At 49.6% G+C, this 71646-nt stretch overlaps 1 protein-coding gene across 1 annotated transcript; it reads left to right on the top strand.

Moving 5' to 3' along the window:
* Positions 1–21223: 21223 nt before the first annotated feature.
* On the top strand, positions 21224–21743 carry LOC128138611 (olfactory receptor 14C36-like; the record flags this gene model as incomplete). Its single annotated transcript, XM_052779808.1, is given in 2 exon segments — positions 21224–21628; positions 21630–21743. Coding segments are annotated over 2 exon segments (519 nt in total), but the record flags the coding sequence as incomplete, so codon positions are not given.
* Between the last annotated feature and the right edge of the window lie 49903 nt (positions 21744–71646).

Raw genomic sequence — 71646 nt, forward strand, 5'->3', positions numbered from 1 at the left:
GAGCATGGGGAGGAGGGCTTTGGGGGTGAGGTGTTCAGGGTAGGGTTTGGGGACTAGAGCTCGCCTTCAGTGGTTAGGGGTTAGGCAAAGTTTTATTGGGTAGGTTTGGTGTTCTGCTGAGGGTCTGTGGTTAGTGTTAGGGAATGGGTTAGCTGTGTGGCTTAGGGGTTTGTTTAGGGCTGGAGTGTGGGCTAGGGTTAGAGGCAACTTTTTAATGCTAGAGGTATGGGCAAGGGATTAGGGTGATGACTAAGGTAAGAGAAAGGGTAAGACGTTATGTGTTTGGTCTTAGCTTGAGAGGTAGATTTTGATATTAGGGATTAGAGCAGTGGATTCTCTTCAGGGTGAGGGGTAGCATCTAGGGGTAAGGTTAGGGCTTAAGGTGAGTGGTTAGTGTCCTGGTTTCAGCTGGGAGAGAGTTAATTTTCTCTCTAGTAACTGGTATAGTGTTATGTCTTGGATTCAGTATGAGAAGAATGCTGATAACCCACTGATGTTGTCAGTTGTTGCTAAGTAGTGTTTAGACTAAGTCAAGGATTTTTCAGCTTCTCATGCCCAGCCAGCAAGAAGGCTGGAGGGGCACAAGAAGTTGGGAGGGGACACAGAAAGGACAGCTGACCCAAAGTGGCCAAAGAGGTATTCCATACCATGTGACATCATGCCCAGTATATAAACTGGGGGGAGTTGGCCTGGGGTAGATCGCTGCTCAGGAACTAACTGGGCATCGGTTGGCAAGTGGTGAGCAATTGCATTGTGCATCACTTGTTTTGTATATTCCAATCCTTTTGTTATAATTATTGTCCTTTTATTATTGTTATGATTATCATAGTTAGTTTCTTCCTTTCTGTTTTATTAAACTGTTCCTATCTCAACCCACGAGTTTTTACCTTTTTCCTTCAGATTCTCTCCCCCATCCCACTGGGTGGGGGGGAGTGATTGAGCAGCTGCATGGTGCTTAGTTGCTGGCTGGGGTTAAACCATGACCGTTAAAAAGAGAGTAAAGGCCTAACATGAATGTTTTCACAGTCAGAGTCGCAGTGTCATCAATATTACCTGAACAGATCTTACCTCCCCCAAACCCTTCATTTCTTTTGGCCAAGCCCCTCTTCCCTCCCACATATCTCCCTTGTCCCAGCTTGCCCTGACCTCCTCATATCTTTCATCTTGTTGGAGGCTCTATTGTAATGGCTGTCTCCCCACTGCTGGCCAGTCAGAAGTGACCTCACAGCCAGCACCCAAGGGGACCCAATGTGCTGCTGTGCTGGAGAGGTCCCTGCTCAGCCACCCCAGCAGTGCTGGAGGCAGGTGATGCCCTCCACCACCCCTGAGGTACTCTGCCTGCATGCTAGCTCATGCTCCAGAAGGGCTACCACATCTCCTGGGACACATGGGTGCTTCAGCTACCCCAGGGCAGTTACAACCTCTGTGTCAATAACTAAATCCTACTGTGAATGTAGATTTTAGGAAAAACTTGAAACCTCTGCAGAAAAGAACTCCGTGTAATAGCTGAGAGGCTTCCCCTCCAGCATTGCTAGGATTTTTATGACTTTTCATTAACTTTTTTCATAGTTTTCAAATTAACAGCACCAAGGTTATATACCAGCAAGCTAATTACACTCTCCCTCGCTACATGAATAATTTTATGCAGCCACTTCTCACAGTAAATTTTCTTACCAATGGTTGAAATGGAGAAGCATTGCTCAGAAGAACTATTGTGTTTCTATTGTCACATTTTCTCTCTCTGCTTCTGCCTCTCTGTCTTTTCTCCTTCCTCTGCCTATTCTGTCTTCAAAGAGCTCTCCAAGGGGAAGATTCGTTGAATCATAGAATAACTCAGGTTAGAAGAGACCTGAATGTTGTCCAAATTTCCTGCTCAAGGCAGGGCGAACTGGATGAGGTAGCTGAAGTGCTCCCCTCACCTTGCCATCATCCTCAAAGGAGCTGAAGGTGAGCTCCACGCCATCGTACAGGGAGAAGATAAAGACTTGCAACACTCTTGGACCTAGTGCTGGTCCCTGAGGGACGCCGATAGTGACTGGCTGCAAGGAGGACTCTGAACCACTGATGACACCTGAGCCTGGTTGTCCAACCAACCACCTGCCCACCTCATCCTCTTCTTCTTTAGTCCAGATAGCACCAATCTGGGTATGAGGAGACTATGGGAGACCATGTTAAGGCCTTGCTAAAGTCCAGGTATGCAATCTCTCTGATGACTCTGGCCTTTCCAAGGTGTTTGAGAGAGGACTCACAATCAAACCTGCCAGCACCTCACTGCCCATTCCAACACCTAAACCCTCCATATCTCACCATTCCAGGGGAGTGCCCAGGACACAGCACACACCTGTCCAGGCTTTCTGGGCCTGTTCAGAAGAGACCCACAAGTTATTTCTTCCAGCAGGCGAACAACTCTGATGGGCTGTCTGTGCAGCTCACAGCTTCCCTGAGAATTTTTCTCAGTGTCTCCCTCCCCTCAACCTTTCTGGTCCTCAAGCTGTAGGTGGGGGATTTGAGCAGGGGCCTGAGGATGGTGTAGCAAAAGGGCTTTGCTAAACTATGTCAGGAGAGCTGTTCTGGGCATCACACAGCCAAGGATGAGGATGCTGTAGAAAACAGCGGCGTGAGAAGAGCAGGTGGAAAAGGCCTTCTCCCTGCCCACTATGGGCAGGAGAGCTGCCCCAGGGTGGCAGCTCTGATGATGCACACACAGGATGCCAACATGAACAGGAAGGGGAGGACTGGATCTAAAAAGAAGGTGATGAAAGCAAAGAACAGGATTTTCATGGTGTCACTGCAGGAGAGCTCCCATGAAATCACAGAAGACATAGTCCAGTCCATTGGGACCACAGATCTGTATTTGGGGCAAGAGCAAAGTGATTACTGTCAGTGACAGAAACGCCCCTAGCCAAGGTGTAGCCGCCTCCTCAAAACTGACCTTCCAGTCCATGAGTCTTGCAGAGAGAAGCAGGTGGCACACAGCCCAGTATTGATCATAGGATGTGGCCACCAGCAGGAAACACTCCCTACATGCAAAAGGTACAGAAAGTAGTACTAGCACTGCTGTGAGCAGCGATGGTGCTGTCCCCAGTCAGGCCAGCAGTTGGGACAGGGTGGTGGAGCTGAAGCAAGTCTTCAAGTTGTTGTCCCGATCCAATGCCGGGGAAGGTTTCGATATGATCCCAAGAGTGAGATTAAGACAAAAACGAGGTCAAATGCCGTATACCCCAAAGAGTTTTTATTATCATCAAAAGTATCAAAAGTAGAAAATAGTAGCAATAGGATAGAATGGAAGAAAAAGCAGAAATCAAGCAAGCAGTTGGGATAGAGTTGCACGGATAGTCACCACCATGGATCCAGTGGCATCCCGTTGGTCCTCAGTCTTCAATTGTTTGGTGGTGGGTGCACACCTTGGCTTGCCTCCATCATTTTTTATAGGGCATATTTTGATGATGTATGCACATACGTATTGTTCATGCACTGTTCACGTGCTGCAGGTTTCGTCTATCACATAACCTTCACGTGATCAACACCAGAAACCAGTATCTTATCTCAAAGACCACAGTTTCCATGAGAAACTGAGGTAGCCTCAGTAGAAATGGTAGCCTCCACATTCTTGCATGCTTGTCGGCCTCAGCCCGTTTCCTCCCCTGGATGCCTCAGTGGCCTAGTAATCATCCTTATGGATGGAGGAAGGTCCTGCTTAGACAGGCTATCCCAGAGACAAAAGGCTCGAGATAAGCAGTAACAATTCTTGAGATTAATGGCTTGAGATGACAGTCCAGTCTCTCATACCTAACAGTCTTTGAGACAAACAGCTGGAGATAACAATTCAGTCTCTCACAGTTGTATACCACTGGCACAAAGAAGAAGGTGTTGCCAAGCCCAGTCACAGGGCAGGTCATGAGAGAGAGGAGGATTTCTCTAAGGGTTGGGGACATTCCCAATTTGCAGTAGGGGAAACTCCATCGATGCTGTTTGATTGTCCCAATCCCCTTTCTCCATTGAAGGTTTGAGGTCCTTCTTGTCTGCTCTCTCCTGGTAGGACACCTAGGAGGAAGAACATTTGTTTCTCTGCTAGTGGCTTAAAGAAATTGTGAAGGAAGTTCAGAGAGGTGAAACATGGAGATGTGTGTGCCTCTGAGGGTATTCACACTCCATAGATGTGCTCTGTGCTTTGTGAAAGCTGCGAAATGCCCCCGTCTAGAGAGCAATGCTGCTCATGCTTGCCAAACTCCTTCTAACTGCGCAGGTGAGAGACTCCACAGGCAAGCTTCTTTCATGCTGTGCATTTGAAGGCACAGGCAAAAAAGTCAAGAGAGGGCGATGTAGCAGACAGGAGTATTTGCAAGGAATCTGTCCAAGGCAGGTGAGATGAACCTCACTGGGACAGTGGGGGTTGTTCCTGGAGTAACAGGGAAATTTCAGGGCTCTGTCAGGCGTCCACATCTGAGCTGGCCTTGTGCACTCCTCATACACAGAGGAGTGTTCAGAAACAGGTGTCCTTCCTTCGCAGATGTAGAGGCAGTGCATTGCAGCAGCCGTAGTGTCTCTCTGGCCTCCTGTTGCCACTCCCAGAGGGTGGGAAGCACCTAAGCCCTGTGGTGTATTGTCCTGCTTTGCACTCCTTTGAGATGCCCCAAGGCACGAGGGATGGGCACAGGAACCTCAGTTCAAGGAAGCACATCTCAGTGCGGCATTCAGGTGGTTGCCCTGGGGACATTACTCTCAGTGTGAAGTGACCTCAAGACACCTTCTGTCCCACAGGCCTTCACGACACCCCCAAGAAGAGCCGATGGCATTTGTGCTCACTTAGGTTCATCTCATCATGTGCACACGCTGTCTTCCACCTCATAAAATCATAGAACAGTTTGGGTGAGAAGGCACCTTTGAAGATCATCCAGTCCAACTCCCCTGTGACGGGCAAAGACATCTTTCACTAGATGAGAGAGCTCAAAGCCTCACCCAACCTGACTTTAAACGCTTCCAGTGATGGAGCATCCACAACTTCTCTGCGCAACCTGTTGCAGTGTCTCACCACCCTCATTATAAAAAAAAAAAATTTTCTTCCTTATGTCCAATCGAAACCTAAACTTTTTTTGGTTTAGTACTGTTGCTCCTTGTCCTGTCACTACAGGCCTTGGTAAAAAGTCTCTCTCTGTCTTTCTTATAAGCCCCCTTTACATGTTGAAAGGCTGCAAGGAAGTCTCCCTGGAGCCTTCACTTCTCCAGGCTGAACAACCCCAACTCTCCCAACCTTTCTTCATAGGAGAGGTGTTGCAGCCCTGGGATCATTTTTGTGGCCCTCCTTTGACCTGCTCTAACAGGTCTGTGTCTTTCTTCTCCTAGGGGAACCCAGAGCTGGACAGAGTGCTCCAGGTGGGCTCTAACCAGAGCGGAGTAGAGGGGGAGAATCACCTCCCTCGACCTGCTGGACGTGCTTTTTTTTTTAGGCAGCCCAGGATATGGCTGGCTTTCTGGGCTGCCAGCACACATTGCCGGCCCACGTCCAAGTTTTCACTCACCAATATCCCCAAGGCTTTCTCTGCAGGGCTGCTCTCAAACCACTCATCTCCCAGTCTTCATTGACATTGCGGATTTCCCCAACCCACGTGCAGGACTTTGCACTTGGCCTTGTTGATCTTCATGAGGTTTGCGTGGACCTACTACTCAAGCCTGTCAAGATCCCTGTGGAAGTCATCCCTCCCCTCAAGCGAATCAACTGTCCCACTCAGCTTGGTGTCACCTGCAAACTTGCTGAGGGTGCACTCAATCCCACTGACTGTGTCATTGATGAAGTTATTAAATAGGACTGGTCCCAGAATGGACCCTTGAGGGATACCCCTTGTTACCGGTTTCCACTCAGACATTGAGCCACTGACTATAACTCTTTGGAGGCACCCATCCAGCCAGTTCCTTATCCATCTAAGAGTTCATTTGTCAAGTCTGTCTCTTTCCAATTTAGCAGCAAGAATGTTGTGAGGGACCATATCAAAGGACTTAGAGAAGTCTAGGTAGATGACATCCGTAGCTCTTCCCTTGTCCACTGATGCAGTTACTCCATGGTAGAAGGCCACTAGATCAGTCAGGCACAAGTTGCCCTTTGGGAAGCCATGTTGGCTATCTCTAATCACCTCCCTCTCTTCCATACATTTTGACAGCTCTTCCATGAATATCTCCTCTGTGATCGTACATCTGTACAGCACAATCATGGACTTCTGGCCTAGTCATTTGGTGTCCCACTGTGGAGGGATAAACCACCTGTATGAGCTGGGGGGACAGTCCAGTGCTGGAAATGGTGATTGTTCTTGGCTGGTCTGTGACGGTTGCCTTGGGGCAGCTTCCCTGTGGTGTACAGCAAACCTGGGCTCAGACCAGAGCCTGCTCTGCTGGTCCTTCCTGTCTCCCTCAGGAGGCCTGGCTGTGCAAAGACACTTGCCACATGCTCCCACCCTGAATACCCAAACAGTTTAGCTGTTCAGTCATGTTTTCCTCTGGAGGGCACTTTCTTGGGCTTGTTCTTAGGAGAAACGTTGGAAGAAAAAAGGGGGCTTTCTTATAAGAAAGATGGGGACAAACTTTTTAGCAGGGCCTGTTGCAATAGGACAAGGGGTAATGGTTTTAAACGAAAGGAGGGTAGATTTAGGCTAGTTCTAAGGAAGAACGTTTTTACAATGAGGGTGGTGAAACACTGGGACAGGTTGCCCAGAGAGGTGGTAGATGCCCCATGCCAGGAAACATTCAAGCTGAGGTTGGACGAGGCTCTGAGCAACTTGATCTAGTTGAGGATGTCCCTGCCTATTGCAGGGGAGGTTGGACTAGATGACCTTTAAAGGTCCCTTCCAACACAAACTATTCTATGATCCTATGATAAGAAGACCTAAGCTTTCAGGTGCTGCCCTCAGGAGATCCCATTGTGTGATGGAAATTCTGTTTTGGAGGTCTCCTGGTTTCAGCTGCAATACAGTTAATCTTCTTCCTAATAGCTGGTACAGTGTGCTTTGGATTTAGTGTGAGAATAATGCTTTTAACACACTGATGTTTCAGTTGCTGCTAAGTAGCGCTTACCCTAAGTTAAGGATTTTTCCGTTTTCCCATGCTCTGCCAGCAAGAAGGTGTACAGGAAGCTGGGAGGGAGCATGGCCAGGACAGCTGATCCGAGCTAGCCAAAGGGATATTCCATACCATAGTACGTCATGCTCACTACATAACCTGGGGGGAGTTGGCTGGGATGGGTGGATCGCTGCTCGAGCATCAGTCAGCAGATGGTAAGCAATTGCATTGTGCATCACTTGTCTTTTCTTGTTTTTTCCCTTTTCTTTTAATTTTATTTTATTATATTCAGTTTAATAACTATTATTATTATTATATTTTATTGTTATTCCTGTTAGTATTCTGTTTATTTGACTCTAGTTATTAAATTATTCTTAGCTCAACCCACAAGTTCTACCTTTTTTCTGATTCTCCTCCCCATCCAACTGGGAGAGGGGAGTGAACCAATCGCTGTGTGGTGCCTAGTTTCTGGCTGGGGTTAAACCACGACGGTCTGTTTTAGTACCCAAAGTGGGGTGCAAAGGGTTGAGATAATGACAAACCTAACCAGAGCGTGTTAAAACAAATTTGTTATAAGCTTTCATGACATTAGTTTAATAGTCACTGCTCACAATGTCGATATATTGGCTCTTTGAGTTGTGGCGCTTCTTCTTAGAGTGGTGTTATGTATGACCTTACTTGCCGTCCATAGTCCCTGTGCTGCTGCTTATCACCCATAAGCTGAGGTAGATGAAGGTTTTTGCTTTGCTGTACTATAGAACACTGGTTTATGGCATGATAAAATTATCTTCCATGGGACGACTCTGGTATTTGTACTCAGCATTCTCATCACCTCTGTACTTCGGGAGCCCTCTAGCGCAAACTGTTAATAATGACACTTTTTAACCTTTCCTCCTTGGAGAGCCAATCTATGAACGAGGCACCTTTCTTCCCCTTTCCCTTCTCCTCCAGTCTAGTTACGATGGCATTGGAGAATTTGGAAAAATTTGAATCCCTTGGGATGTTGAGACCAGCATGGTCCTATTGCTAGGAACGAGCATGTTCCTGAACGTGGTTCAGGTCTTATTTAGGGTTAAACAACTATTAAGAAGATCACTCAGAGATCAACCCCCACGACAGGTACTGCAGCTGCTCAGACCCTGGTGGCAGACATGGTGGCCACTCACGAAGGCAACAAGCCCTGTAGCCACTCAAACCCTGGCAACAAGCACTGCAGCTATTCCCACCCTGGCGACAAACACTGTGGCTACTCAAACCCCAGTGATGGGTGAGGCAGCTGAACCGGAGCATCAACCTGTGCCAGTATCAGTCGCCCCTATACAGAAGAAGAAATAAAAAAAATCATAGACATAATGAAAGGTGAAGATGAACCAGGGTCATCACAAGAAGAGTCAGAACCAGAGGTAATCAACCGATCCCTATCCCTGAGTGAGCTGTGGGATATGCAAAAAGATTTCAGCTGTCATCCAGGTGAGCACCTTATCACCTGGCTGCTCCGATGCTGGGATAACAGAGCCGGTAGCTTGGAACTGGAGGGTAGGGAAGCCAAGCAGCTGAGATCCCTTTCTAGGGAAGGGGGCATTGACAAAACGATTGGAGAAGAGACACGAGCCCTCAGCCTCTGGAGACGACTTCTGTCAGGCGTGAAGGAAAGGTTTCCCTTCAAGGAAGATGTTGTATGTCATCCAAGCAAGTGGATTACCATGGAGAAAGGCATCCAGTACCTGAGGGAATTAGCCATGCGGGAGATGGTTTATTATGAGCCAGACAATGCGCAGTTGCCCACAGATCCAGATGAAGTCCACTGCACATGACCCATGTGGCAGAAGTTTACACGGAGAGCACCAACGTCATAGGCCAACTCATTGGCAGTAATGGACTGGAAAGATGAAGAGGGACCAACAGTGGATGAATTGGCTGCCCAACTCTGGCAATACAAAGAAAGTCTCTCTTCCTCCCTCATCTCGGCTGTGGAGAAAGAGCCAGACACACAAACCGAGAAACTGTCCCAAGAGTTCTGGCGATTTGAGGATAACTTCTGCCTCCCACCTGTACGGACCAATCTCTCAGCTCTTAGGAATAAGCATCCCTCTGCTCAAGAGAGAGGAGAAAGGAGGTACACACCATGGGGTACCCTGTGGTCTTACCTGCGTGACCACGAAGAGGATATGATGAAGTGGGATGGAAAACCTACCTCGGTCCTAGATGCACGGGTACATGAATTGCAAGGAAAAGCAATCACAAATGGGGTTTCTTCCAGGCAAATTGCTGCTCCAGTTTCCAGTGGGCAGTGTGAGCAGCGTGCCAGACCGAGTGAAATGGCTGATCTTACTCCTGATTCTATGCAAAAATCTAATGGAGAGTGGAGACTAACAGTTGACTATTGTGGCCTGAATGAAGTCACACTGCCGCTGAGTGCTGCCGTGCCAGACGGGCTAGAACTTCAATACGAACCGGAGTCCAAGGCAGCCAAGTGGTACGCCACAACTGATATCACTAATTCTTTTTTCTCAATCCCTTTGGCAGCAGAGTGCCGGCCACAGTTTGCTTTCCCTTGGAGGGGCGTCCAGTACACCTGGAATTGACTGCCCCAGGGGTGGAAACACAGCCCCACCATTTGTCATGGACTAATCCAAACTGCACAGGAGAAGGGGGAATCTCCAGAACACCTGCAACACATTGATGACATCATTGTATGGGGCAACACAGCAGAAGAAGTTTTTGAGAAAGGGAAGAAAGTAATCGAAATTCTTCTGGAAGCCATAACACAAAATAAGGCCAAGGGACCTGCACAGGAGATCCAGAGGTTAGGAATAAAATGGCAAGATGGACGTCATCAGATCCCAATGGACTCGATCAACGAAACAGCACCTATGTCTCCACCAACTAATAAAAAGGAAACACAGGCTTTCTTAGGTGTTGTGGGTTTTTGGAAAATGCATATTGCAAATTACACTCTGATTGTAAGCCTGCTCTATCAGGTGACCCAGAAGAACAATTTTAATTGGGGCCCTGAGCAACAACAAGCGTTTGAACAAATTAAATGAGAGGTAGTTCATGCAGTAGTCCTTGGGGCAGATCGTGCAGGGCAAGATGTTAAAAATGGACCCTAGACTGCAGCCAGGGAGAATGGCCCCACCTGGAGCCTCTAGCAGAAAGCATCAAGGGAGACCCGAGGTCAACACCTGCGGTTTGGGAGTCGGGGATACAGAGGATCGCTACACTCCAACTGAGAAAGAGACATTGACAGCATATGAAGGAGTTAGAGCTGCCTTGGAAGTGGTTGGTACTGAAACACAGCTCCTCTTAGCACCCTGACTGCTGGTGCTGGGCTGGATGTTCAAAGGGAGGGTCTCCTCTACACATCATGCATCTGATGCCATGTGGAGTAAGTGGGTTGCACTGACCACACAACGGGCTTGCACAGGAAACCCCAGTAGCCCAGGAATCTTGCAAGCAATCATGGACTGGCCAGAAGGCAAAGATCCTGCTCAGCACAGGGTCGCTCTCCCGTGTCAGCTGCCCCTCGGCCCAGTGCTGCTCGACAAGGCTCTGATGTACACAGGCCGGGCAGTTTGCATGTTGAGCGCTGGAGATAACTGCCCCAGGGGAATGGGGAAATGGCTCTGCTGCATCCTGCAAACACGGAGTTCACACCTGCACCAAGGGAGTAACGGGTCTCCAGCCGTTCATTCAGGCAAGGCGAGCACGCTTTCTTTTTGCCCTGCATTAGTGGGGTCCAAATTGCTCAGCCCACCCCTTTGTAAAAGGAACTAGGCCTTAAGCCTCATTGTTTTTAAGATTATTTGCTTTGTTAAGGGTATAAAAGATTTGAAAACTTTGGGAGGGTTGCCATTCACTGCGGTGGTGGCCCAACTCTGAGTTGTTAATAAAGCAAACCTAGAGAAACCCACGTTCGTAAATTCTTTAACAGAATTGGCGACCCAGATGGGACTCTAGGACACAAGAGAGAAAAGAGAGCAACGAGATATTTCTCTGGACAAACCCGTTACCAACACTCAACTGCCGGCAGAAATAATTAGGTGAGTTCACCTATGAGACTTGGGCACGGGTAGTTCCAGACAGAAATTATCCTGGGAAACTCTTGTGTTTAAATTTGCAAAACAAAAATTAGTTAAGAAAAATGGGGTTAGCACCCAGCGTTGAAAGGGGGACGCCCCTTGCTGAGGTGTTGGAAAGTTGGAAAAAGATATCCTTGGCACAGACATTGCAAAAAAAGAAATTGATAATGCTGTGCCAAGAGGAATGGCCATTCCTGACAAGAAATAGAAGAGGAGGCCCAATGGATGAGTGGTCTCCTAAGGGAACATTCAAACCCCATAAGCAAAAATTTTTGAGAATGATTTTGGAAGACTCTGGAAGTCAAGATATTGATTATTGGTATATTTGGTATTATTGGGCACAACAAAGGAGGAAAACTCCCTTGTTGAAAATGAGGAAAAGTTTACTTCCCTTGGCCCCTGAGGCTGAGGAAACTGAGCTTTTCTCAAAAAGTGCTGGCATGTATCCAATGCGTTTGGATTACATCCCAAACCCGAGAGCAGGACCGGGTGCACCTGCTGAAGTTTCTCCAGTAACTGCAATAATGAGGCATGAACCTTAGAAGCAAGGTGATTTAGTAGCCTGGCAGTCAAAGATGCCTTGGCTGTGTGATGATGCTGAAAAATGTGCTCAATTGTTATCGGGAATTGTCACTGATTATACCCCCAGTTGGAATGATATGAGGACTCTGCTGTGAGAATTATTTCAGGCAGAGGAAAGAGAAAAGACTTTTCAAAAAGATAGAGAAATTGCTCAGAGAGACCAGGGGTTAAATCCTTGGCCTGAACAAGATCCACAATGGAATCTTACAACCACAGAAGGAGCTAGGGCTCATCAAACTGCCATTCAACAATTAATAGAGGCAGTTCACCAAGCTGGTGAGAGAGTAACTAATTGGAAAAAGGTTTTAGAATGTAGGCAGAAACCTGATGAACATCCAAGTGATTACTGGGGACGACTGAAAGCAACTTTGATGAAATATGGAGGCATGACCCGTGACAATTTCCAGGAGCCTTTAGCTATTAGTGTTTTTGCAGACCAGTCTGCTCCAGACATGAGTAAATATTTCAGGAAACTTATCCCAGGCTGGCAAAGTGAGACATTGGCTAAAATTCTAAGTATTGCTGCCTTTGTTTTTGATGGGAGAGTTGAAGAGAAACACAAACAGGAAGAGGAGAAATTAAAATGAGAACGGAAAGAGAAGGAGAGAGAAATTGGATTGTTAGCAGCAGCAATTACTCAGAATTTTAATCCACGAAGGAGAGGTTGGGGATTTATTCGAGGATTCACTCGGGGGAGATTTAGGGGAAGAGGGGTGCAAGGTAGAGCCCCTCCTGTTTCTCAATATGCTAACTCTCCAGAGTGTTTTTATTGTGGGAATTTAGGACATATGCAAAGAGAATGCCCGCTGAGACCTGTTGTAACCCAAGAAGGACCCCCGCCTTACAGACCACCACGACCTCATTCGCAGTAAAGAATGGTATTCCTCTTCTCTGGGAACTAAAAAAAAAAAGAAGGAACAATGGAACCCATCGGAATCAAGGTAGATGAGCGCGGTCAGATTTCTGCAAAGGTAAACGGTATTCTTGTTACTTTCCTAGTAGATATGGCAGCGACATTGTCTTTGTTAAATTTTGAAGTCTCCCAGGTGTCAAACGAAACTGTAATGATAAAGGGGGTGGTAGGGGAAGAGCTAAAATATTTGTCTACTCCTCTGCCAGTTGTTTTGAATGGAAAATTAGTTTGGGGAAGATTTGTAATTTCTCCAAACTCTCCCGTTTCTCTGCTGGGATGAGACCTTTTGCAGGAATTTGGTACGTTTATCTCCTTGGCACCTACAGGAATCCAGTTAATTATAATGGGTTCTGAAGTAATTGAATTTAAAGAACAAAAACATAGTGATTCAAAAATACCACCTGAATTAGCTGGAGTTCCCAGAGAACTTTGGAATACATCAGGAGATGAAGTAGGATTATTAAAATCTGCTGAACCAGTTGTGATAAAAACAAAAGGAGGGACTCTTCCTTCAATTCGGCAATATCCAATTATAAATGAAGCCATTCCCAGCATTGAAAAACAAATTGTGCATTTTTTGGAAAAGGGGATTTTGAGAGAATGTCGTAGCCCCTATAATACCCCAATTTTGCCAGTAAGCAAACATAGAATGGATAAGGATGGAGATCCTGAATATAGATTTGTTCAAGATTTAAGAGCAGTGAATGAGCATGTAATTGCCCCACACCCTGTGGTGCCGGATCTTAGTTTCATCTTAACCCAGATTCCAGTATGGGCGCAGTATTTTACAGTGCTTGATCTTACTAGAGCTTTCTTTAGTATTCTGATTGCTGAAGAAAGCCAATCAATTTTTGCTTTTACTTGGCAAGGGAAACAACTTACTTGGACGAGGTTACCACAAGGTTTTACTAGTTCACCAACGATTTTTTCCCAGATTTTGAAAAATGTTTTACAAGATTTAGTTTTTCCAAGAAAATCTGTCCTGGTGCAATATGTTGATGATTTGTTATTGGCAAGTAAAACTGAGAATGATTGTATTCGAGATACTGAATATCTGTGTATTCAATTTGTTAAAAAAGGACACCGTGCATCTCCATCTAAGTTGCAGTTTTGCAAACGGCAAGTAAAATATTTAGGATTTATATTAAAGCCCGGAGTACGAGAAGTGGATCCTAAAAGAGTCCGAGCAATTCAAGAAATACCAAGGCCAGTGACGAAGAAACAGTTGAGAGGATTCTTGGGACAGGTAGGATTTTGCCGTCCTCGGATACCAGGATTTACTGAAATAGCTAAACCTTTTCATGAAGCAACCCGAAATGAGGAAATAGAACCAATTGCTTGGGGTACTGAGAGAGAGAAAGCCTTTTGTACTTTAAAGGCTGCACTCTTATCTGCCCCGGCGTTGGGGCTTCCTGATTATTCAAAACCTTTTAGATTATATTGTGATGAAGCAAAAGGGGTTGCAAAGGGAGTGTTAGTACAAGCTTTAGGACCGCATGAAAGACCTGTTGGTTATTTTTCTTCTACATTAGACCCAGTGACTAAAGGAACTCCTTTTTGTATTAGAGCAATAGCAGCTGCAGCTGAAATGCTTGAGAAAACTAGAACAATTGTTTTAGGTCGTAGAAATTTTAGGAAGTAGAAATTTTATTAAAGCAATATGCGGAGAAAGCTTTGTCTCCGCAACGAGCACATAGATATGAAATAATTCTTTTATTGGCTGATACTTTGAAATTGGAAAGGTGCAACACTCTAAACCCTGCAACTTTAATGCCTTTACCTTCTGATGGAGAAAAAGATAACCATAACTGTGCTAATCTTGTAAAAGAAATCAGCAAGCCACGAGATGACCTGAGAGATCAACTTTTAGATAACCCCGACTTGAACCTCTTCACGGACGGCTCATCTTACTACGAAGAAGGCCGAAGATGTACTGGTTTCACCGTTACCACGGAAACCCAGGTACTGCTGGCAGGATCTTTGCCTGCACTTTTGGGCACACAAGGGGCAGAAATAGTTGCTCTTACTGAAGCTGCAAAGTATGCAATTGGAGTTAGAGTTAACAATTATACAGACTCTAAATATGCCTTTGGTGTATGCCATGCTACGGGGACTTTGTGGAAGGAAAGGGGTTTTCTGACTTCGGCAGGAAAGACTGTTGCTTACGGACAACAGATCAAAGACCTTTTAGGGCGATCCAACTGCCCTCTGAGATATCTGTGATCTATATAAAGGCACACACACAGAGACAAGACATGATCGCTAAAGGAAGTTCTCTAGCTGACCAAGCCGCTAGAGCAGCAGCACGACAGGTCGTGTCCATTATTTCTCTGTCACAACTTGGAACAACATTGGAGCTCCCTGATATGAGTAAGCTGTACAAAGACCTCCCAGAGGAAGAAGAATAGCAATGGACTCGGTTGGGAGCCCAGCGGCGAGAAGGGCAGTGGATTCTGAACAACAAACCTCTCCTGCCAAAAAGGTATTTATTACCGATAATGCGGTGGCACCACGAGAGGACCCATGGGGGACCGGAGAGCCTCGCGCTCCGCATCCAGAGACTTTGGGCAGCCCCGGGAATTTATGCAGCAGCGAAAAAAATTTGTGAAGGATGTAAGCTTTGCAGACAATATGCTTCAGTGCGAATTAAACCTCCCGCTGGGAAAAGACCACCAGCCACCTTTTCTTTTCAAAAACTCCAAATTGATTATACAGATATGCCAAAACCAATGGGGTATTCTTACGTGTTAGTGATTGTTGATCAGTTATCAGGATGGGTGGAGGCTTTCCCGACTAGGAAAAATGATTCAAAGGCAGTGGTAAAAGTCTTGTTGAAAGAGATCATTCCAAGGTCTGGGGTGCCTGAAGTGATTGATACAGATCGAGGGAGTCATTTTACAGCTGCTATTCTGATACGGATTTATAATTCTTTAGGAATTTTCAATAGATTTCATACTCCACATCACCTGGAATCATCTGGACAGGTAGAACGAATGAATAGAACATTAAAAGAAAAGTTAGTGAAAGTATGTAAACAAACTGGTTTGAAATGGCCTGAGGCTCTAAATTTGGTTCTGTGGGATATTAGGAATACTCCGAGGCAACCAATTGGAGTTTCTCCAGCTGAAATTCTTTTTGGGAGAATACTTGCTGTTCCAGGTATGTATGTGCCAGCAAAGACTAGCCTCTTGGATGGAGAAGAACAGGTAACACAATATCTTTTGTATTTACAAAATTCTTTTTCCCAAATGCGTAACCATGCCTATTGGTATCAGGGAATAAGCCCTGAAATTCAAGTTCATAATATACAACCAGGGGATAAAGTTTATATAAAGTACTTCAAAAGAAAGAACAGATTTGAACCAAAACGGGAAGGACCTTATACTGTTTTACTAACTTCTTTTTATGCCATTAAGGTGTTGGGGCAAGAAAATTGAATTCATCATTCACATGCCCGCAAAGAATCTGAAGCGTAATAGACAATTGTAAAGTATTACTTCTGTTTGTATTTGTTTGCATTTTACCCTGCAGTGATACCTTGTGGACAAAATTTGCATTGCGCTATCGAGATGCCCATACCAATAGAACTGTTATTACATATAGTGATTGTTCTTCTCAACTTTCGGGCCAAATTACAGGCTTACAGAGAAAGCCTGGACAGGTCATTTTTTCGAGTAGTCATCTGAAGACCACAACGAGAGGCCCTATTTATCCGCTGTTCAATTCTCTCGAATTCTGTGCCGATGTTAGAAGTAGATGTGACTATTTATGGGATACTTGGTCCGACAGCTATGGCTTTCTTCAACGGCGGTGGGGACGTGGCATTCCAAGAACTTATCCTGTGTATCATATTCACCTTCAGGAACCAACATGGAGAATTGGGACATGGTGCTTTGACCATCAAATGCAGAAAATTCATGATAATGGAGACTGGTGCTGTCATCGATTCTATTTATCGAGCAATCATTTTTCTTTTAAATTCAGGGTTGTAATAATCAATTGGGAACCTGATTTGGGGAGGAATTTTTGGCACCGTCACATAGATTATTCCCATTCATATCATAACATGCCATCTTTGAATGTGTCAAGACAGTTGGTGCGGAAACCTAGGGATGTTCACCAAGTAGAGAATGCCTGGACCAATAATATGCACGTGTCACTGATGAAATCTTTTACTGAAAATCTAAATTTAAGTGAGTGTTGGATTTGTGTTGCTCTGCCAAAAACAGTGAATCAAGGATTTCAATTAGTAGGAATTCCAATCCCTAGAAGTGCAAATTGGAAAAAGTATTGGTATAATACTACTTTTTCTGAATTTTATGAAGAACAAATTTGGGAAATTAAAGTATCAAATTCAGGAGACTATTCACAGGTCCACTGTGCACAGAGATGTTATCCCCCAAGTGTTGATAACCAACGCTTATGCAAAAATCATTCATTTGTGGGAAATTGGACCCAATGTCAAAACATGACTTCTCTTACCTCAGGATTGCATTTAAGTTGGCGAGCACCTGAGGACTTGGGTATTTTTTAGTTATGCGGAAACAAAGCTTACAAAGCTCTGCCTCCAATCTGGGGAGGAATCCGTACCCTAGGAGTTATGTCTACAGATTTAGAAATTCACCCAAAAACTGTCTCAAGTGCAACATGGCATAGAACTTTTTTGACTTGAATTCGGAGAACACTAAATCCCTTGATTGAAAGGCCAACAGGATTTCATTCATTTGTTAGATGGCTGATTCCGTCTCTGGGAGTGAGCGAATTAGAGAAAGCAGTCTTAAATGTCTCTGGGGAAATTGAAAAATTAGCAAATTCAACTGCACATGGACTTTCTACTCTCCAGAAAGAGGTAACCGAACTTTCAGAAATGACTATTCAAAATCGAATGGCCTTAGATATGATTCTGGCTTCACAAGGTGGAGTTTGCACTGTCTTAAATACCAGCTGTTGTATGTGTACTGATTGATCAGGAGAATTAATGACAGATGTCCAAAAAATTTGGGAAGTTAGTGCCACGATGCAACAAATTCAAAGGGATGATACTTCCTGGGGATTTTCTGATACCTTTTATTGGTTAACATCTTGGTTTCCAAATTTGGCTACTTGGGTGAAAAAGTTAATTATAATAGTACTTGTTGTTATAATTGCAGTAGTATGTGTGATCGTGTTGCTTCAATGTTGTTTGAGTTGTATTTCTAGGATAATACAGAAGATAGAAAAGGAAATGTGGAGTTATCGATAGATCGCAAGAGTGCGATGAAAAAAAAAAGGAGGGAATGTAAAAGGAACTAGGCCTTAAGCCTCATTGTTTTTAAGATTATTTGCTTTGTTGCATAAGACTATTCATATTAGACATATAACTAATGATTAGAAATTGGTTTAGAAAAGATTAATAGAATACAGGTGCATTCTGAAAAATGAGCTGAGCTCTCCCTATGGCACATGACTCCATTCCGTCAGAGAAATACCTCTATAGTCCACCCTGAACATCATGAGGAGGGACAGGTTCCATTGCCCTTAATTTGGGCATCAGCTGTCATTTCAGTTGGCCAAAGGAAATTCCCAGGAGCTGCCAAGAAGAGGCGCTCAGATGTTGTCCTGTCTCTATATCAGCCTGCACATAACTTTGATCTGTCTCTATTACCTGCACATCTCTTTGACCACGTCTGGCACCTCCAATGTCACCAGACATTTGCATCTGAACACCTCACTCCTGGCCTCCATCACCATTCATTAGCATGGGAGCTGAGACAAGGAGCTGACATGCAGGTGCCTATTTAATGCAGACCTGCACTGAGGCAAGAGGAATCCCACCTCCTGTGGGTTTGTGGTGGCATGGGAGGGAGCTGAGTCCCCCTCCAGCCCCAGGACTACAATCCCAGCATGAGATGCCTCCATGGACTCAGCTGGCTCCCTTCCCTCAGCAGGGCTAAAGGAGATCCCTGCCTGTCACTGTGTGCGTGTCCTGCCCAATGATGGCACAAGAAAGAGGCTGCCCAGGGAAGTGGCTGAGTCACCATCCTTGGAGCTATTTAAAAGACACGGTGTTTAGGGACACGGTGTACTGGTGGACTTGCTAGTGTTAGGATCAAGGCTGGACTTGATGATCTTAAGGTTCTTTTCCAACTGAAAAGATTCTATTGTTCTTAGAGAAGTTGATTCTTGGACCTAAGTCTGTCTCTCAGCAGAGCAATGACCCTGCTGGAAAGCAGTGTCTCTCCCCAGGTGAGGGAGGGAACATCAGTGATTGCTTCAGCCTGTTTCCCAGGAGGTTCCCCTGGAGCCCCAGGGACACCTGGAGGGAGCCCAGAGAGGGAAGAAAAAGTGTCACCATTGGCTGGTCCTCTGCTGCTGAGCTGGGCTGGGCTCCTGGAATGGAGGGAGCTCCTGGCAAGCGGGCAGCGCTGCAGAGAGACAGCTCTGCCCAGGAGCAGGGCTGGGGGCACTGCCTGCAGGCATCGAGAGGAGACCTGCAAGGCAGAGAGACCTTAAAGGCAGTGTGGAGTGGGAGGATGCTGAGAGCTCACTGGGGGAGAAATCTTCACAGACCTCTGCATGGTAAGTCTGTGGGTGCAGGGCAATAGAGCTTCAGTTCCTGCAGGGATCTCCGAACACTGGCACATCTGACAGTGTATGGGATCCGGCAGGAGGACTGTCTTTGTTTCTCTGGTGTAGAGGAGAAGGATGTGCTCCAGACCAGGGTTCCCTGCTGCACAGTCAGAGGGACAGGGCATGAGGACTGCCTTCTCCTGGCACCAGCTGCAGGGCTGTGAAGCCAGGTGTGCATCCAGGGGAGCCCAGGGCTGTCCTTCAGAGCAGGGTCCTGGTGTTTCAGGGGCTGAGTGGTGGAGCAGGGACTTTGCTGCCTGCCAGGGTCAGCACTCAGCCTGCGCAGGGAACTCCCCATGACAGTGTGGGGAGAAGGTGTGGGTGAAAGAAACGATCCCTGGAAGGGCAGAGCAGGGTGCTTCTGCTGTCGAGAGGGTGCTGCGTGGGTCAGGTTTTCTCAATGTTCCAGCTTAGCCCTGGGCATTTCCAAGGGGACGTTCAAGGAGAACATCAAGGCAGCATTCTCCTGAAGGTAAGAAGTCTTTGCTTTGAATTTTTATCATCCTGGTCTGTGGGTGGGCAGTGTGACATTAAAATTTATTTCTCCCCTCTGGAGAAGGTACCAAGATTCCAGTTGTCCTTAGGACATGCCTGAGGTGCTCCTTAGCCCCTGCACTCACAGAGATGCCCCTGGGCAGTGCCTGGCTGCCTGGAGGGGTCTGCAGGATGGAGCAGAGTACACAGTGGGTGGGATGGAGTCTGTGAGCAGGGACAGGGAGGAGACAAGGGGATGGAGAAGCAGCTGCTGACAGGGACAGCTCCAGGCAGCAGAGACAGGGGCAGGGAGTGAGAGGGAGCTGCTCCCAGCAATGCCATGAGAGGGGGGATTCAGGCACATCCCTGCCATCACTGGAGAAAACCCGTGGTCTTTCCTCCCACCCAGCAGAGCCTCTGCCCTTACGGCCATGGGGACTCAGTCACCTTCTCAGTGGCTTAGCCCTGAACAGAAGAAATTATCAAATGCCCTACCATCTGTCCCTCTCCTGCCTCCAGCAGCAGCAGCACTGTAGCATTTGTGCATTTTGTTCCTCCTGCCGCTGATCCTCTTTTTATTATCAATGGACTGGAGTGGGGGCGTGGGATTTAGGTGCACTTCACAGAGCAAGCCTGTTGTCTTGCCATGCAGATTTGTCCATGGGAGTGAAGTGTCCCAATCCCCTCCTAATCTCCAGGCTCCCAGTGATACAAATGACAAAACTCTCCTGTCAGGACACCCCATCTTTAGGACATGTGCTTCTTTCCCTGCCTCCTTAAGTGAGGGTGGGAAACTGGAACAAAATACACAAAACAAAATCCCCTCGGCTCTTCTCTGCTGTTGCCTGAATTGGGAGCGAAAATGCTGAAAAGCTCTTTGATATAACAAGTGGATTTTATCTGTATATCAGCCAATGTCCCCATTTACCTCCTGCTCTAGGGCAGGACTGACTCCTCAGGAGCTCAGAGCAGAGCCCGCTGCTCCCAGTGGCGCCCTCAGTCAGCACCAACATCAACCCATGAAATGGACTGCCAAAGGTCTTCCGGAAGTACAAGATGCAGCTTCAGTGGGGTTTCTTTGTGAAATGCATTAGCTTTTGCTCAGAGAAGTCTCTTCTAACTTGTCACCATCTTTCCGTCTTGAACAGTGCCCCATGCCCGGAAGAAGCTGATGTCCAACAGCAGCTCCATCACTGAGTTCCTCCTCCTGGCATTTGCAGACACACGGCAGCTGCAGCTCTTGCACTTCTGGCTCTTCCTGGGCATCTACCTGGCTGCCCTCTTGGGCAATGGCCTCATCATCACCACCGTAGCCTGCGACCACCGCCTCCACACCCCCATGTACTTCTTCCTCCTCAACCTCTCCCTTCTTGACCTGGGCTCCATCTCCACCACCGTCCCCAAATCCATGGCCAATTCCCTGTGGGACAGCAGGGTCATGTCCTACTGGGGATGTGCTGCACAGGTCTTTTTCTTTGTCTTCTTCATCGCAGCAGAGTATTGTGTCCTCACCATCATGGCCTATGATCGCTATATTGCCATCTGCAAACCCCTGCACTATGGGACCCTCCTGGGCAGCAGAGCTTGTGTCCGCATGGCAGCAGCTGCCTGGGCCAGTGGGTTTCTCTATGCTGTGCTGCACACTGCCAATACATTTTCACTACCACTCTGTCAAGGCAATGTTGTGGGCCAGTTCTTCTGTGAAATCCCCCAGATCCTCAAGCTCTCCTGCTCAGATGCCTATCTCACGGAAGTTGGGTTTCTTGTGCTTAGTGCCTGTTTAGCATTTGGTTGTTTTGTTTTCATTGTTTTCTCCTACGTGCAGATCTTCCTGGCCGTGCTGAGGATCCCCTCTGAGCAGGGACGCCACAAAGCCTTTTCCACGTGCCTCCCTCACCTGGCCGTGGTCTCCCTGTTTGTTCAGCACTGCAGCGTTTGCCTACCTGAAGCCCCCCTCCATCTCCTCCCCATCCCTCGATCTGGTGGTGGCAGTTCTGTACTTGGTGGTGCCTCCAGCAGTGAACCCCCTCCTCTACAGCATGAGGAACCAGGAGCTCAAGGATGCCCTGCAGAAAATGACGAGCGCATGCTTTTCAGAAGTAATTAACTGCCTGGTTTTTACTACAGAGCATACATAATGTAACTCATTAAATACCCAGCCTGCCTTCTCAGGTTCTTGGGCGGGGGGGGGTGGGGGTTCTTTGTTTTTCTTGTGATCATTTTGTGCTCAATGAAATTTTATTATACATCCGACATGTAATTCACTGTCTACCTGTAGAATTTGACCTAGAGGCTGTGTAAATGAGGCACAGTTCTCGCTCTGTATTTCAACACAATAAATTACACTGCAGCAACTTGTTTGGCTAAGATCCTTCCTCTGAGAACCTGGTGAAGTAGCAGGGCAGTGCCTGTGTGCAAGGGGAAGGGGAAAAGAGTCTCAGCACAGCAGCACGGCCAGGGAGCACCAGTGCTTGGTCTTGCCAGAGCTGCTCTCTCTCCACTCCCACACTCTCCTTCTGAGCCCCTGGCTTGGTGTAAGGCCTGAGTGCTCTGGCAGCTCGGTCACAGTCCTGCTGTGTGGCAGGACTCTCAAGGAGAATCTTGGTTCTGAGGAATTGCTCTATTTACACTGGCTTTGTCACTCTATGCCCTGCCCCGCTGACAGTTGGGACCAGGGGTTCCCTCAGCTGCCTTCCTTGTGCTGACAACACATTTAGAGAAGCCCTTCTGGGTGCCCTCCCCATGCATGGCCATTTCCAGCCACCGCTGAGCTCTGGCTTTGCTGGCTCCATCCCTGCGCCCACAGGCCAGGTGTCTGTCTGCCTCCTGGGCAGGCTGTTCCCCCTCCAGCCTCCCTGCCACTTCCTTCTCCTGTTGGACCTCCTAAGTCAGGGGGGGTCCCTGTTCATCCATGCTGAACTCATGCCAGGCCCTGCTCAACTCCCTGTGCAGCATCAGGCTGTCTTCTTCCTGGGCATTGAGGATGTTGTCCCTGAAGATCCAGGAGGGATGCACAGCCCCTTTGTCCTCCAGGACAGTCCAAGCAGAGCCTTAGCTAACGGAAATCAGCTCTCCTGCAGTCCCGCACTATCATTCTGCTAGTTGTCATACTTCTCCACCATCTCATGGTGGTTGCAGCCATGGCTGCTCTCCTCCTTCCCATCCCCAGCCAGATCCACCCTGTCTGTCAGGAAGAGACCAGCCCTAGACAGCTCATTGAGTGTCTCTCTCAAACTGCTGTCTTGCAGACCCTGCAGGAATCTCCTGGCTTGCTTGTGCCCAGCCCTGCTGCTCTCCCAGAAGACGGTGGGGTCATTCAACTCACCATGTCATCGAGGACCTGTGACCATGAGGCTTCCTCCAAGGCAAGGCTCTGTGCATGCCAGCCTCCCCTTTGCACAGAGCTCCCCTCCACCTCCTCACCCTCCGCCTGCCTTCCTGAGGAGCCCTTGGCACCCATGGCTGCCCTCCCACCACTCCAGCTGTCCCACCAGGGCTCTGCAGTCCCCGTGGGCTGGGGGAGCGCGTTGCTGCCTGCCCAGCAGAAACGAGAGTGCTGGGGAGGGGAGAGGAGAGGCAGGTAAAGGGGAAGGGTTGTGGGAGGTTGTCTGGGAGGTGACTCCTGTTGCCAGAAGAGGATGATGCAAGGGGAGGCATCATAGCTGGGGTGTGGATTTTGAAGTCACTTCTTAGGAAACAACCTAATTGGCCAGGTGCTGAGTCAGGCCCAGTGATGTCACCTGGAGTGTCGGAAAACCCACCCCACAGCGCTGAGATCTTGGGAGAAGGGAGATGCAGAGGAAGGTGAAGATGGCATGGCTGTGAGATGGGGTGTGAGGCCATTTCTTTTGCAGTAACCTGAGTGACTTGTGGCAGGCAGGCAGATACTGTGATATTATCAAGCGCATCAGAAACCACAGCGAGACACAGATGACACCTCATGCAGTGGAGAGGTGTAGATGTAGGCAAAGGCAACATGGCTGCGCTGTTGCATGTGAAGTCACCTAGTGACAGCAATGTAATTGGCCAGGAGCAGGCAGGCATCATGAGGTCATCAAGGACACCAGATGGGAAGGCAGCAGAGAGTTGACTGGGCCCCTGGTGAGGCCCTGCCCTGGGGTGAAGCCCCCTGTGTGTGACATGGGAACCTATGGGACGTGGCAGGAGAAATTGATGGATGTGACAGATAACACTTTATCACAACACAACATCTTACTGGCATCATGGAGACATGGTGGGTTGGCACCTATGACCTCAGTGTTGGAATGGATGGATAGAGGCTCCTTAGGAAGGAGAGGCGGGGGACACATGGAGAGCGTGTCCCCCTCTATGTCAATGACCAGCTGGAGTGCAAGGAGCTCCAACCTGGGGATGGATGAGGAATCGACCGAGAGCTTATGGGTCAGGAATAAAGGGAGGGGAGGGACAGGTGACATTCTTGTGGGGTTCTGCTACAGGCCACCCAACCAGGAAGACCGAGCAGATGAGGCCTTCTATAGACAGTTAGGAGCAGCCTCACGTTTACAAGCCCTGGTCCTCATGAGGGACTTCAACCACCCTGCTATCTGTTGGAGGGACAACACAGCAGGGCATAAGCAATCCAGGAGGTTCCTGGAATGCGTTGATGATAACTGCCTTCTCCAAGTGATAGAGGAGCCAATGAGGAGAGGTGCTATGCTGGACCTTGTTCTCAGCAACAAGGAGGGGCTGGTGGGGAATGTGAAGCTCAAGGGCAGCCTTGGCTGCAGTGACCATGAAATGGTGGAGTTCAAGATCCTTAGGGCAGCGAGGAGGGTGCACAGCAAGCTGGCTACCCTGGACTTCAGGAGAGCAGGCTTTGGCCTCTTCAGGGATCTGCTTGGTAGAGTAGCATGGGATAAAGCCCTGGAGGGAAGAGGGGCCCACGAAAGCTGCTTAATAGTTGAGGATCAGCTCCTCCAAGCTCAGGAGCCATGCATCCCAACAAAGAGGAAGTCAGGCAAAACCACCAGGAGGCCGGCATGGATGAACAAGGAGCTCCTGGACAAACTCAAACACAGAAAGGAAGCCTACAGAAGGTGGAAGCAAGGACAGGTAGCCTGGGAGGAATACAGAGAAATTGTCTGAGCAGCCAGGCATCAGGTTAGGAAAGCTAAAGCCCTGCCAGAATGAAATCCAGAAAGGGACGTCAAGGGCAATAAGGAAAGCTTCTGCAGGTATGCAGGGGATAAAAGGAAGACCAGGGAAAATGTGGGACCTCTCTGGAAGGGAATGGGAGAGCATGTTACCCAGGACATGGAGAAGGCTGAGGTAATCAACAATGTTTTTGCCTCAGTCTTCACCAGCAAGTGCTCCAGCCACACCACCCAAGTCACAGAAGGCAAAGCCAGGGCCTGGGAGAATGAAGAACCACCCACAGTAGGAGAAGATCAGGATCAAGGCCATCTAAGGAACCTGAGGTTGCACAAGTCCACAGGAATTGATGAGATGCATCCACAGGTCCTGAGGGAACTGGCAGATGAAGTGGCTAAGCCACTATCCATCATATTTGAGAAGTTGTGGCAGTCCAGGGAAGTTCCCACTGACTGGAGAAGGGGAAACATAACCCCCATTTTTAAAAAGGGAAAAAAGGAAGACCTGGGGAACTACAGGCCAGTCAGTCTCACCTCTGTGCCCAGCAAGATCATGGAGCCGATCCTCCTGGAAACTATGCTAGGGCACATGGAAAATAAGGAGGTGATTGGTGACAGCCAACAAGGGCAAGTTGTGCCTGACAGATTTGGTAGCTTCTACGACTGCCTTAAGGCGTTGGTGGATAAGGGAAGAACATTGGACGTCATCTACCTGGCCTTGTGCAAAGCATTTGACACTGTCCGGCACAACACGCTTGTCTCTCAATTGGAGGGACATGGATTTGACGGATGGAGCACTCGGTGGATAAGGAATTGGCTGGATGGTTGCACTCAATGAGTTGTGGTCCAAGGCTCTATGTCCAAGTAGAAAGCAGTGATGGGTGGCGTTCCTCAGGAGTCAGTATTGGGACCGGTGCTATTTATAATCTCTGTTGGCGACATGGACAGTGGGACTGAGCGCACCCTCAGCAAGTTTGCCGATGACACCAAGCTGTGTGGTGCGGTTGACACGCTGGAGGGAATGGTTGCCATCCAGAGGGACCCTGACAGGCGGGCCTGTGCAAACCTCATGAAGTTCAACAAGGCCAAGTGCAAGGTCCAGCACGTGGGTTGCATCAATCCCAAGCACAAATACAAGCTGGGCCTTGAGTGGATTGAGAGCAGCCCTGAAGAGAAGGACTTGGGAGTGCTGATTGAGAAGCAGCTCAACATGACATGGCAATGTGAGCTCGCAGCTAGAAATCCAACCATATCCTTCACTGCATCAAAAGAAGCATGACCAGCAAGTCAAGGGAGGTGACTCTCCCCCTCTACTCTGCTCTCATGAGACCCCACCTGGAGTACTGCATTCAGCTCTGGGGCCCCCAACATAAGCAGGACCTGTTGGAGAGAGTCCAGAGAAGGGCCAAAGAGGATGATCAGAGGGCTGCAGCATGTCTCCTATGAAGACAGGCTGGGAGAGTGGAGGTTGTTCAGCCTGGAGGACAGAAAGCTCTGGGGAGAACTTAGAGCAGCCTCCCAGTACCTAAAGGAGGCCTACAAGAAAGGTGGAGAGGGATTTTTTTCCAAGGGCATGTAGTGATAGGACAAGGCGGTGGTGGTGGTGATTTTTTACATGTGATAATGTTGTCGTCCCCTTTCTAATACACTGTCTGCTTTGCTTTTCTGACCAAGTGGCTCTGTAAATGAGGACCTGTGCTCCATGTGTGTTTAAACAAAATAAAGGGCCCTGCAGAGAGGTGGGTTTTTTTTTCCCTGGGATCCTTCCTTCAAGGCCTTTTTGGAGCTGCAGGGACCATTCCTGTGTGCATAGGTGGAGGGGAAAAGAGTCCCGGCATGGCAGCACTGCCAGGGAGAACCAGCATTTCTCTTTCCACTTCCACACCCTCTTTGAGATCCCTTGCAGTGGTATAAGGCCTGAGTACTCTGGCAGATTAGTCACCCTCCTGCTGTGTGATAGTCCTGTGACTGCAGGCAGGGACAGGCAACGGGCACTTGTGTGACAGAGCTGGCTTCCATAACAGCGTTTCCATAAAGAAAGGTGATCTCCTCAGGGCAGTGCCTGAAGGCTTAGGTCTTTTTCCAAAGGGTCTGCCCTGTGCCCGTTTTCGCTGGACATCCTGGGGAAGCTGCCCCAGGGCAATCATCCTCAACTAGCCCCTCACAACCACCGTTTCCAGCACTGGCCTGTCACCCCAGCTTGGAGAGGTTCTTTGTCCCTCCATGGAAGGACACTGAATGAGTAGGTCAAAAGTCCATGTTTGCATTGCACAGAGGAGATGTAAGCATGCACAACATGGACGTGAAGCAAAATGAACCTGAGTGAGCACAAACGCCATCAGCTATACCTGGGGGTTCCATGAAGGCTTGTGGCACAGACAGTGCCTCAAGGTCACTTCACGTTGGGAGTAACATCCATGGGAAACAGCCTGAATGCAGCACTGGGATGTGCTTCCTGGAACTGAGGTCCCTGTGTCCGTTCCTCATGACAACGGGGCATCTCAGAGGAGTGCAGAGCAGGGTGATACACCGCCGGGCTGAGGTGCTTCCCAGCCTCTGGGAGTGGCAGCAGGAGGCCGGAGAGACACTACGACTCCTGCAGTGCGCTGCCTCTGTGAGTGATGGGGAAAGACTGCGTCTCTGAGCATCCCTGGGTGCCTAAGGAGTCCACGAGGCCAACTCAGGTGTGGATGCCTAACAGAACCATGACATTTCTGTGCGTGATTCCAGGAACAAACCCCTTTGGCCCAGTGAGATTCATCTCAGCTGCCTTGGACAGGCTCACTGCAAGTGCTCCTGTCTGCTATGTCACCCTTAGCTGTGATTCCGGATTGTGGTCTCAAAAGTGCCAGAGCAATCAGAGAGGTTCTGGGGTCCTTGGAAAAGGCAGACGTCAAACCCATCTTCAGGAAGGGCAGGAACTAGAACTGGGAGAATGACAGGCTGCTCAGCCTACCTCCGTCCCTGGGAAGGGGGTGGGACATGTCCTGCAGCCATCTCCAGGCACTTGAAGGACAGGAAAGGGATTGCTGAATCAAAATGGGCAAAGAAAAGAAAGGCATGGCGTGTACATGGAATCTTGCAAGGCCTTTGACATGGTCTCCCGTGGTGTCCTTATAGCGAGATTAATGCTGTCTGGGATAGAACTGGACGTTGGCTGGGAAGTTGGCTGGATGATCAAGCCCTATGTCAGTGGTACAAAGTCCTCTGTGCAGCCAGTTACTAGCGGCATCCCTCAGTGACCAGCACTTGGGCCAACACGGTTGAACGCCTTTATTATCGCCCTGTATCATGTGACGGAGTGCACTTTCAGCTCCTGTGAGGATGATACAAAGCTCGGCAGATGCCTTGAACAACCTCACCTGGTTCACCCTGCCTTGAGCAGAAGAGTGAGGCAAGATGAAGTTCAGGGCTCTCTTCAAGCCTGAGCTATTCTATGGTTCACTGAATCTTTCCCTTGGAGAGGATTTTGAAGACAGAATAGGCAGAGGAAGAAAAAAACAAAAGAGACAGAAGAGATACAAAGTGTGTCAAAATAAATACAGGAGTTCCTGTGAAGAATGTTTCTCCACTGAAATCGTTAGTAGAAAATATATTTGAGAAATTTGTTAAAACAAGCATACTTTTATCTGGTCAGGTCCTGGGCCATAAGGAGCATGATGGATGGGAATGGTATTATGAGGCCAATTCTGTCTGAAAAACTCATAATGCAGTAGGAAGGCAATGGCTGTGAAGGGGACTGTGAGGTCAGTTCTGTCTGTGGAGGTGATAGGCCAGCAGCAGGAACATGGCTGGGAAAGTTCCTCTGCCAAAGCACCCCATAGGCCCTATCCACCAAGAGGGCTTGCGTATGGGTTGTCATGTCCATTCCGCCTGACTACATGATGGGACAGCAGCAGGCACATGGTCGTATCTATCCGAGAAGCTGAAAGGCCAGCAGCTGCCATGTGATTTAGAAGATCATGGTGAGGTTGCTTCTCTCTGGCCAGGTGAAAGACCACAAGAAGGCCAACGGGTTGGGTTCCCTGCTTGAAGGGTAGTTTCTGAGATGGTCGAGCTTTCCTTGGGAGTAGGGAAAAGCAGGAGAGAGAAAAAGAATGCCACAAAGTGGAACTTGGCAGGTGGAGATTGGATGTCAGGGTAAGGAAATGTCACTCGAAGGGTAGTGCTGTGGTGCAAGAGGTCACCCAGAGGGAGTCTGGATCAGCCCATGGCTTTGTCTTTCAAAGAACAGCCAGTGAGGGTGGAGACACACCAGTGAAGGTACGGAATTGCTGAGCGAGAGCAGGGTGGGGAAATGAGATGGGTGTCTACAGCCTGCAGGGACAGAGGGGCAGGTGTGGGACAGTGTGGAGCACCCTGTGGTGGAGATGGCAAAGGGTGTTGGCAAGGCTGGAAGGCACCAACAGAACCCAGATCTTTGTCCCCTTGGCTGTGGCAGTTGTCTGCCACCGAGGTCTATGAGAAGACATGTTGTCGTCATGGCACTGGGCTTTGCTGCCTCCTTGGAATCCCCTGGGGAAGCTGGAAGTTGTTGTACCATTGCTGTCCTTCCCTCGGCCTTGCACACCCCGCATCCCACGGTCCCAGGAGGAGCCCTGAGCTGCGTGTGAGGGACAGGATCCCCTTCCCATTGGCTTGAGGTCAGGGCTTGGCCTTTGTGCTTCATAAAGCAGAGCCAGGGTTTTCTCAGCATCAGAGCCACCAGCACAGTGCCTTGGCCTACCTGGAATCACAGCCTCCAATTATCTGCTCTAACAAGTCCATGGGGAGGTTTTGTCAGTAATGGCCTTCAGTGGGGCCCACTAATGCTTCAAGGTACTTCAGGTGTTTGCTTTTGAAAGGTTTCCTCAGCCTCTTCCCAGTACCTGAAGTTCATGGACTCAGCCCCAAAGACACCATGGGCTCATTAAAATCCCAAAAGCCCTAACAAGCTGTAGGAGTCGGTCAGAAAATCAGCATTGTCTCAACATCGTCATCAGGAACACGAACAGTACGTTATCTGACAACGGCCTGTTTGGTGCGCAGTGGCCGATCCCAAGAACAGAACGTGCGGTACAAGGCTCCGTTAGAGATAACCGCATAGCTACTGTCAAAAAGGATGGATTGCAATTGTTACCATAACATCCATGAAGAAATCATGAACTTTAGATGAACTTTGCTTCATTATAATACCAAAACACACCTCCTGGTCAAAGGCTACCCGCCTCCAAGACTTACCACGCCTCGGACACTGACCCTGTGCCTGCGTAATAGCCTCGCTCGAGAAGGGCGGAGACTCCTGAGGCAGAGGTGGAGCAAGGTGTGTTACTAAGCATAAAAGATGACTTCTGAACAACGGAAATTTGAAGCTTCCCCACCAAGGACCACGACGATCGATGATGCAGCATTAGCTGGACCCGGGACCGTTAGGACGTCTTGAGATCAGCGGTGGTAGCTATAACTTCTCTTTCTCCTCTCTCTAAACTTAACTTTACTTTTCTCCTTTCTTTCACCCATCTCTAACTATCGCATGCCTCTTCACAGACAATACAATAAAGTTTTACTGTGTGATTATTGCTATCCCCTTTGGTGTTGGTCACCTTAATTTTGCACTTTCGAGATCGTAGCAAACGAACCATCACGAGTCCACCGAGTGGACCGTGACATTAAAGTGGCGTCACAGACAGGATCCTGAGAGACAGAGGGGTGCAGGTTTTGTGGGGTTTGTAACAGGGGAAGAACGTTTCGTTCCAGCCGCAACTGGCCCTACACCTGAAAGGGTGAGAGAAGTCCAGAAAGGAAGGAGGGCGATTCGGGATTCCCGCACACCGCACACACCTCAGTGTATTTCACCCCAAACTCGAATTGAGGGCTCTGTCTATCAGCATCAAGTGCAAGGATCTCTTAGTGCAAAAGGGGGAACTGTCCTCTTTAGATGAGGTTGACTACCAGGGGAAGTTGAAGGGACAAGCAGAGAAAGTCTGCACTTGTGAGCAACTAAGTTTTGACTCCCCGAAGTGAGATTTTAGTCCCTTTAGCCACTCGGGGAAGAGGAGGGCGACGCAGCAGTTGTTGCCTGTGTGGTGTAACTAAGTTTGACCTCCCCGAAGTGAGTTTGGCCCTTTGCAGCAAAAATGACTGAAAAGAATGGTTATCAAGACTCTCCATCAGTAAAAAATCTTGACTCGTTTTATGCACTTTTGGCAAAGTATGGAGCTCGACCCTCCCCATCTGGGGAAGAGTGGGCTCGAGACAATTGGGCGAATTTACAGAGTGTAACAGACCAAGTGATTTCTATACATAATGAGGCTGGATCACGGTCAGGCAAGGGCAAAGCGATAATCTGTGCAGTTCTTGGAGCCAGCCTGGTCGCAGCAATTGAAGACCGCTATAAGCGGCGTAGCCAGGAAAAACAAATCATAGAATCCCTTGAAAATTTGGTACAACTTTTGCAGAAAACAACCTCCAACCTGGAAGAGCAGGTAGCAGAGAAAGAGAGAGTAATTAGCTTGTACAAACAGCGAGCAGAGGAAAAGGAGGAAGAGAATCGCTGTCTAAAAGATGCCTTGAAAGAAGGACTTTCAAAGTCTGCTGAATCATTGAATGAGATAGAAATGAAGATGAAAAAGATAGGTATTCGGCAAATAAGTCAGGTATACCCCCAAAAGGAACTAGAGGAAGCAAGGAGACACTTCAGGGAAAACCCCCAAGTGAGGCCTTTGATTAAAGCAGATTATGCTTATATAAATGATGAGGATAATGACCCACATATTACAACTAAAGAGATACCATACACTCCCACCGAACTGGCCAAAATGAAAAGAGAATATGGGCGCCTTCCCAAAGAAGCCGAAACAGAGTATGTGTGGCGTGTATCTTTAACTGGAGGGGACCAAATTCAGTTAAATGAAAGGGAAGCTAGTGGTTACTGGGGCCACGGTGTCTTTTTAACGGCAGGGGATAGACGTGCCCCATGGTCCCTAACCCAGCGGGCTGCCTGTTGGGCCGGAGGGCTGAACCCCTTAGACAGGGGAGATCCCCTAGCAATCACAGGCACAGCTGATCAATTGCTAGAAAGTGTGCACAAAGCAGCCTGCCTGCAGATGATACATGAAAGGAAGTTAGTTCCCGGATGTGAATCCCCGATGATGTTGCTGGTGAATCCTGAAATCATGACTCCTTTGATAAGGGGACTCCCAGAATCACTCAAATCTACCGGGATTGTTCTCCAAAGGACCATAGCATCTTTAGACCCTGTAGAAAAGTTGGAGAGCTTTATTAAAGGCAAAAGAGATGAAATTGATGTTGGCACAGATTCACCTCTCAATTATAGCTCGTCTCCTTCCCACTCAAAGCATAAAAGGATGTGGACATAGGGAGATGTAGCACAGGAATTGATAGATTATAGCAGAAAATACGTTCCTATGAGAACTTTGGAGGAGAAATCTAAAGGAATCCGTCAAGTGGGAGCTAAAAATCTACCCCTATCTGTTAGTAAAACTGTAACTGCTCTCACTGACCCCGCCACTGTTGCTGACTACTCCTACTCTAAAACTGGGGGAGGAGGAAGACAGCCCCTGACTCGACAACAATGGTGGGCCTTGGGAATTAAAAAGGGAGTTCCCAGAGATGTGATGGATGGTTTACCCCTTAATAAACTGAGTAAACTGATATCAAAGTGGTATGGTCCGAAACAACACCCACAGCACTTAGGGTCAAATAGAGAAATCTCTCCTGTCATGCCCACAGCCGCCCCCCCACCCCGCGGAGAGCACGGGTGACGGGGAAAGTCAGCAGGGAAACTAGAACCTCCGTTCCTTAGCAGTGGGCAGGGGAACGGAGGATGGATTTATATCCGACAGCTCACTAAAACTAACAGAGGAGATTTATGGATTACAGCTATTGTAGGTCCTAAGCGTGCACCCGTAACCTTTTTAATTGACACCGGTGCACAGATCTCCGCCCTGACTGAGGAAGATGCACAGAGGTGTGGGGTGATTCCCTCTAAGCGAAACGTTTGTGTCCTGAATGCTTTAGGGTCAACAGAAGTTATGAAGGTTGTTCCGGTAAAGCTGATGCTGCCGGGAGAGGAAGGCACGATCACTATTGACATGGTGGTTGGGAACATTCCGACTAACCTGTTAGGAATAGATGCCCTTAAAGGAAGGGGGTGGGAGGATTCAGAAGGATTGTTGTGGACTTTCGGGACACTGCAGCTGAACATCAGGCTACTTCAAACTGCACCCCCTCTACCATTTAGCAAAGTAACTAGTGTTAAACAATATCCCCTCCCCCTGGGAGCAAAGGAAGGTATCAAACCAGTCATGCAGGAGATGCGGGAACAAGGAGTGGTGGTAAATACACATTCTCCTTTTAACTTGCCGGTATGGCCGGTGAAAAACCTAATGGGAAGTGGAGGCTCACAGTAGATTTTCGAAGACCGAATGCATCCAAAGTGACCAGACTTCTAACCCTTTGACCCGGTTTTAAGACCGAGGCCTAGTTTGTGCTTTTTTACAGGACCATGAAGGAACGAGTCATTCCAGTCCTTTTGCTGACAGTGATGACGGTGACAGGCGTGGATGGTGAAGATCTGGATGATAATGTCGTGGCAAAATGATGGACATTAATATATCGCGAGTCCTTGACCTCGCATGAGAGCAATGTAACAATTATAGTTGGAGGTTCAGATTGGATGGGGGAGGATTTAAAATAGACGTTGTAATACCTACTACCCAACCAATTGTTGTGCTTAACCCAAAATCTTTGAAATTGGACCGTATGTGATCAGAAATACGGGCCTACAACAAATGTTGCTTAATCCGGCATGGTCTCTCAAACGAATTGAATTGTCGATGCAGAACAATGTTTCAGACATTCAGCCAGCTTGCTCACCTTTCCTAAAGACTTCTTACGAGGGATGGACAACCTGGCTGCAAAGACGAACTCTTCCCATGAGAAGAACATGGAGAGACCTAACCGGTGTTTTGGCAACAGGATTGGGAGTTCTAAATAGCATCGATTCGGAAGTAATAATGAACAAGTTGGCCACTTCAATTAGTGATTTGGCTAAATTACAACAGCCTTTGCGATCTTCGTTATTGGCTTTGGGGACTAACCAGTGGCTGTTGTCAAATATATTACCAAAATGGGAAAAGGTAAATATAAGGGACCACAAATTGATTACTGACGCACTTGGGGTGGTCCAAAATAACCTCTCTTTGGCTCTCAGTTGTACCCAGGCTCAAATATGGATGCAGTCGGTAGCCGCCTCAATTATAAGAGAAGGTGAAGAAGGTATTCTCCCCACTGAAATTCGGAAAATAATTTGGGACAGTGCCACTGATTTTGAGAAGGAACTCCAATCCTGGTGGAACCTGGTTAACTTTACTTACGATCCCGTTACAAACACAGCTACAACTTTTGTGCTTACTATATATAATGCTACCATATACCCAATCTATCCCGTTATTGCATTAGGGTTGAACCACAACGGAACTATACTCTATCCTTTTGAGCATAGAGTATGGGCCCGAAAGGTGAATGAAAAAATGGCAAACTGTTAATTTGGAATCTTGCATTGTACGGGAACTACAAGGATTTGTTTGTGAAGGTAATGCAATTGAGGCACAAGATATTTGTTTAGACACTGAAAAAAAATATTTGCCATTTTGAGATTCATCCTAATGAAAACCCTGAAACAGTACTCATATATATCGGCAAAGGCTGTGTATGTTTGAGGACTGTTTGTGACTTTCTATCTGTAGACAAGGTAGTTGTAGAGACTAAAAATCATTCAAATTTCTGTGTTTGCAATTTTACTAAGATTGTCGGATGTGACTTTTCCTATTCGGCCCCGGTCACGTCTCACCAACTTTTGCAACTGTATTGGTTTTGTGTGGCAAGGTTTTGGTAGCGGGTGGGGTTACAGGGGTGGCTTCTGTAAGAAGCTGCTGGAAGCTTCCCCTGTGTTCGACAGAGCCCATACCAGCCGGCTCTAAGACAGACCCGCCGCCGGCCAAGGCCGAGCCAATCAGCGATAGTGGTAACGCCTCTGTGATAACATTTTTAAGAAGGAAAAAAAGTTGGGACGGCGGTATTCGGCAGCTGGAGAGAGGAGTGAGAACATGTAAGAGAAACAACCCTGCGGACACCAAGGTCAGTGAAGAAGGAGGGGGAGGAGATGCTCCAGGCGCCGGAGCAGAGATTCCCCTGCAGCCCGTGGTGAAGACCATGGTGAGGCAGGCTGTCCCCCTGCAGTCCATGGAGGTCCACGGTGGAGCAGATATCCACCTGCAGCCCGTGGAGGACCCCACGCCGGAGCAGGTGGGTTCCCGAAGGAGGCTGTGACCCCGTGGGAACCCCGCGCTGGAGCAGGCTCCTGGCAGGACCTGCGGATCTGTGGAGAGAGGAGCCCACGGAGCAGGTTTTCTGGCAGGACTTGTGACCCCGTGGGGGGCTCACGCTGGAGCAGTCTGTGCCTGAAGGACTGCACACCGTGGAAAGGACCCATGCTGGAGCAGTTCGTGAAGAACTGCAGCCCGTGGGAAGGACCCACGTTGGAGAAGTTCGTGGAGGACTGTCTCCCGTGGGTGGGACCCCACGCTGGAGCAGGGGAAGAGTGTGATGAGTCCTCCCCCTGAGGAGGATGAAGCGGCAGAAAATAACGTGTGATGAACTGACCGTAAACCCCATCCCCGTCCCCCTGTGCCGCTGGGGGGGGGTGGTAGAGAATCCGGGAGTGAAGTTGTGCCCGGGAAGAAGGGAGGGGTGGAGGGAAGGTGTTCTGAGATTTGGTTTTATTTCTCATTACCCTACTCCGGTTGATTTGTAATAAATCAAGTTAATTTTTCCCCAAACTGAGTCTGTTTTGCCCGTGACGGTAATTGGTGAGTGATCTCTCCTATCCTTATCTCGACCCACAAGCTCTTTGTTATATTTTCTCTCCCCTGTCCAGTTGAGAAGGAGGGGGAGTGATAGAACAGCTCTGGTGGGCACCTGGCATCCAGCCAGGGTTAACCCATCACAGCAATTTAACTACATGTTGATTCATGAATTGCTACCTATACCCATTGGAATGAATCTCACTTTGGTAAAACAGTTATTACAACACAAGGATTTGGTTGCGATTTTGGAAAAAATTAGGGAAAACGGACAGAAAAACCTTAATAACTGCTCATCACAATGTGAAAGAAATACACCGAGTTTTAGAAAGAGTGCAAAAGGATGCAGAACATAGATGGTGGGACACACTTTTCGTATGGTCGCCTACTACTACAGGCATCCTGAACAAGTTGTGTCACCCCATCGTGATTCTCTTGATATTGGTTTTGATCAGTTTGGCTTTGTCAGCAGTATTGTATGTCACAGCCTGGAGAATGATGAATCGGTTAACACGTTTGATGTCTGTATTGAACACATACAATATGCTTGATGTCCCATCCAATGTGGATATCCCCAAATCAATTGATGTTTTGGAACCTCATTAATTCAAACAGCTTTGATTGTAATTGATATCATTGTAGTTGTCTTTCTATCTTCTCTCTCTCTCTCTCTTCTTTTCCTTTTCTTCTTCCTCTTCTTTATCATGCTACCACCAAACAGTCCTGACGTCCTGATGACCATGTTGAGCCACGGGGTGGTGTAGGAGTCAGTCAGAAAATCAGCATTGTCTCAACATCGTCATCAGGAACATGAACAGTACGGACAGAAAATCAGCATTGTCTCAACATCGTCATCAGGAACATGAACAGTACGTTATCTGACAACGGCCTGTTTGGAGTGCAGTGGCCGATCCCAAGAACAGAACGCGTGGTACAAGGCTCTGTTAAAGATAACCGCACAGCTGCAGTGTCCCGAAAGTCCACAACAATCCTTCTGAATCCTCCCACCCCCTTCCTTTAAGGGCATCTATTCCTAACAGGTTAGTCGGAATGTTCCCAACCACCATGTCAATAGTGATCGTGCCTTCCTCTCCTGGCAGCATCAGCTTTACCGGAACAACCTTCATAACTTCTGTTGACCCTAAAGCACTCAGGACACAAACGTTTCGCTTAGAGGGAATCACCCCACACCTCACTGTACAAAAAGGATGGATTGCAACTGTTACCATAACATCCATGAAGAAATCATGAACTTTAGACAAACTTTGCTTCATTATAATACCAAAACACACCTCCTGGTCAAAGGCTACACGCCTCCAAGACTTACCACGCCTCGGACACTGACCCTGTGCCTGCGTAATAGCCTCGCTCGAGAAGGGCGGAGACTCCTGAGGCAGAGGTGGAGCAAGGTGTGTTACTAAGCATAAAAGATGACTTCTGAACAACGGAAATTTGGAGCTTCCCCACCAAGGACCACGACGATCGACGACGCGGCATTAGCTGGACCCGGGACTGTTAGGACGTCTTGAGATCAGCAGTGGTAGCTATAACTTCTCTTTCTCCTCTCTCTAAAATTAACTTTACTCTTTTCTCCTTTCTTTCACCCATCTCTAACTATCGCGTGCCTCTTCACAGGCAATACAATAAAGTTTTACTGTGTGATTATTGCTATCCCCTTTGGTGTTGGTCACCTTAATTTTGCACTTTCGAGATTGTAGCAAACGAACCATCACGAGTCCACCGAGTGGACCGTGACACTCACTACGGGAAAGATGTTGAGGTGCTGGAGCGTGTCCGGAGAAGGGCAACCGAGGTGGTGAGGGGTCTGGAGAACAAGGAGAAGGGTCTAGAGAACTTCCGAGGAGCGGCTGAGGGAACCGGGATGGTTTAGTCTGGAGAAGAGGAGGCTGAGGGGAGACCTCATCGCTCTCTACAACGACCTGAAAGGAGGGTGTAGCGAGGTGGGTGCTGGTCTCTACTCTCAAGTAACTAGGGATAGGAGGAGAGGAAACGGCCTCCAGTTGCGGCAGGGGAGGTTTAGTTTGGATATTAGAAAAAATTTCTTTACTGAAAGGGTTGTCAGGCATTGGACCAGGCTGCCCAGGGAAGTGGTGGAGTCACCATCCCTGGAGGTGTTCAAAAAGCGCGTAGACAAAGCACTTCAAGACGTGGTTTAGCCGCGCATTGTTGCCGGTTGGGCTCGATGATCTTGAAGTTCTTTTCCAGCCGAAATGATTCTATGATTCTACGAAATGCGAAGATGCTAAAAAGCCACATACAAACGTTTTTTGGAGCTCGAGGGTGAGAGAGCAGCTGGGTGGGGGCCTGGCAGCCAGCCAAGGTCAACCCAGCGCCGTCGTCGAAGGTGTTTCTTTGGTAGCGCCGGTTCAGAGATAAAAATTCATTGGAAATGAACCCACAAGAGACCACGTGCTTTGCTACACGACCCTCTCAGACACAGTCCTGTACCTGGGAAGAGTGGAAAAGAAATCCAAGGTCAACCCGGGTGCGAAGAGGCATCCTTACAGCCCCAGGCAGCTTTTTGTTCATCTGGCTGGTGCGGCTCGGGGACGAGGTGGGAGCTCCGGCAGCGGATGAACAGCCCTTGGCCAGCAGCACGTGGGGAAGCCCAGTGGCTCCCAGCTGCTGGCTACCTGAGGTGGCCGGGCTGTGGCCGCAGCGCGTCCCCGTGCATCCCCGTGTCACAAAGGGGCAGCGATGCGGCACAACGCCCGGCGTTTGTGACCTCACCTGGCCAGGGCTTGGCATCCTGAAGAGCAAGCCAGAGGCAGCCAGTTGGGCTGAGCTGGCCTTCGGGATAGCTCAGCTCTTTCTTCTGCTCTTTGCGTGCCTACTTTTTTTTCCCAACCATTTATCGTTTTCTGCCCGCTTCTCCTCAACTGCCATCCTTGTGCAAAGGTAATTATGATTTGACTTTCAGGACAGATCTAGAGTAGGTAGAAATGGGAAAAATGGTAGAAATACTTTTATGGTTTAAAAGTATAGGCTGGTCTATACCTTCCGAGCTGTAGGTTGAGCTATTGCACCTTGATGGGCTGGCCAGAGATGGGCTATGGGCAGCGTTCCTGTTTGCTAATTCTTATTTCTTTAGGATAAAAAAAATCTTTTCTTTCTTTTTTCTTCTAGGATAGGTAAGTAGGGGGGTGGTAGTGTAGTCTGAGGTGTTGGGCTCAGCCTAGAATGGCAAGAAGCCCAGCCCGACTGATGCGGTAGGAAAGGAGACAGAAAAGGAGCACGGCAAAGGCAGACGTTAAAGTAGCGGCCGAAAGCCGGTCGCTCCTGCGTACAAGGTGGGAAAGTGCGGGCTGGAGAGCCCGAGGACTGCTGCTAATGCTAGCCAGAGGGAAGCAGCACCTTCAGAGAAGGTGACACGCAAAGCAGTCTTTCAAAAAGGCCTTGGTGATTGCCGTCGGTTGGAGTCCTGCGACCAGGGACATCAGAACGCAGCTCTGCAGCAGTTACAAGTACCACCGAAACACTTCTGATGGCGGATCCTGTTCTGTGGGGGTTTTTTTAATCATTTTGTTGAGCTACGATTATTTCTTTGTGATCAGGTGACGGGATTTGCGCTCATCTTGCCTTTCTGGAGCGTGTCCTGACATCCTTTGTCATCCCAAGCATCGCCCTCTGTTCCTGCGAGGAGCGATGGCTGCGATGGGGAACGACTCCTGTGAGTAACAGCTTCAGCGGCAGGCTTGGGTTTTGCGAATCCCCAAACAACGGAGGTGGCTGGTGCTCCATCCCTGAACGTTGAGGTCCTGACGACCGAGAGGGAATTCTGGGGCGTTTCCCGATAGCACCCAGACTTACCCGGGTGTTTTCAATGAGACACAGGGAGACGCGTTTTGTCACTGCTCTGCCACTATGTACGATCTTTGAAAGAAGACATTGCTCGTAGAAAGATCTGACATTAGTAGGGTTACCTTCTGGGCTAGGGACTTGCTTGTTTTCCTGAAATTACAGTCAGGAAAAGGGAAGACTTGATACTGCAGTTCACGACTGTAGAGCGAAAGGAAGGTAGCCCAAGGCACAGAAGTCAGAGGGTGGGTTTGTTGGACTTTATGGAAAGTAAGCAGGGGAACACGTTGTTTTCCAAAACACTGTCTTGAGCAGAAAAATTTCAGTGGCAGTGTTAGGCTCCCCCTGATGCTTCCGGGTTGGATGTTTAAGCTGGTTGTACGGGGTCCTCCTGTAGACAACTCAACTTTTTTACTGGGTTGTACTGGGTCCTCCCTTAGAGAACTCAACTTTTTTACATGTGCTTCCGTGCAACAATATTGTCTCATCTCTTTTCAAATGTCGTCGCCCTGCAGTCGTTGCTGAGGGAATGGCTCCGCCACAAAGGATCCTCTTTCCCCCGGAGAAGATTTACATGGACTGGCAGCAACGATGCAGAGCTGGAGCGGGACTCCACAACTCGGGCAACATGTGTTTCCTCAACTCCGTCCTGCAGTGCCTGACATACACCCCACCTCTGGCCAACTACCTGCTCTCTCGTGAGCACAGCCAGTCGTGTGAGTACTTTTAGGAACAGCTCCTTGTAAATCTGTCGGGCACTTCCCAAGGATTCCAAGAATCTGGAATTTAAGAGAAAAGCAGCCCTTCTTTGCCAATTCCCCGAGTTGGTCTTCTCTGAACACTCAAGCCTAGAAGGCACTTGTCGTATCTAGCTGTGTTCGTCTTCAGAAGGGCACCCCTTTCTAGCCCCAGGTCTCGGTCCCTATTCCTGCAGGTTAAACCCTCTTTGCTTATTGCACAGAAATATTCTGTCAGTTTAACATCCCTCTGAAGAAAGTTTTCTCTGCGTTAAAATGTCCTGGGCTCGTTGGGATGCTGTCACCTTGGCAGGAGCGGAGACCGTTCTTAGAACTTCAAAATCCCCACTGGGTTTCCCATTGCTGTGGATGTTTTGCTCACCTAAGGCTCTTGCTTCCCTCCCTTCCTCTTCAGGCCGCCAGCCAGGCTTCTGCATGATGTGTAGAATGGAAAAGCACGTTAACAGCGTCCTGCGCTTCTCAGGTGGTGCCATCTATCCTTCGGCTGTCGTCAGCATTCTCACACGTGAGTCATTTCGGGTGCTTTGACAAGTTTTCTTCTGTTCTTGTAGGAGAAAGCTACTAACTTCTTCTTTTTTAGTAATAGGAAAACATTTCCAGCTTGGCAGGCAGGAAGATGCCCATGAATTCTTACGTTATGCTATTGATGCCATGCAGAGAGCTTGTCTGGGTGGAATCAGCAAGTAAGCACAAGCAAATTCCCTTTGCAATGTTCCCGAGCCCTTTGGACTCCTTGGTGCAGTGCCATCAAGGAAAAACTATGCCCAGGGCTTTCACACAAAGCAAAACTCCGGGAGGAGATAACTCTCTGCCTTACCATTTATTTCCAGCTTGGACATCCCTTCCGAATCGACTACCATCGTCCACCAAATATTTGGGGGCTTTCTGAGATCCAGAGGTACTTTTCCACAACCATTGCTCTCCCTGGAATTGTCTGTGTCCTTCTGTCGGCCTGTGATGAACAGCCGATGGTGTGACTGGCGTAGTAGGTATGAAGGACGTAAAGCGCCACAGTCAGTCGACTTCCCCATCGCTGAGCATTTTGAATTTCCTTCCAGTCACGTGCTCGAGCTGCAAAGTGGTTTCTGATTCCTACGAGGCCTTTCTGGATATTCCTTTGGATATCAAAGTAAGAGAGTTTAATTGTGCTTCAAGATGTCGCAAGGCCCCTGTAGCTTTCCAGAATCAACACAGTTGCTTTAAAAACGCATACCGTGAACACAAGAGAGCCTGGTGGTGGGTGGCAAGTGGAGTGGAAGGATCCCTCTGCGTCCTTCTTCTTTTTGCCCTCCCTCAACACCCGTCTGACGGGTGGTATTATTTTCATTATTGATGACCCCGCGCGCCATCGGTAGCTGAACTGAGCAGTGGCACAGAGACGTAGCTCTTGATAGCCCCGGGAATTGAGGGAATTGAGGGAAATGTTCGGCATCGTGCCCTCTTTCTGCCTCCTTGTGGGCGCTGCTTGAGGGTTCACCTGGGTCTTCTTGTCAACTCCTGATAAGTGTTTGGGCGAGGGCGTTTCCCGGAGATCAGTTCTCTCCTTTCTCACTCCTCCAGGCAGCCTCAACTGTCACCGCAGCGCTGACGGACTTCGTGAAACCCGAGCAGCTAGATGGTGAAAACTGCTTTAAATGCAGCCAGTAAGATGATTATTAACACCATATTAATACTAGATCCTGCGTGAAGGTGCTGCACATACTCTAGCATAAGCCATCTTTTCACATAACATAATATATTAACATAATAATTCACATAGGTTAGATGCACGATAATGAGGCACCGATATTTTAATATGGCTCTGTGCATCTGAACAGCCTTAAAACAGCGTAGGGGGGTGTGAGACATGAAAGGATGTCTGGCCTTCTTGGGGCAAGATAGGGCGTATACGAAGGTTGCATTTCAGCACTTGGCTCTGTGCTTGGTTTCAAGGTGTAACAAGACGGTTGCCGCCTCCAAGAGGTTTACAATCCATCGCGCACCCAAGGTTCTCACCGTGTGTCTGAAACGGTTTGAAGATTTCAGCGGCGGGAAGATCAACAAGGTGCGTATGCAACTGGAGCGCAACGTTCCCTTCCTGGAGCGGGATATTTCCCAAAGCAGTACGCTCTTTCACAAGCCGTTCACGTTGAGTTTTTCGCGTTCCCTTCCGGGGAGAGGAGAGTTGCCGCGGGAAGACAAGCACGTACTCTGCTCCGGGAGAGCTGCTTTGGCCGAGAACAGTGTCCTGCCACCCAAACCATTACCTGTTGCTTTAGGGAAAACCCAAGTGTTCATGAGCCCCAAAGATGTATTTATACACCTCTGGTCTTGGAAGGCTATTTCGTGTAGTATTTCAGGATCATTTCCGAGCACTCTCGGTCTCTCCGTAGGTTGTGAAGTACTCCAACTGCTTGGATCTTCGCCCATACATGTCTCAGACAGACGGAGAACCGCTCTTCTACTCCTTATACGCTGTCCTGGTGCACAGCGGTAACAGGTGTCATTCAGGGCACTATTTCTGCTACACAAAGGTAAAGAGCAACTTCCTTCCACGCACGAGAAAAAGGCGTGCTGAGGAAGACAGACTTTCACGGCAGTGATACCGGCAGCCAAGGATTTGGGGGAGAAGGTCTCCTTAGAGGCTGGGTTGGGTTTGTTTTGGCGTGCTCTTGGTTCTGTAGTTTTCTGCCTGCATTTTTGTGGAGAAACCGTGCAGTTCATCTCCAGATATCGTTGCCTTTTTTTTTACAGGCCAGCAACGGGCTGTGGTACGAGATGGACGATTCATCTGTGGATCTTTGTGACAGCAACACGGTTCTCCAGCAGCAAGCCTATTTGCTGTTCTATGTCAGGTAATAACAGAAGAGTACTTAAAGGGAAAGATGGGAAGGGACTTTTTATGAGGGAGTGTAGTGGTAGGACTAGGGGGAACGGTTTTAAACTGAAAGAGGGCAGGTTTAGGTCAGCTGTTAGGAAGAAATTCTTTACGGTGAGGGTGGTGAGACACTGGAAGAGGTTGCCCAGAGCAGTTGTGGATGCCCCTTCCCCGAAAGTGTCCAAGGCCAGGTTGGATGGGGCTTTGAACAACCTCACCCCGTGGCAGGGGAGATGGAACAAGATGATCCTTAAGGTCCCTGCCGACCCCAACCATTTTAGGATTCTATGAAATGGAGGCCGTAGGGAGGATAAAGATGAGGTCTTGCTCCAATAAGGGCAGACCCCAACCAAATTTCAAATTTGTAGGTTTGGATACGTCTTCTCTCTGTCATAGAAACTGCTCCAAGAAAATGGCTGGACCCCAGGGAAAGCTGCAAGAACAGCCCTAAACAGAAATCACTTTTTTTTTTTTTCTCCAGGAGCTCTGATTTAAGGGGAGGAAGGCCTTCTTCCCCACAGATACCATCACATGCCCATGCCTTCCCGAGTCAGTGGGCGGCCGGCAGCAAGAAGGTAGATCCTGTGGGACCACCGGGTCTTCTTCCTAGGACTAAGGTAACTCTGGGGAGATGGATCAGTGCATTTCTTTCCAGGATCTTGGCATCGTTGTCTTTTCCCTCCCACGCTGCAGCTTTCTTCAAAGCTGCAACGCTTCTCCCTCTCAAAGCATCCCACCTCGATCCACCCCATTTGTCCACCTTTGGGTCTTCTGCCTTTGCAGCCCTCCAGGAGAAGCTCTGGGACGCCCTTAGCTGTCCCGTCCCACAGTTTCTGGGGGTTCCCCACTGTTCTGGTCCTTTCATGGGGAAAGGTCAGGGCCTTTTCACAGCTCTCTTTGCAGGACGTGGCGGTGGGCATGGAGGATGCTCCAGAGGACTGCAGCTCCTCTACAAGAACCAGGACCAGCCAGTTAAACCAGGCAGATGCGCGGGAGGCATCTGCAGCCTGGGCAGGCAGGCGCAGCACGGCCTCGTGCGCGTCCAGAACCCAACCCGGCTTCCCGTTCTGCTGTCAACTGTTTGACCGTGGGCCGCACGCTGCGCAACGGGATGATGAGGAGGAGGACGGATTCACCTCCTGTTCCTGCTGCCAGAGGAATGGGGCCAGGGAGAGGGCCTGGAGCAACCTGCCGCAACGGGACAAGGATTTCTGCAGCTGCCTCGTGGCCACCAAGGACTACAACTACTCAGCAAGGAGGAGGACTAGTCCGAGTCACGAACAAGCCCCCAGGGATGACTCACCTCCGTGGACCTCCAACTCCAGCTCCCGGTGGGCTCCCGCATCCCGGGCTGCTTGGGAGCAAAGATTGCTGCGGGAGAGAGAGCAGAGCCAATCCCTGCGGTGTGGCTGTAAACTCTGCAGATGGTTTGCGGAGTACAAGGATGACCGTGGCTCAGCGAGGAGGAGGAGAACTAGTCCTCCGAGTCACGAGCAAACCCCCAGGGATGACTCACCTCCGTGGACCTCCAGCTCCCGGTGGGCTCCCACATCCCGGGCTGCTTGGGAGCAAAGATTGCAGCGGGAGAGAGAGCGGAGCCGATCCCCGCTACGGGGTTATAATCTCTGCAGCCGGTTCGTGGAGAACACGGACGACCGTGGCTCAGCGAGGAGGAGGAGAACTAGTCCTCCGAGTCACGAGCAAACCCCCAGGGATGACTCACCTCCGTGGACCTCCAGCTCCCGGTGGGCTCCCACATCCCGGGCTGCTTGGGAGCAAAGATTGCTGCGGGAGAGAGAGCGGACCCGATCCCTGCGGTGTGGCTGTAAACTCTGCAGATGGTTCGCGGAGTACACGGATGACCGTGGCTCAGCGAGGAGGAGGAGAACTAGTCCTCCGAGTCACAAACAAGTCCCCAGGGATGACTCGCCTCTGTGGACCTCCAACTCCAGCTCCAAGCCGGTTCCCGCATCCCAGGCTGCCTGGGAGAAAAGATTGCTTCAGGAGAGAGAGCGGAGCCGATCCCCGCAGTGTGGCTGTAAACTCTGCAGACGGTTCGCGGAATACACAGACGACCGTGGCTCAGCGAGGAGGAGGAGAACTAGTCCTCCGAGTCACGAACAAACCCCCAGGGATGATTCACCTCCGTTGACCTCCAACTCCAGCTCCAAGGCGGTTCCCGCATCCCAGGCTGCCTGGGAGCAAACTCAGCTGCGGGAAAAAGAGCGGAGCCGATCCCCGCGGCGGGGTTATAATCTCCGCAGCCGGTTCGTGGAGTACACGGACAACCATCGCTCCGCAAGAGGAGGAAGAGGTGCGAGAAGAAGTCCTCCACGTCGTGAGCAAGTCCCAAGGGATGATGCGGCCCCAGGACCCTCCAGTGCCCGCTCCAAGCAGGCTCCGGCACCCAGGGCTGCTCAGGATCAAATCCTGCCGAGGCAGAGCGAGCGAAGCAGATCCCTGCGGCAGGGTTACGATCTCCGGAGCCGGTTCGTGGACACCACAAACTACGACTGCTCAGCAGGGAGGAGGAGGGCTTCCCTGATGAGGGAGAAACACAACGTCTAACTTCTGCAATGCTGGGGAGGAGGAAGAGGAGGAAGAAGAATCCATCAAGTACCAAAGCAGGGACCAAGCTGCACGAAGGACACTAGCAGCCCACCCTCTCCCTCCTCCCAGTGCTGCCTCTGGCCAGGAAAAGCTCGGAAAGAACTCCCAGAAATTCGGACAACTCTGCCAGCTGGCCCACCTGCCCACAGGTCCCTCGAGGAAGAGCTTCTCTCTGTTTTCGGGATCACCCTGCAAAAACAACACTCGCTTAGAGCCAAGAGGCAGAAAAGCCAAAGACAGAATTAAAAACATTTGTTGGCCTTGCATGTGTAATTTATGGGGTGTTTCCTTCTCTGTAGGTTTTGCGGCAATTGGTGGAAATAATACCCGAGAATATATACCTTCATATATAATTCTAAAATGCTTCCTGTAATACATTAGATACGGGGGGTTCTTTTTAAATCCTTTTATATATAAATGAATATAATTTTTCAATATATATGAAAACGAGAGATTTTTTCTCCACTTCAACACCTCACCCCCATATTTAGTGTTTTAGGTTTTTTTTTAACACTCCCCCTCCATCAATGGTCAGGCATTTTTGGGCTGCGATCCCCCTTTTTGGGGGGACCCCCCCCATCCCCCATTCACCTCCTCTCCTCCGCCACATCCCTGCCCCCCGCAGTGACATTGGGGTGCCCCAAATTATGTCAAATTATGTCCCTGGTCCCTCTCGGCCCTGCGCTCTGCTGAGCATCGTGAGATGCTTACGACAGGACATGTGAAAAACAAGCAAAAAAACCCCCCCAAATTGTATTTCAGCTGTATACGGAGGGGTTAAAAGATGGGGGTTTGGTCCGTGGGTGAACACTGGGGGAGAAATAGATAGCCGAGAAAAGCTCAGTCAGCACAGAAAACGGATGGTTTGTTGCCCGTTGCTTGGAATACCTGTTCCTCCGCAAATGTATAAATACCGGGATTTTTCCGAAGAGCAGCGGGCTGGTGTACGGCGAGGCCACCGTTGCCTCCGTGGGGACGCCCACGGAAAGCTGGCACCTACCGATTGCTGGGCCGAGCTCGCGGTGCAAGACGGCACAAGAATGTACGGATGGTCCGTCTTCCTCACGGTCCTCGGGTCAGGATGTTAATCTGCTTTACAAGATACCCTTAGCATAACGCATCTCTGTCGTCGTTAAATGCTTGCTTTTTCCCTTATAGTCAGTGTGTGTGTGTGTGTGTGCGTCTTCTCGGGAATCCTCGAAAGCACCCTAAAACATCGGCATATTAAAAAAATAGCACAGAAGAAAGTAGGGGAAATTCCATCAGAATAAGGGGTAGTAGCTGAGCTAAAGGGAGATTCTAGGTAAACAGGTCAGCTCAAAATACAACGCGTCCTTTAAAAGCTAAGAGTGATTTGAACACTTCAAATCAGTATTAAGACGAACTGATACCATTCTGAACGCATTCTTAGCGTAAAAGTAAACACTCTTGCCAGTGTCGGAAGGTGTCTCCTCCCCTCCGCACAGCCCTGCTGCAGGGAGATAATCCTGGGGGGCTGCGGGACGAGGCTGTAACGTCATCAGAATCCACGCTTACGGATCCACCACAATAGCTACAGCCCTTGCGCTGCTGCTGCTGCTGCACATCTTGCTTGCTCGGTCAATAAAGCTGAAAGTGAAGTGGAAAACTTCAAAGAGTAAAATGAAAAATAAAGAACAAATCTCCTTAATTCACTTCATACTAAGAAGGTATGCAGATATTTATACACATCCAATAAAATACTTCTATGATAAAAGTATTTGGTTTTCCTTTTGCGTTAGCTTAACTTGCACAGCCGTGAATTAACTCCATTAAATTAGCCATCTCCAAAATACGGAGTTATTATTTGGCTACAGGGTGTTTTGTGTGTTACATGATGCGGAGGGACGCCTGGCCAGCTGTACTGCCCAAGAGAGATGCTACTGACTGCCAGGGAAATGCACCATTGAAAGCCAGACAGAAATAAAGTACTTTGGAGCACTCTGTCCAAATATTGGGAAAAACCCCCGTAACATTTAGTTGCCTCTCTTTTTAAACATGTAGAACAAATACCTAACTGCTTAAGCGCACCTAATAAATTCTATGCTACAGCTACTGGCAGTTACAGTTTAAACAATGCAAGTCAGTTTGTAAATTATACAATTTTAACTTCTTTTAAAGTTTCATTTATGACAGAAAAAAAATCAGTGAGATAAGAGATCCCTCCCATGCTTTTACTTTTGGCGGGGTGGAAATTCAAATCCCCAGTGCTGCAACACCTCAGGCTACCAAAAAGGACTGGCAGATTTGTTATTGCTTTTGGCTGTACTGCAGCATGCAGAGGAACGTGTTTTTAAGAGATCTCGACTGTTACAACTGAGAACCCAAAAAGCAGCGATGCAATCAACTTTCAAAAGACGTGCTGTACTTGCGTCTTTGGAAGGAAATTGACTTTTTTGCTGTTTTTTTTTTCTTTTTTAAGAGTGAACAGTCTTGTTGCTGATGACTTCTACCGCCAAGTACAGCATCGCTGAAGATCTGCTCTGATGGAAAGCTCATAAAATGCAACTTCTTTGAATGAGAAAGATTTCCATTTTGGAAAATCTCTTTCAAACTAAAGTCAAAAACTACACGCTGCAGGGAAGTGGTCCCTCACCTTAGCTTCCAGAGGGCTGGGGGTCTGCATCCATCCTCAACAAAAACCACATCAGCTAACCAGGATAGTCCTGCAGTTGCCAGGTTCCACTTCATCATCTACAAAAAACCAAAAAACAACAAATAAACCAACCACAACCAAAAAAACCCAGTACCAGCAGTCACGTCAATCGACACAGACCTCTTCCGCGACAAACACCTCCTCAAAAGCAATATGGCCTTCCTGTTAAAGAATTTTCAGACGTGGGTTTCTCTAGGTTTGCTTTATTAACAACTCAGAGTTGGGCCACCACCGCAGTGAATGGCACACTTCCAAAAGTTTCCAAACCGTATATACCCTTTTGCCACCCATTGTGCCAGTCCAAAGTCTCTGTAATTGTCCAGCCAAAGTCTCTGTAGTTTTCCAGCCGATTTTCTGTTCTCATATCGTTATCATTCATCATCTTATCTCATCCATTCTCCATTCTCACGTCTCGGTTCTTCTGAGATTGGTGCTCATAGGCAGAAGGTCTCCGGTCACCATCATCACTTATCTTCTTACACTTCAAAGGTAAATTTGAAGTGTAATGAATCTTTAAAAAAGTAGAAATTTTAGGCGTATCAACATTTTAACCATAGACTCTTACTGCTGTTCCCTGACTCGGCATCCCCAGGCAGAGCGGCTCCAAGCCAAACACACACGTGCGTGGACTGACAATACAGAGAACGCTACAACCAGTGGGACTCAAAAATGAGAGAAAACTCTCAGCAACAAGAATGACTCCCAGACGGGAGATGCTGTCGAGCAAGAAGACCTACGGGGCTGCAACGGCGAGGTAAGGAGGCTCTATGGGAGCCCCAGAGAAAAAAAAAAAGAGTCAAATGTAACAGCCCGCGACAAGAACTTACTGTCAAAACTGGGACAATGGATGCACAAGAAGCCAGGCTGTAAGACCTAAGACCCTAAAGACGTGGAGGAGAAACCCCAGAAAGTAGACCCCACGAAAACAGGGCTCTCAAGAGAAGAGCTGCTGACGCAGCCCTGATACCTACTGCAAGCAGAATGATCCAGAAACATCTACAACACAACGCACACTTTGATTTAAGCTTCAGTTGCAAGACAAGACGCACTTGGCTGACTCTGTGCAGGTGAGGCAAGGCATTCAAGGCTACAGATGCCTACTGAGGGGCACGCCAAACTTGCTGAGCACCAAGAGCATCGAGACCTGCGGAAGGCAGAACGAAGGACACAGACTACACAACAGCACGGGTGGGAACTGCCCTGCCTGGCACACGCGCGTATTGCACGGGAGAGTGTCGTGGTTTAACCCCAGCCAGCAACTAAGGACCACGCAGCCGCTCGCTCGCTCCCCACCCACCCAGTGGGATGGGGGAGAAAATCGGGAAAAGAAGTAAAACTCGTGGGTTGAGATAACAACGGTTTCATAGAACAAGAAAGAAGAAACTAATAATGATTATGAGAACACTAATAAAATGACAACAGCACTAATAAAAGGATTGGAATGTACAAATGATGCGCAGTGCAACTGCTCACCGCCCGCCGATCGACACCCAGCCAGTCCCCGAGCGGCGATCCCCCCACACCGACTCCCCCCAGTTGATATACTGGGCATGACGTCCCATGGTATGGAATACTCTGTTGGCCAGTTTGGGCCAGCTGCCCTGGCTGTGTCCTGTGCCAACTTCTTGTGCCCCTCCAGCTTTCTCGCTGGCTGGGCATGAGAAGCTGAAAAATCCTTGACTTTAGACCAAACATTACTTAGCAACAACTGAAAACATCAGTGTTATCAACATTCTTCACATACTGAACCCGAAACATGGCACCGTACCAGCTACTAGGAAGAAGACAATTAACTCTATCCCAGCTGAAACCAGGACAGAGAGACCCCACGCCCTCCATCTGCGCCCAAACACGGCCGATCCTGAAGATCCCTCTCCACCGCACTGACTTCATCCCCAACCCCTGCCTGCCCGAATTTGCAACCTCTCTCCACTCCATGTCCGTCCCCCCCCCATATCATTTGCCCCTCAACTTTGCTTTCAGAGGGCTGCGGGTCAGGTTCCGTCCTCCACAAAGTCTGCCCCAGCTATTTAAGATGTCGCTGCTATCACCAGGTTCCTCTCCATCACCTGCACAAACCGAGCACTACCAGTCCCACGGGCCAACGCCGACCTCTTCCACAGCAGCATCCTCCTCGGAAGCGCCACATCGCTCAAAAGCTACGGCTGCCGCCCCTTTTGCTCTTCTCACTTCTGCCAATTTAACTCAAATGCTCCGCAGAAAGCCCGCGCAGCAGCTGCAAGAGCCGGGAGGGAAACGCACCACCAAGAGACCTCGTGGTACGGCGGGATCTGACCGATCCCACGAAAAACAACAAGCAGAAAAAGGCGTCTTGTGGTTGATATACCGCTGGGCTCGCCCACCACCCCAACCACAATCACCTGGGGAAGGGGAAGGTCGTGGAGAAACGCCGGGGCAAGTCTCCCGCTCCGCCTTGGACCTGCAGCTTGTGAAGCGTGGACAAGACGGACTGTTACTGGAAACAACGATAACACTTTTACCAAAACTTTGTGTATCGTGCTGATGCAAGATGCTTTACATCTTGCGTTGCGAGAAGAACGGTGTCCTTGTTATGCTGACTAGCGGTGGATAAGAAAACCTGTATGTTGCAAAATGTGTAAGATACCAGAGGAAATTACTTTTGGTCGACCTTGCAATTCCCTGGGAAGACGAGAACCTTAGGCCCTTTTAGATAATTGAGCTTAAAAGCGTCACTGTGGCTTGTGTTAAACGAATGAAAATCAAGAAAAGACAGATATTAGAGTTACTAACGAACGTTCTTCAGGATAAGCTGTATGTAAACATGTAAAGCGTCCCACTGCGCAGAATCACTAGAAGAGGGTGTACTAGCGGACAAGCGAGGAAGACTATCGAAGACCACCAGAGGGCCCCTGAAGACCACCAAAGATCTCGAGCGCGCTGCGCCGAGGGCATTTACATATATTGACGAGTTCCCGGAATTCAGACAAATATGTTAATTACTTCCAGGAAAAATCATGAATATGTATATCCCTTTTGTATCTAATCCCAACCGTTGAAAGAATTGGTGTGCACGATAGTGATTCAAAGAAACTAACTCAATAGCTTGATTAACTATTAAGTAGGTATTCTTTATTGGCAGTGCTGGGTGCACAGGGGGGGATCGTTCCACCTATCGTGCGCACCGTCGGGCCTAATTGTGCAGGTTAAGTACATGTTCTACGTACATATTCACCGGATTTCCAAGAAATGTTATACATATTCATTAGTTTTCCAGGAAAGTATTAGCATATGCAAATGTCCTTTACACAGGCGCATTGAAGGTCTCTGGCGGTCTTCTGTAGTCTTCCTCACTTGTCCGCTACCTGACCCTCCTCAGGTGACTCTGCGCAGTGTGGTCCTTTGTGGGATACTTGGAAAGTAATGGGCACATAGTGAACAATCCAGACTCAATAGAATTGATGAATTTGTGAGCCAAGGATGTTTTGTAGGCAGCAGGCTTCAAGGACGCTTTGCTTGTGCACACATATTTAGCTAACGGTAGTAAGAGCATTCCAGACGCCTTTAGAAGGCCTTGAACAGAATAAACAAGAAGACAAAAAAAAGAAAGATGCCAATTAGAAGAACACAGGTGCGCATTCCACGATAAAGGGAACTTGGCACAAAGAACCTCAATTCAGCAGCTTATCTTGACCAATTAGACTGAGACAAGTTTCGCATGTTTTAGTTAACGCAACCAATTATGCCTTATGTTTACGCGTGTGTACAGTGTTGTTATAACCAATCATTAGGTGTAACTAGGCGCGTGGACAGCTCATGCTAACCAATCTCTAATTTGCTTATGCGTGAACAGTAACTAGAATGAACATATAAACCGAGCTATCTTGGCAATAAAGTGGCAGCTGCTTGATCATATTGATTGTGTGCAGTGCCCGTGACTGCCGCGTCAACACTCATCAAGGCAGGCTCAGACATGATGGGATGAAGAGCAACCTCAAAGAAAAGGGCCTGAGCGTTACGAGGGATGCCATAGCAGCCAGTGGTGGTGATAAAGAGGAACATGGCTATGTGCATATTGGGCTGCACTGGGAGGAGCTTGGCCAGCCAGACAAGGGGAGTTGTCGTCCGTTTTCACTCAGCACTGGTGTGGCCACCTCTGGAACAGTGTGTCCCAGTGTGGAGATCCCCATTCTGGAGGAATGACAAGACACTGGAGATGATCGGCCTGGCTGAACAGGGAGCTTTTGCTAGGACTCAAGAAAAAAAGAAGAGTTTATCATCTCTGGAGGAAAGGGCGGGAAACTTGGGAGGAGTACAAGGATCTTGTTAGGTCATGCAGAGAGGAAATTAGAAAGGCAAAAGCTCAGCTAGAACTCAATCTGGCCACTGTCATAAGGGACAACAAAAAATGTTTTTACAAATATGCTAACAGTAAGAAGAATCCCAAGGAGAATATCTATCCTTTAATGGATACAGAAGGGAATGTAGCCACCAGAGATGAGGAAAAGGCTGAGGTACCTAATGCCTTCTTTGCCTCAGTCTTTAATAGGGAGATCAGTTATCCTCAGGGTACTCTGCCCCCTGAGCTGGAAGGCAAGGATGAAGAGCAGAACATACCCCCCCTTAATCCAGGAGGAAATAGTGACCTACTATGCTATCTGGACACTCACAAATCTATGGGACCAGATGGGATCCATCCGAGAGTACTGAGGGAACTGGTGGAGGTGCTTGCCAAGCCACTCTCCATCATCTATCAGCAATCCTGGTCAACAGGGGAGGTCCCAGAGGACTGGAGGCTTGCCAATGTGACTCCCATTTATAAGAAGGGTCGGAGGGAGGATCCGGGGAACTACAGGCCTGTCAGCCTGACCTCGGTACCAGGGAAGATTATGGAACAGTTTGTCTTGAGAGCGCTCACATGGCAAGTCCAGGGCTATCAGGGGATCAGGCCCAGTCAGCATGGGTTTACAAAAGGCAGGTCCTGCTTGACCAACCTGATCTCCTTCTATGACCAGGTGACGCACCTAGTGGGTGAGGGAAAGGCTGTGGGTGTTGTCTACCTGGACTTCAGCAAGGCCTTGGACACTGTCTCTCATGGCATACTCCCTGAGAAGCTGGCATCTCATGGCTTGGACAAGTGTACTCTTTGCTGGGTGAAAAACTGGCTGGATGGCCAAGCCCAGAGGGTTGTGGTGAATGGGATTAAATCTGATTGGCGGCGGGTCACAAGTGGTGTTCCTCAGGGCTCGGTGTTGGGGTCAGTTCTGTTTAATATCTTTATCGATGATTTGGATGAGGGGATCGAGTGCACCCTCAGCAAGTTTGCAGACGACACCAAGTTGGGAGGATGGGTTCATCTGCTGGAGGGTAGGAAGGCTCTACAGAGGGATCTGGACAGGCTGGATCGATGGGCTGAGGCCAATCGTATGAAGTTTAACAAGGCCAAGTGCCGGGCCCTGCACTTGGGTCACAGCAACCCCATGCAGTGCTACAGGCTTGGGGAAGAGTGGCTGGAAAGCTGCCCAGCAGAAAAAGACCTGGGGGTGCTGGCTGACAGCCGGCTGAATATGAGCCAGCAGTGTGCCCAGGTGGCCACGAAGGCCAACGGCATCCTGGCCTGTCTCAGAAATAGTGTGGCCAGCAGAAGCGGGGAGGTGATTGCTCCCCTGTATTCGGCACTGGCGAGGCCGCACCTTGAGTACTGTGTTTCATTTTGGGCCCCTCACTACAGGGAAGACATTGATGTGCTGGAACGTGTCCAGAGAAGGGCAACCAAGTTGGTGAGGGGCCTGGAGCATAAGCCTTCTGAGGAGCGGCTGAGGGAGCTGGGGCTGTTTAGTCTGGAGAAGAGGAGGCTGAGGGGAGACCTCATCGCTCTCTACAACTACCTGAAGGGGGTTTGTAGTGAGGTGGGTGCTGGTCTCTTCTGTCAGGTGGCTGGTGATAGGACGAGAGGAAATGGCCTCAAGTTGCGGCAAGGGAGATTTGGGTTGGATATTAGGAAAAATTTCTTTACTGAGAGGGTTGTCAGACATTGGAATAGGCTGCCCAGGGAAGTGGTTGAGTCACCATCCCTGGAGGTATTCAAAAAGCACCTAGACAAAGCACTTCAGAACATGGTTTAGTGGGCATGGATGATGGTTGGCCTCGATGATCTTGAAGGTCTTTTTCCAACCTAAACAATTCTATGATTCTATGATCCAGAGGAGGTCTGCCAAGATGGTGCTAGGGGCCATGTGTGGAGAGGCTGGGAGACCTGGGCTTCTTAGGCCTAGTCAATCAGAAGATTTGGGGAGCGTAGTATCATGTAGTCCATGATAGCTTGAAAGTTGCTTTCAGAGGTGGTGGCACGGGGGAAAGAGCATGAGAAAGGAAAACCAGCAAAACCTGCACTTTGCGAGGTCCAGACTGGACATGAGTAAAAATGAAATGTCACTCCAAGGGTAGTGTTGTGGTGCAACAGGTCACCCAGAGGTAGTCTGGATTAGGAACAGTGTCTGTTTCAAGGAACAGCTGCCGGTGAGGACAGAGACGCATCAGTACAGATAGGAAGGTGCGGGAGGAGCAGGTTGGGTGTCTAAAGCATGAAGAGACACAGGCATAGGCGTGTGGAAGTGTAGGAGAGCCTGTGGTAGAGATGTCCAGGGGTGCTGGCAAGGCTGGAAGTCCCTGACAGAACTGAGGCCTTGGTCCCCTTGGCTATGGCTAATGCCTCTGCCACCAAAGGCTGCAAGGAGACACGTTGTCCTCATGCCACTGGAGCCTCATTGCTTCCTTTTTTCTAATTTTTTTCTAATTTGGGGATCTACTGAAGGAGGCATAGCAGCACTCTCCAATGAATATTGATCCAGGCTGTCTCCTATGGAGCTCTGGAAAGGAAGGAAAAGCAGTCCTTTGAGGTCCATATGGACAACCTTGCTCCTCACCTCCCCAAGCCCACCAGCTCCTGCACTGGCCACCTGGGACTTGCATCACACGCTTTCCCTGGAGAACTGGCTACTGTCAATGGACAGTGGCTGGACAGACCAGGGTTAGTAACAACTCCAAAGCAGATCACCATATGATCTGCTATGAAGAGAATTAACTCCATCCCAGCCAGATGCAGGACAGAGATACAGGGCATACAATGAGGGTGAGGAGTGAACAATGTCTTCTTCCAATGACCTGGGGAAATCTGTGGATCACAGAGCCTGGCTCTGATGGGGGACTCAGTCTCCCTGGTATTCACTGGTCAAGTGAGACAGCAAGATGTAAACAGCCCAGGAGGTTTCTTGTGGTGTTTGTGGAAAGTTCTTAGCACAGCTGCAACACGGGCCACCCAGTCTGATGCTCGCCTGCACCTGGTACTCCCAAAAGAGGATGAGCTGGACAGGGATGTGAAGAACGGTGTCAGCCTTGCCTGTAGCAACCATGAAATTGTGGTCTCTCAGATCCCCAGGGGCTTGGGGAAGGAGACTAGCAGAGCACAGACCCTGGATATGAGGGAATGAACCTGGCCTGTTGAGGGCACTGGCAGGTGGGATGCCATGGAGGCAGTGTCAGGGCCCTGAGCATATCCATAGGCCTTCATGTCCCTGACCAGCCTCACATCGGGCCTCCACCCACACCTCTGTCTGTGGGCCAGGGAGACCATTGAAGCCCAGGCCTGAGTTTCAGCCCCAGCTTGATCTATGCTGCAGGTGTAGGAGTCTCCAGACACAGCCACAGACACAGCCTTGCCTGTCCATGGACCTTGTTGATTCGGACTTGCAGACTCACTCCCCAGCTTGATCCTTTATGGAGTGTACAATGAAATGACACCATCGCCCTCCAGGTGCCAGACCCCAGCTGATTCACAGAGGCCTAGGGCCTTTCTGCTTCCTTTCTTCCCATCACTTGCTCAGGTTTGGGGAGGAGAGGAAGGAAAAGCAGGTGAGGCTTCTGGATGCCAATGACTGAAATGGTGGAGCAGAACCATCACTTGTGAAATGATCTCAAGGCTATGCTAGGTCAAAAGTGTTATCTTCTGTTCCTATCTCAGAGGCTTTAAATCTTCAGCGGGAACCTGGGAGCTCTGAGATTCTTCCACCTCCCTCTCTTTTAGCAAGTTGATAGTACCCAGTCAGAGGCTTTCTTTCAATTCTGTTTACAGCCTAAAGCACCCCGTGGTCTGGAGATATTCCAGGAAACCTGCATAAGAGTCACACTCCTCTGCACAAGAAGGTGCATGCTCCCAGGAACCTCAGGAGACATGGCAGAGCGATAGCTCTGTTCGGCGAGGTGGTCAAATGCATCATCTCCATTTCGGTAATGGTGGCCTCGATGCCTGCATCACGTGTAAACTCTCTCTGTGGATGCTGACTTTTACTGAGCAACCGGACCTGACCTCAGAGCGGGCCCCACTTTGAGCTGGGCGTTGGACTCGAGACCTCCGGAGCTCCCCTACACTCTCAAATGTCCTGTGATGCAGAGACCTTCACCTCCACCTTAATCTCTTCTCGTAGGGTGTGTGTTAAGTCAAAGGCTCATGGAAGGGTTAGTGGGGAAGAGACTGCTGGGCTTCTCTAGTCCAGCCTCCAGGCTGGCTGTGACTTTGTGGACCTGAAACCTGAAGAGCTCCAGAAGTAAAGATCACAGCAATGCTCCTCCTAGTCCTTTTTATTTTTCCTAAGGCTCAGCCTAACGCTGCCAAGAGGCAGTTTGTGGCTGTTACCTCTGTCATATCATTGGCCACTGCAGAGAGCTTGGCTCTGTCATCTCTCCAGGTTGTTAATAGGGTTGCCCATGCCTCCATTTCAGCAGGATAGAGAGGCAGAGACTCTCCTCACAGCTCGTGCGTTAGGTCCGTACCCCAATTTGGCAGACCTCCTTGGGCCACCTCCACTTTATCTGCTTTTCTTTCAAAATATGAGGCCCACTGGCCCCTATGAAATCCATCATGGTGCCCAGGCTCTTCTCCCCAGGGCACTCTTTAGCTGCTGCATGGAGTCGTTCTGTAGCTTTTCCTTCTAAAACTCCAGGTTTCTGTTGGCCAAATCCCTCAGTGTGGCCAGGTCCCTCTGACTAAACCTCCAACAGTCCAGCTTTTAAAGTACGTGTGCTGATGCTTATCCTGAGTCATGGTGCTCTAACAAGATCACAACTTAAGTAACTGCAGGACACAGCAGGGTGAGCTCTGGGGTCAGACCAGGGTGCTCAGAGCTTTCTTCCTTTTGTGCTTCAAAAGATCCAAGGGAGGAGCTGACCTACATCAGGCAGCTCAGGGGTCCTGACCAGAAGACCATGGTACCTGGAGGAGTTAGTGATCCATGTAACAGTAAACATGAGCAGAACCAGGCCTGGGCTGGGCTGTGCTCCACATACAGCTTGGCCTTCAGGCTGTGTTGTGCTAAGCATATCTCAATGCAGGATAAACTTGATTGTAGCAGAGAAACCTGCAGGAAGCTCCCAGCTGGTACCAGCAATTAGGCCACCTGCATGTCCTTACCTGCATCTAAAACTGCAGAAACAAACATCCCCTTCTGGGATAGTAGGAAAGATGACAAGAATTGTTTTCTTGTAAGAAAACACTGAAAGAGCTCCCAGGACCAAACCGGGATAACCCTTACATGGGTGGGATCTGCACAGCTTGCTGCACAATGATCAAAGGCACCTCCTGATGCAAAACAACACACAAGTCTGCTGCGGGCCTGTCAGGGATGCCAGCAGAGGTGCCCTCACAGCCACCTTCCCAGCCATGTGTCTCCTGCTGGCCCATGAGGTCCTGAGGCACAGCTGACCTCATCACAGCATTCCCACCCATCTCTTCCTTGTGGCCTAGGATCTGATCAGATAAAGGTCACCTCACATTCCTGTTTCAATGCCATGGCTCTGCTTTGGGACCTCACCATCCCTGCCCTGCCCCCAGGGACCAAACAGCCTAAATTAGGGTAGGAGAGGGGTTCAAGGTGAGGGGCTTAAAGCATGGGAATGAGGGCTTCAGGTGTTAAGTGTTCAGGTTAGGGTTTAGGGATTAGAGCTCACCTTTCAGGGTTAGGGATTAGGCAAAGGTTTAGGGTGATGGTCTGGTGTTCTGCTTTGGCTGTCTGGTTAGTGTTTAGGGTGTGGGCTCACTTTGTGGATTAGGGGTTCTTCAGGGCAGGGGTGAGGGCTAGGCTTAAGGCCAACTTTTTAATGCTAGCTCTAAGGGTGGGGGATTGGCAGGAGTGACAGGGTAACGTTCACAGGGTAAGAGTAAGATTTAGCTCAGAGGTAAGGCTTGAGGTAAGGGATTAGGGTAGTGGATTCCCAACAGGGTGAGTGGTGCCATTTAGGGGTAGGGTTATGAGCTAATGTTATTGCTTAGAAACAGAGGAAGGGCCAAACAGAAATGGGGAGACAGGAACCTCATGAAATTCAACCAGCGAAAGTGTAAAGTCCTGCCCCTGGGAGGGGGGCAATAACTCCAGGCACCACTCTGTGCTGGGGGCAACCCAGCTACCTGCAAAGCTGGAATAGAGTTTTGGAGAAAATGTTCTGGTGGGCACCAAGTTGACCATGAGCCAGCAATGTGCCCTTGCCGCGAAGAAGGCTGAGGGTATCCTGGGTTGCATTAGGAGGAGTGTTGCCAGCAGGCTGGTGGGGGGGATCCTTCCCCTTTACTCAGCACTGGTGAGGCCGCACCTGGAGCACTGTGGTCAGTTCTGGGCCGCCCAGAGAGTCCAACGAAAGGCCACTAAGATAATGATGAAGGGACTGGAGCGTCTCTCCTGGCAGGAAAGTCTGCGAGAGCTGGGACTGTTCGGCCTGGAGAAGGGAAGGCTCAGGGGGATCTAATCAGTCTGTAAAAATACCTGAAGGGAGGGTGCAAAGAAGATCGAGCCAGGCTCTTTTCAGTGGTGCCCAGTGACGGGACAAGAGGCCATGGGCACAAAGTGAAACTCAGGAGGTCCCCTCTGAACATCAGGAAACACTTTTAGACTGTGAGGGTGACTAAGCACTGGCACAGGTTATCCAGAGAGTTGTGGAGTCTCCATTCTTGGAGCTATTCAAAAGCCATGTGAACACTGTCCTGGGTGAGCAGCTCTAGGTGGCCCTGCCTGAGGAGGGGTTTGGACCAGATGACCCCAGAGGTGCCTCCTAACCTCAACCATTCTGTCATTCTGTGAAATGCTGTTAAGGATGTCTTAGACCTAGAGGACAAGTCCCACAGAATGAGCAAGACCATCTAAATGAGGCTTCTAGATGAATGGGTGATGCCATCAATATAGAAAAGCAAGCAGCATGGGAGAGCAATGGAGAATGCCAATGGTCTGGATTGAGAACTTCCTGGAAAAAGCCAAAGGAAAAGGATGGGTCCTTGGGTGCAAGGTACCCCATGCTCTGGGGGCAAGGTACCTTGTTTGGGACAGCTTCCTTAGCAACACCTGCATCCCCGGAGGGTGATTCCCTGGGCCTGCACCAGGCAGCAGCCGTGTTTCTCAGCAGCACCTTCCCTTTCCTCCCTGGGTATTGACCATGTCTCTCCATTCCACATTCATGGACCCCAAACTACCAGTTGAGGAAACATTTTGGTGAGGGGAAGACCTCCCCGAGGCATGTCTGCACTTTGTGAGTCCCAAGAGCTTGTGCAAACCTCGGGGTGGAGCTCATTTGGTACCCACATTTGTATTGCAGATGGTTGGGGAGCACCATTACCAAGCAGGAAGTGAGAGATCTGGTCCCAGGACAAGATCTGCCTGATGGGGATGGAGCTTACAGCTGCAGTGTCTCCGGGTCATTGCCCCACATAAGGTGTGTTTGATATATGGCCGTGTTCCTGGAAATAATGCCATTTGGGTGACTTAGTCTCACCATCAAAACTAGGCAGGATGAATCCCATCCCTGGCAAAGAGCATGCATAAACTGAAGGAACTGCCCTCCACTTGCCCAGCTTTGGCCTTGGCATGGGGAGAACCTTCTGGGCCTGAATGGACAAGCACAGCTGTGCCCTGCCTGCAAAGCTCAGGAACTCTTCTCCACTCTTAAAGAAAAAATGAGCACATTTTTCATCAGCTGAAATGCATCAAACACTGTTCCTTCACAGACAATGTTTTCCCATGATGTCAAGGTGGAAATTTCCAGCCCATGTACTATGCTCAGGAGAAGATAGCCTGATCTTCCCCATTACACCCGTGACACTGCTCTGCCTAGTATCCTGTGTATTGACTCTTACCACTCTCTCACGGGTTTCCACATGTCCTGCTTGAACTGACCATTTCTCAAGAAGTCATTCCAGCAGACTGCCTGGACATCTGCATTTCCCAGTGTCCATCCAGCTTTCCTCCTCTCATTGGTCTCTACCCATTCAAACACCTCTCAGCTACCCAGGTGCTGCTCAGAGCTTCAGGTGCTTTAAAGCTTGCCTTGTCTTCCAGTAGTCTGCTTGATGGTCTCTTGAGCCAACTCCTCCATTGTGTTTGTACCTGTTCTCCTGAGTATCTCACTGAAAGTGTTCCACTAAGGTGACCCACAGCAGAAAGTGGACTTCAGTGGAGGAAACGTGGACTTCATACATTATTTTTTAATGCATTGGGTTTTTTGCTAATTTTTTTTAATAATGGCAGGTAAGCAACATTCTTCTGTGATTGTGTGCAGCTGGTTCACCAAATAAAGCCAGTGGGAATCTGTGCAGAAGAGCTGAATCATTCAGCTACAGCCTTTAGTGGGAAAAGCTTGGATTTGAGAAATCATGATGCAAGTGCAGGTGACCACTGAGAGAAATGATGGATGGAGGTGGTGGTGAAGGACCAATGATGACGATGGGGCACAGGACAACGATGTCCCATACCTTGTCTGACAGAAACAATCTTACCGTTTCCTCCATGTTGAGACATCATCCGCAGATGCTGTGGATCAATATGAATTGGAGAAGGCTGAGATTACGTGTTCTGTAAGCGGCAAGACAGAAAACTGGAAACAGAAGACATCCTGATTTTTTTGTTACTTAACATTTCAATCTTGTCTGCTCGGCTATACTCCTGAAATTTCTCCAATGAGCCACAGAAGACTTGAAGAGTTAGGGAAAGTTATGCACAGAGACATGGCTTGTTAGGGTGTTTTGCACGTTAAGGAGCCCTCTGGTGCCCAGTTCCTGAACTGCAGATACTGCAAGCAGGAACAAGCCTCTGACAAAGTGGAAGGCAGAAGAAAACCCCAAGTTTCTGAGGGCGTTGGAGGCCCCACTGAGGGCCAACACTGACAAAGCCATCAAGGGAATGACCAGTCAATGTGTCGGTCCCTGGGAGCAAAATATGCAAAATCTTGGAGACAAGAGTTGCAGGTGGCAAAGGCAATATGCTGGTGGCTCTGATCACATGTAAGCCCTTGGTGTTTGTTAATCATCAGAGTGGCCAAGCCCTGACCCCCAGGGCCTGGTAAAAGAGGTCCTTTCCCTCATGCATTGCTCAGGGCTCTACCTAGAGTCAGTGTGAGTGCGGGTGTGTGTACAACTTGGTGGTAGATTTTGTTGCTTTAAACACAAAGCTGTGGTGTTCTGGGGATTTGGCAATGCCTGTGAGTTCCGCACAACCCGTCCAGCCTCCTTCATAGCCCTGCTGACAGTCCTCAATCACCTGCGATGTCCCAGTCCCAGACTTGTTTGCATCCCCAAATTGGATCCATTTCCCAGCACTGCACTGCCATTCCTCCTGCTGCTGCTGCCCTAAAAATCACAACTTGAACTATTCCACAGTAGCATGACTGCCACTTGATCCTTCGGGTCCTCTTCTGGCCTGTAACACACTCTCTACTACGCACATCCCGGTCTCTCGCTGCACTCGCACGAGTCTCCCAAAAGGTTCTCATTTCCCCTGCAGTAATGAGACCTCAATCCAGGAGGTTCATGCATTCTCCAGGCTCATGGATGTTGCCTGCATTCCAGGAAAGTGTGCGTAGTGAAGGAGAGGAAGAGCTGAAGCACCCTTCAGAGCTGCTTCCCATGGCACCACCTGGATCAGTCTCCCAAGTAAGTCAAAGACTTCTCCTATGGAGTCCAGGGTCTGTTCCCTGCTGCTGGCCTCCCTCACTGCCCTTTGGTGTCTGAGACCCCACTGTTTCATGGTCATGAAGCCAAGGCTGGTGCTGGTGATCACATCCTGACCAGCTTTTCCTTGTGGGCCAGGGTCAGGTCCAGGTGAGCATCACCATCATTGGCCAACCTAGCAGCTCTGTTAAGAATTTGTCCCAAAGTCCTTCAGGCTGTTGGCACCCTGTTGCTTTGCCTGGCCAGTGAATGCCAGGGCACTTCCAGTCCCCCATAGGCACCTGCTCATTAACCTGGAGAATTCCTCAGGTGCTGACAAAAGACCTTTTCTGTTTCCTCTCCCATCATCAGCTAGTTTGTAACTGCCAGCACAATGTCACTCTTACTGACTCCTCTGATCCTCAGTGACAAAAGCTAACCCAACCTGTTGCACATCACATGGAGGACCTCCATAAATCCAAGCTTCCCCTTCATACAGGGGGCATCCACCCTCCTCATGCTTCTACCTCCATGCTACACCTCCTGGGGTTCCAGCCATCTAAAGGGACAAAAGATTATCTGTACAATTCTCCCCTTAGAGTGCCAGACCTAAGGAAGAACATTCTAAATGATGCCTCACAGAGTCTGAGTGCCTGCCTTACTGGGATCACAACAGACCAACACTTTCTGCTGAAAAACACTCTCTCAGTACCCTCGATTGCAGCCCCTCTGGTCCCATGGACTGGTAAGGGTGTGGTTTGCTAGGTAAGCCCTGGCATGATCCTCATCCACCACTGGTTGTTCCCCTTTCCCTTCCAGAGTCCTGCCTCAAAGCACAAAGGCCTGGGAGACCTTGCTGGCGGTAACTGAGGCAAAGAGGACATAGCATATGTCAGATCTAGCTACACCTACTCTTACTTAATGGGTTAGTGGTCCCATAGTATCTCTCTTTCTTCTTTAACTGTTCCTGATGTAGCAACAGCTCATCTTGGTGCCCTTGAATTGCCTTTTGACTTTCAGCTGAGTTTTGGTATGAACCATGGCTGTGCTTGGAGGATCCTGTCTTTGAAGGCAAGATGTACCCGAGAACATTGTTCAAATGCTTGGTCTGTTCCATGGTTGGATCATCAAGGGAGTGAGGAAGGACCCCAGTGTGACGTGCTTTGTGATCACGCAATGCCTGCAGCTAATGGGTAGAAGAAGGGATGGAATTTGCATCTCTGATGGCATCTGAGGACTGGTGCCTCTGACTGATGGCAACCGTCAATGGCACAAAGGCACCAAATCATACTCTCCGAGATGCCATCTGGGGTGTCTGTCACACACCCTCCCTGATAGAGAATTGCTTTTCCTCTAGGACCTGTGATTCCCAGGCCAGACTGGCATCTCCAGTAGATCTGTGGGCCTGGATCTGAACCTTGAATTGAGTAGCGACTCTGAATTCTGTAACCCAAGGTGGGGCTGAACATGACACAACTGCCAATATTGTCAGCCAAGACCTAGTAAATACAAAACGATGACGACGATCTCTCCCTATGGCACATGACTCCATTCCGTCAGAGGAATACCTCTATAGTCCACCCTGAACATCATGAGGAGGGACAGGTTCCATTGCCCTTAATTTGGGCACCAGCTGTCATTTTAGTTGGCCAAAGGAAATTCTCAGGTGTTGCTAGGAAGTGGAACTCAGATATTGTCCTGTCTCTACACCAGTCAGCCTGCACATAACTTCGATCTGTCTCTATTATCTGCACATCTCTTTGACCACCTCTGGCACCTCCAATGTCACCAGACATTTACATCTGAACACCTCACTCCTGGCCTCCATCACCATTACTTAGCATGGGAGCTGAGACAAGGAGCTGACATGCAGGTGCCTATTTAATGCAGACCTGCACTGAGGCAAGAGGAATCCCACCTCCTCTGGGTTTGTGGTGGGCATGGGAGGGAGCTGAGTCCCCTTCCAGCCCCAGGACTACAATCCCAGCATGAGATGCCTCCATGGACTCAGCTGGCTGCCTTCCCTCAGCAGGGCTAAAGGAGATCCCTGCCTGTCACTGTCTGCGTGTCCTGCCCAATGATGGCACAAGAAAGAGGCTGCCCAGGGAAATGCTTGAGTCACCCTCCTTGGAGGTATTTAAAAGACACGGTGTTTAGGGACACGGTTTACTGGTGGACTTGCTAGTGTTAGGTTCACGGTTGGGCTTGATGATCTCAAGAGTCTTTTCCAACCTCAATAATTCTATGATTCTCAGAAAAGTTGATTCTTGGCCTAAGTCTGTCTCTCAGCAGAGCAATGACCCTGCTGGAAAGCAGTGTCTCTCCCCAGGTGAGGGAGGGAACATCAGTGATTGCTTCAGCCTGTTTCCCAGCAGGTTCCCCTGCAGCCCCAGGGACACCTGGAGGGAGCCCAGAGGGGGCAGAGAAAGTGCTGCCTTGGGCTGGTCCTCTGCTGCTGAGCTGGGCTGCGCTCCTGGGACAGAGGGAACTCCTGGCAAGCGGGCAGCACTGCAGAGAGACAGCTCTGCCCAGGAGCAGGGCTGGGGGCACTGCCTGCAGGCATCGAGAGGAGACCTGCAAGGCAGAGAGAGCTTAAAGGCAGTGTGGAGCGGGAGGATGCTGAGAGCTCACTGGGGGAGAAATCTGCACAGCCATCTGCATGGTAAGTCTGTGGGTGCAGGGCAATAGAGCTTCAGTTCCTGCAGGGATCTCCGAACACTGGCACAGCTGACAGTGTATGGGATCTGGCAGGAGGATTCTTTGTTTCTCTGGTGTAGAGGAGAAGGATGTTCTCCAGAGCAGGGCTTCCCTGCTGCGCAGTCAGAAGGACAGGGCATGAGGACTGCCTTCTCCTGGCACCAGCTGCAGGGCTGTGAAGCCGGGTGTGCATCCAGGGGTACCCAGGGCTGTGCTTCAGAGCAGGGTCCTGGTGTTTCAGGGGCTGAGTGGTGGAGCAGGGACTTTGCTGCCTGCCAGGGTCAGCACTCAGCCTGCGTATGGAACTGCCCATGGCAGTGTGGGGAGAAGGTGTGGATGAAAGAAACGATCCCTGGAAGGGCAGAGCAGCGTGCTTCTGCTGTCGAGACGGTGCTGCGTGGGTCAGGTTTGCTCACAGCTCCAGCTCAGCCCTGGGCATTTCCAAGGGGACATTCAAGAATAACGTCAAGGCAGCATTCTCCTGAAAGGTAAGGAGTCTTTCTTTGAATTTTTATCATCTTGGTGGGCGGGTGGGCAGCGTGACATTAAAATTTATTTGTCCCCTCTGGATTAGCCACTGAGACCCCAGTTGTCCTTAGGACGTGTCTGAGGTGCTCCTTAGCCCTTGTCTGAGGTGCTCCTTAGCCCCTGCACACACAGAGATGCCCCTGGGCAGTGCCCGGCTGCCAGGAGGGGTCTGCAGGTCAGAGCTGAGCACACAGCGGGTGGGATGGGGTCTCTGAGCAGGGACAGGGATGAGACAAGGGGACGGAGAAGCAGCTGCTGACAGGGACATCTCCAGGCAGCAGAGACAGGGGCAGGGAGTGAGAGGGATCTGCTCCCAGCAATGCCATGGGAGGGGAGATTCAGGCAGCTCCCTGCCATCACTGGAGAAAACCTGTGGTCTTTTGTCCCACCCAGCAGATCCTCTGCCCTTACGGCCATGGGGACTCAGTCACCTTCTCGGTGGCCTCAGCCCTGAAGAGACGGAATTATCAAATACCCTACCATCTCTCCCTGTCCTGCCTCCATCAACAGCAGCTCTGTGGCATTTGTCCATTTACTTCCTCCTCTCTCTACTCCTCTTGTTCTTATCACTGGACTGGGGTGGGAGGTAGGATTCAGATGCACTTCACAGACCGAGCCTGGGGGTCTTGCCATGCAGAATTGTCCAAGGGAGTTAAGTGTCCCCATCCCCTCCTCATCCCCAGGCTCCCAGTGATACAAATGACAAAACTCTCCTTTCCGGACACCCCATCTTTACAACATTTGCTTCTTTCCCTGCCAAAAGCACTCCTTAAGTGAGGGTGGGAAACCAGAACAAAACACACAAAAAAATATCCCCTTGGATGTTTTCTGCTGTTAGTTGAATTGGAAGCGACAGTGTTGAAATACTATTCGATATAATGAGTGGATTTAATCTGATATCACCCCATGTCCCAATTTACTTCTTCCTGTAGGGCAGGACTGACTCCCCCAGAGCTCACAGCAGAGCCCACTGCTCCAGTGGTACCCTCAGCCAGCATCAAGCACAGCTCACGAAAGGCACCTGTCAAAGGTCTTTCTGAAATAGGAGAGGCAGATTCAGTGGGGTTTCTATGAGAAATGTGTTAGGTGTAGCTCAGAGAAGTCTCTTCTAACTTGTCACCGTCTTTCCCTCTTGAACAGTGCCCCATGCCCAGAAGAAGCTGATGTCCAACAGCAGCTCCATCACTGAGTTCCTCCTCCTGGCATTTGCAGACACACCGCAGCTGCAGCTCTTGCACTTCTGGCTCTTCCTGGGCATCTACCTGGCTGCCCTCCTGGGCAATGGCCTCATCATCACCACTGTAGCCTGCGACCACCACCTCCGCACCCCCCATGTACTTCTTCCTCCTCAACCTCTCCCTCCTCGACTTGGGCTCCATCTCCACCACTGTCCCCAAATCCATGGCCAATTCCCTGTGGGACAGCAGGGCCATCTCCTACAGGGGATGTGCTGGACAGCTGTTTTTCTTTCTCTGCTTGATCGCAGCGGAATATTCTCTCCTCACCATCATGGCCTATGACCGCTACGTTGCCATCTGCAAACCCCTGCACTACGGGACCCTCCTGGGCAGCAGAGCTTGTGTCCGCATGGCAGCAGCTGCCTGGGCCAGTGGGTTTCTCAATGCTGTGCTGCACACTGCCAATACTTTTTCACTACCACTCTGCAAGGGCAATGCTGTGGACCAGTTCTTCTGTGAAATCCCCCAGATCCTCAAGCTCTCCTGCTCACGCTCCTACCTCAGGGAAGTTGGGCTTCTTGTGCTTAGTGCCTGTTTAGCATTTGGTTGTTTTGTTTTCATTCTTTTCTCCTATGTGCAGATCTTCAGGGCGGTCCTGAGGATCCCCTCTGAGCAGGGACGCCACAAAGCCTTTTCCACGTGCCTCCCTCACCTGGCCGTGGTCTCCTTGTTTATCAGCACTGCAGTGTTTGCCTACCTGAAGCCCCCCTCTATCTCCTCCCCATCCCTCGATCTGGTGGTGGCAGTTCTGTACTCGGTGGTGCCTCCAGCAGTGAACCCCCTCCTCTACAGCATGAGGAACCAGGAGCTCAAGGATGCCCTGTGGAAAATAATGAACGGGTGCCTTTCAGAAGCAATTAACTGCCTGTTTTCTTCTGCAGAGCATTCATAATGTATTTCATTACACACCCAGCCTGCCTTCTCCTGTTCTTGGTTGGGGTGGCAGGGTTTTTTTTTTTTTTGTTGTGATCATTTTGTGCACAATGAAATTTTATGATTCATCCCACTTCTAATTCAATGTCTACCTCTAGAATTTGACCTAGAGCTGTTTAAACGAGGCACAGTTCTCTCTCTATTATTCAACACAATAAAACACCCTGCAGCTACTTGTTTGCCAGAGATCCGTCCTCTGAGAACCTGGTGAAGTAGCAGGGCAGTGCCTGTGTGCAGAGGGGAAGGGGAAAAGAGTCTCAGCACGGCAGCACTGCCAGGCAGCACCAGCGCTTGGTCTTTCCAGAGCTGCTCTCTTTCCACTCCCACACTCTCCTTCTGTGCCCCTGGGTTGGTGTAAGGCCTGAGTGCTCTGGCAGCTCGGTCACAGTCCCGCTGTGTGACAGGACTCTCAAGGGAGAATCTTGGTTCTGAGGAATTTCTGTATTTATACTGCCTTTGTCACTCTGTCCCCTGCCCCACTGGCCACTGGGACCAGGGTTGCCTCAGCTGCCTTCCCTGTGCTGACAACACATTTAGAGAAGCCCTTCTGGGTGCCCTCCCCATGCATGGCCATTTCCAGCCACCGCTGAGCTCTGGCTTTGCTGGCTCCATCCCTGCGCCCACAGGCCAGGTGTCTGTCTGCCTCCTGGGCAGGCTGTTCCCCCTCCAGCCTCCCTGCACTTCCTTCTGCTGTTGGACCTCCTAAGTCGAGGGGTCCCTGTTCATCCATGCTGACCTCTTCCCAGGCCCTGCTCAAATCCCTGTGCAGCTGGCTGGGGTCTTCCTGGGCTTTGAGGACATCGTTCCTGAAGACCCAGGAGGGACTCACAGCCCCTTTGTCCTCCAGGACAGTCCAAGCAGATCCTCAGCTAATGGAAATCAGCTCTCCTGCAGTCCCACACTGTCATTCTCCTAGTTGTCCTACTTCTCCACCATCTCATGGTGGTAGCAGCCATGGCTGCCCTTCTCCTTCCCATCCCCAGCCAGATCCACCCTGTCTGTCAGGAAGAGTCCAGCCCTAGACAGCTCGTTGAGTGTCTGTGTCAAAATGCTGTCTTCCACACCCTGCAGGAATCTCCTGGCTTGCTTGCGCCCAGCCCTGCTGCCCTCCCAGCAGACTCTGGGGTGCTTCAACTCGCCATGTCATCGAGGACCTGTGACCATGAGGCTTCCTCCAAGGCAAGGCTCTGTGCACGCCAGCCTCCCCTTTGCACAGAGCTCCCCTCCACCTCCTCACCCTCCACCTGCCTTCCTGAGGAGCCCTTGGCACCCATGGCTGCCCTCCCACCACTCCAGCTGTCCCACCAGGGCTCTGCAGTCCCCGTGGGCTGGGGGAGCGCGTTGCTGCCTGCCCAGCAGAAACGAGAGTGCTGGGGAGGGGAGAGGAGAGGCAGGTAAAGGGGAAGGGTTGTGGGAGGTTGTCTGGGAGGTGACTCCTGTTGCCAGAAGAGGATGATGCAAGGAGAGGCATGGTAGGTGGGAGTTGGATTTTGAGGTCACTTCTTTGGAAACAACCCAATTGGCCAGGTGCTGAGGCAGGCCCAGTGATGTCACCTGGAGTGTTGGAAAACCCACCCAGCATCTTGAGATCTTGGGAGAGGGGAGATGCAGAGGAAGGTGAAGATGGCATGGCTGTGAGATGGGGTGTGAGGCCATTTCTTTTGCAGTAACCTGAGTGACTTGTGGCAGGCAGGCAGATACTGTGATGTCATCAAGCGCATCACATACCCCAGGGAGACACAGATGACAGTTCATGCAGTGGAGAGGGGTAGATGTAGGCAAAGGCAACATGGCTGGGCTTTTGCATGTGAAGTCACCTAATGACAACAATTTAATTGGCCGGGAGCAGGCAGGCATCATGACGTCATCAGGGACACCAGATGGGAAGGCAGCAGAGAGATGACTGGGCCCCTGGTGAGGCCCTGCCCTGGGGTGAAGCCCCCTGTATGTGACATGGGAACCTATGGGACGTGGCAGGAGAAACTGATGGATGTGACAGATAACACTTTATCACAACACAACATCTTACTGGCATCATGGAGACATGGTGGGATGGCACCTATGACTGCAGTGTTGGAATGGATGGATAGAGGCTCCTTAGGAAGGGGAGGTGGGGGACACATGGAGAGCGTGTCCCCCTCTGTCGATGACCAGCTGAAGTGCATGGAGCTCCACCTGGGGATGGATGAGGAATCGACCAAGAGCTTATGGGTAAGGAATAAAGGGAGGGGAGGGACAGGTGACATTCTTGTGGGGGTCTGCTACATGCCGCCCAACCAGGAAGACTGAGCAGATGAGGCCCTCGATAGACAGATAGGAGCAGCCTCACGTTTACAAGCCCCGGTCCTCATGGGGGACTTCAACCACCCTGCTATCTGTTGGAGGGACAACACAGCAGGGCATAAGCAATCCAGGAGGTTCCTGGAATGCATTGATGATAACTGCCTTCTCCAAGTGATAGAGGAGCCAATGAGGAGAGGTGCTATGCTGGACCTCGTTCTCACCAACAAGGAGGGGCTGGTGGGGAATGTGAAGCTCAAGGGCAGCCTTGGCTGCGGTGACCATGAAATGGTGGAGTTCAAGATCCTTAGGGCAGCGAGGAGGGTGCACAGCAAGCTGGCTACCCTGGACTTCAGGAGAGCAGGCTTTGGCCTCTTCAGGGATCTGCTTGGTAGAGTAGCATGGGATAAAGCCCTGGAGGGAAGAGGGGCCCACGAAAGCTGCTTAATAGTTGAGGATCAACTCCTCCAAGCTCAGGAGCCATGCATCCCAACAAAGAGGAAGTCAGGCAAAAATGCCAGGAGGCCTGCATGGATGAACAAGGAGCTCCTGAACAAACTCAAACACAAAAGGGAAGCCTACAGAAGGTGGAAGCAAGGACAGGTAGCCTGGGAGGAATACAGAGAAATTGTCTGAGCAGCCAGGCATCAGGTTAGGAAAGCTAAAGCCCTGCCAGAATGAAATCCAGAAAGGGACGTCAAGGGCAATAAGGAAAGCTTCTGCAGGTATGCAGGTGATAAAAGGAAGACCAGGGAAAATGTGGGACCTCTCTGGAAGGCAATGGGAGAGCATGTTACCCAGGACATGGAGAAGGCTGAGGTACTCAACAACTTTTTTGCCTCAGTCTTCCCCAGCAAGTGCTCCAGCCACACCACCCAAGTCACAGAAGGCAAAGCCAGGGCCTGGGAGAATGAAGAACCACCCACAGTAGGAGAAGATCAGGATCAAGGCCATCTAAGGAACTTGGAGGTGCACAAGTCCACGGGAATTGATGAGATGCATCCACAGGTCCTGAGGGAACTGGCAGATGAAGTGGCTAAGCCACTATCCATCATATTTGAGAAGTTGCAGCAGTCCGGGGAAGTTCCCACTGACTGGAGAAGGGGAAACATAACCCCCATTTTTAAAAAGGGAAAAAAGGAAGACCTGGGGAACTACAGGCCAGTCAGTCTCACCTCTGTGCCCAGCAAGATGCCAATGTGACTCCCATTTATAAGAAGGGTCGGAGGGAGGATCCGGGGATCTACAGGCCTGTCAGCCTGATCTCGGTACCGGGAAAGATTATGGAACGGTTTCTTTTGAAAGCACTCACATGTCAAGTCCAGGATAAGAGGGGGATCAGGCCCAGTCAGCATGGGTTTACGAAAGGCAGGTCCTGCTTGACCAACCTGATCTCCTTCTATGACCAGGTGACCCGCCTAGTGGATGAGGGAAAGGCTGTCGATGTTATTTTGCTAGACTTCAGCAAGGCCTTTGACACTGTCTCTCATGGCATACTCCTTGAGAAGCTGGCGTCTCATGGCCTGGATAAGTGCACTATTCACTGCGTGAAAAACTTGCTGGATGGCCGAGCCCAGAGGGTAGTGGTGAATGGGGTGAAATCCAGTTGGCGGCGGGTCACAAGTGGTGT

Source organism: Harpia harpyja, unplaced genomic scaffold, assembly GCF_026419915.1.
Source record: "Harpia harpyja isolate bHarHar1 unplaced genomic scaffold, bHarHar1 primary haplotype scaffold_65, whole genome shotgun sequence".
Classification (NCBI taxonomy): domain Eukaryota; kingdom Metazoa; phylum Chordata; class Aves; order Accipitriformes; family Accipitridae; genus Harpia; species Harpia harpyja.